Source organism: Miscanthus floridulus, chromosome 17 (assembly GCF_019320115.1).
Source record: "Miscanthus floridulus cultivar M001 chromosome 17, ASM1932011v1, whole genome shotgun sequence".
NCBI lineage: Eukaryota > Viridiplantae > Streptophyta > Magnoliopsida > Poales > Poaceae > Miscanthus > Miscanthus floridulus.
This window is the reverse complement of record NC_089596.1, coordinates 22,248,498-22,318,805: the sequence shown is the minus strand read 5'-3', so window position 1 is coordinate 22,318,805 and position 70,308 is coordinate 22,248,498. Positions and strand designations below refer to the sequence as shown.

At 43.3% G+C, this 70,308-nt stretch overlaps 6 protein-coding genes, 1 non-coding gene and 2 pseudogenes across 8 annotated transcripts; 3 read left to right on the top strand and 6 right to left on the bottom strand.

Moving 5' to 3' along the window:
* Positions 1–21,421: 21,421 nt before the first annotated feature.
* Positions 21,422–24,529, top strand: LOC136515402 (uncharacterized; annotated as a pseudogene).
* Positions 24,530–26,412: 1,883 nt separating this feature from the next.
* On the top strand, positions 26,413–31,536 carry LOC136516735 (probable ethylene response sensor 2). 2 transcript variants are annotated; one of them, XM_066510218.1, is made up of 7 exons: positions 26,413–26,854; positions 26,893–26,919; positions 27,034–28,006; positions 29,089–29,457; positions 29,543–29,809; positions 30,658–30,785; positions 30,888–31,536. In XM_066510218.1, exons 3-7 carry the CDS (start codon positions 27,101–27,103, stop codon positions 31,114–31,116), a joined length of 1,899 nt encoding a protein of 632 aa, XP_066366315.1. In that variant the 5' UTR covers positions 26,413–26,854; positions 26,893–26,919; positions 27,034–27,100; the 3' UTR covers positions 31,117–31,536. The 2 variants fall into 2 exon arrangements, with proteins under 2 accessions (XP_066366315.1, XP_066366314.1); XM_066510217.1 differs by having other exon boundaries at positions 26,414–26,919.
* Positions 31,537–32,153: 617 nt separating this feature from the next.
* Positions 32,154–35,028, bottom strand: LOC136517219 (large ribosomal subunit protein eL18x-like). The gene is made up of 5 exons (XM_066510750.1): positions 34,889–35,028; positions 34,712–34,801; positions 34,212–34,340; positions 33,810–33,995; positions 32,154–32,520 (listed from the first exon to the last, which is right to left on the bottom strand). The coding sequence occupies exons 1-5, from the start codon at positions 34,889–34,891 to the stop codon at positions 32,362–32,364; spliced, it is 567 nt and encodes a 188-aa protein (XP_066366847.1). The 5' UTR covers positions 34,892–35,028; the 3' UTR covers positions 32,154–32,361.
* Positions 33,460–33,535, bottom strand: LOC136519297 (small nucleolar RNA snoR53Y). Its single transcript, XR_010774847.1, has one exon. It is a non-coding gene; the product is annotated as a small nucleolar RNA snoR53Y (small nucleolar RNA).
* Positions 35,029–36,560: 1,532 nt separating the features above from the next.
* LOC136516684 (mediator of RNA polymerase II transcription subunit 28-like) lies at positions 36,561–38,694 on the top strand. Its single transcript, XM_066510154.1, has 3 exons — positions 36,561–36,836; positions 37,290–37,402; positions 38,385–38,694. The coding sequence occupies exons 1-3, from the start codon at positions 36,647–36,649 to the stop codon at positions 38,517–38,519; spliced, it is 438 nt and encodes a 145-aa protein (XP_066366251.1). The 5' UTR covers positions 36,561–36,646; the 3' UTR covers positions 38,520–38,694.
* A 152-nt stretch (positions 38,695–38,846) lies between these two features.
* LOC136516683 (U1 small nuclear ribonucleoprotein A-like) lies at positions 38,847–42,366 on the bottom strand. The gene is made up of 5 exons (XM_066510153.1): positions 42,108–42,366; positions 41,375–41,547; positions 40,829–40,922; positions 39,882–39,973; positions 38,847–39,396 (listed from the first exon to the last, which is right to left on the bottom strand). Exons 1-5 carry the CDS (start codon positions 42,223–42,225, stop codon positions 39,106–39,108), a joined length of 768 nt encoding a protein of 255 aa, XP_066366250.1. The 5' UTR covers positions 42,226–42,366; the 3' UTR covers positions 38,847–39,105.
* Positions 42,367–45,485: 3,119 nt separating this feature from the next.
* Positions 45,486–49,035, bottom strand: LOC136516440 (serine/threonine-protein phosphatase PP1-like). The gene is made up of 4 exons (XM_066509834.1): positions 48,731–49,035; positions 47,450–48,009; positions 47,169–47,360; positions 45,486–46,217 (listed from the first exon to the last, which is right to left on the bottom strand). Exons 1-4 carry the CDS (start codon positions 48,930–48,932, stop codon positions 46,203–46,205), a joined length of 969 nt encoding a protein of 322 aa, XP_066365931.1. The 5' UTR covers positions 48,933–49,035; the 3' UTR covers positions 45,486–46,202.
* Positions 49,036–57,273: 8,238 nt separating this feature from the next.
* LOC136515401 (uncharacterized) lies at positions 57,274–58,607 on the bottom strand (annotated as a pseudogene).
* A 171-nt stretch (positions 58,608–58,778) lies between these two features.
* On the bottom strand, positions 58,779–59,312 carry LOC136515400 (uncharacterized). Its single transcript, XM_066508998.1, has one exon. The coding sequence runs from the start codon at positions 59,310–59,312 to the stop codon at positions 58,779–58,781; it is 534 nt and encodes a 177-aa protein (XP_066365095.1).
* Positions 59,313–70,308: the final 10,996 nt, after the last annotated feature.

Genomic DNA, 70,308 nt, shown 5'->3' with positions numbered 1-70,308 from the left:
GCCTTGGACAACCTATAAACATGATTAGGATATCTAGGGTCTTCAAACCCAGGAGGTTGATCAACATAGACTAGTTCATTAATAAAGTAATTTAAAAATGCACTTTTCACATCCATTTGATATAATTTCATTTCATGATGTGATGCATATGCAAGGAGGATACAAATGGCTTCTAATCTTGCAACCGGTGCAAAGGTCTCTCCAAAATCCAAACCTTCAAGTTGAGAGAACCCCTTTGCAATTAGTCTTGTCTTGTTCGTCATAACAACACCTTGATCATCTTGCTTGTTTCAGAACACCCACTTGGTTCCAATGACTCTTGCACCTTTTGGCCGCTCTTCAAGAGTCCACACTTCATTGCGGGTGAAGTTGTTCAACTCTTCATGCATGGCATTTATCCAATCCGGATCTTGAAGAGCTTCTTCAACCTTAGTAGGCTCAAAGCAAGAGACAAAAGAGTGATGAGCAATAAATGAAGCAAGTTTTTGTGAGCGAGTCATTACACCTTTTGATGGACTCCCTATGATAAGATCTTGTAGTAGAGGTGTATTTCTTCTATTGACCACTTGAGAAGGAGGTTGTGGAGCATCAACATCTTGTGCTTGTACCACCATTTGCTCATGGGAGACATGAGTGTCTTCATTTTCTACTCTCCCATCTTTATCACCATCTTGTGGCACACTTGATGAAGAAGGTGGATCAATCACTTGTACATCATCTTCATCATCTTTAGGCTTGATGTCTCCAACCGGAATGTTCTTCATAGCCTCCCTCAATGGTTCATCACCTACATCATCAAGATTCTCATGTGCTCCTTGGGAGCCGTTAGATTCATCAAATTCCACATCATATGTTTCTTCAACCAAGCCAGTGGCATGATTAAATACTCTATATGCTTTGGACTTTGATGAGTAACCAACAAGAAAACCAATATCACAACGTTTTTGGAACTTCCCTAGGTGTTGACGCTTCTTGTAGATGTAGCATTTGCAACCAAACACCCTAAAGAAGGAGACATTCGGCTTCTTCCTATTGAACAACTCATAAGGTGTCTTGCTAAGGAACTTTTGAAGGAATAGGCAGTTGGATGCATAGTATGCGGTGTTGACTACTTCTGCCCATAGAGCTTCGGGGGTGTTGTACTCATCAAGCATTGTTCTTGCAAGAGTGATCAATGTCCGGTTCTTTCTCTCAACTATACTATTTTGTTGAGGAGTATATGTTGCGGAGACCTCATGTTTGATTCCAACTTCATCACAATAGGCTTCTATGTTTGTGTTGTTAAATTCTTTCCCATTGTCACTTCTAATCTTTTTGAGCTTCACTTCAAATCATTTTGTGCTCTCTTGGCAAATTTCTTGAAGCAAGATGCAACTTCAGATTTGTCATGAAGAAAGAATACTCATGTATACCTTGAATAGTCATCAACAATCACAAGACAATAAAGATTTTCTCCCAAACTCTTGTATGTTGTTGGTCTAAATAAATCTATGAGAAGGAATTCTAGCACTCTTGTGGTTGACATGAAAGCTTTGGTTGGATGAGTATTTGCAACTTGCTTATCGGCTTGACATGCACTACAAAGCTTGTCCTTCTCAAACTTCACATCCTTCAACCCTCTCACCAAATCATTCTTCATTAGCTTCTTGAGTGAGCTCATCCCAACATGAGCAAGTCTTCTATGCCATAGCCACCCAAGTGTTGTTTTGGTGAATAGGCAAGTCTTCAAGTTTGCATCTTCGGAGGTGAAGTCCACTAGATATAGGTTGTTGTATCTAAATCCTATGAATATCACTTGATCATCATCCTTCTTAGATACAACAACTTCCTTCTCGGTAAACAAGCATTGGAAGCCAAGATCACACAATTGTCCAACGGATAGCAAGTTGAAGCTCAATGAAGTAACATATAGCACATTTGAGATAGAATGATCATTTGATATTGCCACTTTACCCAATCCTTTAACCTTGCCCTTTGAGTTATCTCCAAATGTGATTCTTTCTTGTCCATCTACTTCTTCATCTAGTGAGGTGAACATACGAGGATCATCAGTCATATGTTGTGTGCAATCACTATCAATAACCCAATGACTTCCACCGGTCTTATAGTTCACCTACACACAAGAGATCAAGCTTTAGGAATCCAAACTTATTGAGGGCCCTTCACCTTCTCAACAAGTGACTTTGCAACCCAAATTTTCTTAGGCCTATTCTTATTTGGAGGTCCTAAGAACATCACTTTTATCTTTCCACTAGAATCCTTTCTAAGCATGTAGTGAGCATTGAAGGCAAAGGGTCTAGCATGCTTGGGCAAGGGTTGTGGTGGTGGAGTTTAGCACTCATGAGCAAAGTGACCTTCTTGTCCACACTCAAAGCATCTCTTTGGCTTTAGCTTCGGCTTTGATTGTTGTTGTTGAGCTTGAGCCTTCTTCTTCTCTACATTTGCCACATATCCAATGCCACTTCTATCCATCTTCATGACGGTGTTCATTAGTAGTTCACTTTGAAGATGCTTGCCTCTTGTGAACTTGCTCAATCCAATCTTAAGATGCTCTTTTTCCAACTTGAGCTTCTTGTTCTCTTCCTTGAGTGCATCACTACTTTTATCTTCCTTGAGTCCAACATTGTTTCTCTCTTCCTTGAGTTTCTTGTTTTCTTCTTTTAGCTTCTCATTCTCAAGAATCAAGTCACCATCATGATCAAGAGTTTCTAGCACAATGGTGTTGTTGATTTTGAACTCTTCAAACTCTTTTTTGAGCTTTTCATTGTCATGCTTGAGCTTGACATACTCATCATAGTCATTGCACTCAACCACTTGCTTGCCTTTGCCACTAGATCCTTGCTCAATGCTCTCATCAATTAAATCATCACATGATGTAGCTATATCAATCTTAACAACATCGTTAGTAGCATCATGTGGCTCATTAGGTAAAAATTCTTGAGCAATAACAAGATTGTCATGATTAATCTTGAGAGTAGTATATTCATCTTTTAGCTTGTTATGGCTAGTGATGAGCTCTTTGTGCACCCACTCAAGTTTATCATGTTTATCTTTAAGCTCTTTCTTAGAAGTTTTGAGCTCCTTGAGTTTGGATGACATAGCATCATTTGCTTCTCTAAGCTCAACACTAGCCTTTTCCGCTATATCACATTTTGCTAAAAGTGAATCATTCTTAGCTTCTAGCTTTTCATTCTTAGCTCTAGTCTTTATAATGATCTTAGTATATTGTTTAAGTAATCTAGCAAGATCATCATAAGTAGGTGACTCATATTCATCATCATCACTATCGCTATCATCATTACTAGCATGTTCATCACCACTACTATCATCATTATTTGATACCTTGCGTTCACCCTTGGCCATAAGGCATAGGTGTGTAGAGGATGATGGCGGTGCTGGCGGTGAAGATGATGAGTCAATAATAATGGTGGCCACCTTCTTGTTGTCACTATCATCATTGGATGATCCACTAGATGAATCAATGTCCGTGAGCCAATCACCGACGATGTAAGCCTTTCTACTCTTCTTCTTCTTATGGAAGTCCTTCTTCTTGCCATCTCTCTTCTTGTATGGCTTGTTCTTTTTCTTCTCATCTTCATCTTCATTGCTTGAGTCATCTTTCTTGCCCTTGTTCTTGTTCTTGAACTTGTCTTTCTAGGGTTTTGTGTATTGGTGAGCTAGATGACTAAGTTCTCCACAATTGTAGCAATCCATCTCAGAGATTGGCTTCCTTCTAGAGCTTGTGAAGAACTTCTTCTTGCCATCGAACTTGATGCCACTCTTGTTGAGCTTCTTTAGCATCTTGGTGGTTTTCTTCACCATGAGAGCAAGACTTTCTTCATCAACTTCATCATCACTTGAGCTCTCATACTCAAGTCTTGCTTTGCCCTTCTCTTGGCTAGCCTTGAATGCTAAGTCTTTTTCTTTCTTCTTTGTAGAGGATGAGCCATCTTGAGGTGTGATGTGCATGTACATCTCATGAGCATTGATCTTTCCCAATATTTATGTCGGTGTAGCGGTGGAAAGATCACCTTGATGTAGCACGGTCACAATATGCCCATATTAGTCAATGGGGAGGACACTCAAAATCTTTCTTACAACATCGGATAGTTGCATTTGAGTAAGCCCAAGCCCATTGACTTCCTCTACAAGAACATTCAAATGTGAATACATTTCATTAGCACATTCTTTAGGAAGCATTTCAAAAGAGTTGAGCTTTTTCATGACAAGATGATAGCGTTCCTCACGCTCACTCTTTGTTCCCTCATGGAGCACACAAACATCCGACCATAGTGCATGGGTGTCTTTGTGGTTCCTCACCCGGTTGAACACATCTTTACAAAGACCTCTAAATATGGTGTTTCTAGCATTTGCATTCTATTTTTCATAGTTCAACTCATCACCTTGTGGGTGTGAGGCATCCTGAGGTTTTGGGAAACCTTGTGAGGCGGCTCTAAGAATTCCAACATCTGGAGCTTCTAGATACGCCTCCATGTGAATTTTCTAATATGGAAAATCGTCCCCCTCAAAGATAGGAGGAGGTCCATCCCCATGGGACATCTTTCACTAGGTGGTTAAGCCTAAATATGTGAGCACGAGGCTCTGATACCAATTGAAAGGATCAAGATGCCCAAGAGGGGGGTGAATTGGGCTAATTCTAAATTTCTTTGCAATAATTAAATCCTATGGTTAGCCCAATTAACCCCTTATGCCTAGAAAGTGTTTCTAATTGTTCTACCGCACAAAAGACTTGGAACCTAAGTTCCAATCCTACTCTGCCATGGCAATTCTATGAATGTAAAGACAAGTATTGAATTGCTCAAAGTAAGTACTTAAAGTAAATGCTCAAAGTAAATAGAGAAGGAGGAACGCGGCGATGTTTTGCTGAGGTATCAGAGAGTCGCCACTCCCCACTAGTCCTCGTTGGAGCACCCACGCAAGGGTGTAGCTCCCCCTTGATCTGCGCAAGGATTAAGTGCTCTCTACGGGTTGATTCTTCGACACTCCATCGTGGTGAATCACCCACAACCACTCACAACTTGAGTTGGGTCATCCACAAGCTCTCCGGATGATCACCAAGCTCCGAATCACCACCAAGCCATCTAGGTGATGGCGATCACTAAGAGTAACAAGCACGAACTCTCACTTGACCACGACAAGCCTAATGAGAAGGGTGGATGCACAATTTGCTACTCTTGATCTCACTAATGAGGGCTCTCTTTGGGATTCTCAAATCTCAATCACCTCACTAGGACCTTGCTCTTCTTGGCACTCTTTAAGGTGTTTCTCAGTTGTTGGAATGAGCAAAAGTACCCCCCATACATGAGTGGAGGTTGTATTTATAACACCGGCTAAAAAACGAACCGTTATGCGCCTCTGCGGGGTGATCGGATGCTCCGGTCATGTTGACCGGATGCTCCGGTCAGTATACCCTGAACTCCAATGATTACAGTGTTATCGGACACCGGACAGCGTCTGGTTAGCACTGACCGGACGCGTTCGGTCATGATTTTCCCTCTCTGGAACCTTACTAGAGTCGACCGGACGCAGGCTGTTAGCGTTCGGTCACTTCACCTCTGAGCGTCCGGTCGTACCAAACGATTTCACCTTGGTCAAATGAACTAACCGGACTCTACGCCAGCGTTCGATCAACCCGGAACTAGTGTCCGGTCAGTATTTGACCCTCCATTCACTTCCAACTCTCGATCATATGTGAATGAAGTTTGCTCCATTGGATCTAAGGGCTGTTTTGGAGCTACCTAGTGCTAGTTTTAACAAGTGTACACCACACCTAACTCACTAGACTCACCTAGGTTAAGCTACCCATCCATACCCCCATTTATAGTACGGCCAAAGGAAAAACAAAGTCCTAAACTACTCTAAGTGTCTCTTCAACTCCAATCGACACTTAGAACTAGTCCATCCTTAACCTTGTCATCCATCCTTTGAAAACCAAAATGATTTCCATCGTAGGGGCATGACCACCTTGATTGCCTAATCGATATCCATTATTGTGACCTAACTTAATTGCCTCTGCAAAATACATGTTAGTCACAGTAATCACGTATTGTCATTAATCACCGAAACCCAACTTGGGGCCTAGATGCTTTCATCAATGACCTATGGGGCCCACGCATCATCTACTCAACCCCTCTCTCTCCATCCTCACAGCCACTCTGCCGACGCCTCCTCTCTCTGCGCGCGGCAGGGCGGGCGCTACTCCCTCGCGCGGTGGGTGTGCAGCACCCCGGCGAGCACAGTGGCAAAGGGAGCTCTTCCCGCTGGCCACGCGTGTCCGGCCCTGCCGTGCGAGCTCACTGCAGTTGGGAGGAGGAATTGCCATGCGAGCCTAGCCTTCAACTGCGCTGGGAGGAGGAACTACCGAGCACAGCAGCATGGCACCTCGGCAAGCTCGGCAGCATGGCTTCATCTTCGGTAGCGATGCGACATCCATGCCAGGAGGCCCCGAGCGGGCCAGCAGGACGTCAACAAGCACCTCAGCGGGCACCCCAACAAGCACGATGAGCTCCTTAGCAGGCACCCCAATGATCAGGGCGAGCACCTCGGCGGGCACCCCAACGAGCACGTCAAGCTCCTCAGCGGGCACCCCCAACGATCACGGCGAGCACCTCGGTGGGAACCCCAATGAGCACAGCGAGCACCTCGGCGAGCACCTCAACTAGGATGCACGAACCGCTCCTCCGCGATGCGCATGCCATGCCCTGCGCCACTCTAGCCCACCGGTAGCCACCAAGAGGCCGTGGGCACCGACGGGAGTAGCAGCAGCAATGGCAGGGCCAGGGATTGGCTCTGGCTTGGTCCATCTCGATTCCATGTCATCCGGCGCCGAGGTGGCGTGGTTCGCCGTTCGCTGCTGCTACGGGCACCGCCATGAATTCGCCCGCACGTGAGCATGAGGTGGAAGAAGGGAGCGGGCACGAGCATGAGGTGGGTCACCAGAGACGGCGTGGGGAGGGTCACTAGGGAGGGCCATCGGAGACAGCGCTCATCCTTGGGAGCTTAGTGACGAGCTGGCATAGCAGGAGGTGCTACTGCTGCGCGTCTACATCTGGCGCGGACGTCTTGGACACACCCTGCGCTGGGGATGGTGGCTGCAATGTCGGTGCCCGAGAGGCACACCTTCGACACACGCACGGTGGTCTCGCACAGAACTCTGGCCGCTGCGCCACCACCTTGTAGCTCGCCGGTAGGAAACCGCCGCGCGCCTGTCCACACACACGCATAGCTCCGCCAGATGCTAGCAGCGCCATGGCTAGCTCCATCACCTTCTGTTCGCGCACAGCTCGTGCACCTGGCTATCGGCGACCAGCGCTGGAGCACATCGGCGTACGAAGATGAGGATGTGCGCCTTGGGGAGGTGCCAGCCACGGGGGCGGACGAAGAGCTTAGCGGTTTGGTCGTTGAGCTTGTACTCCCACCCACGCACCGCGTTGTGGAAGCTGATGGTGCCAGCCACGGTGTCCCATAGGTTGACCTACCCGTGCATTAGGTTCTCCCACATCGGCGACAGCGCATCCTCAAAGTCAGCCTACCATGTTTTTTCTCATCGTCTCAGCTTAGAATGGTCGACACATCACATGTGCTTCATCCATCCATCCATTCACCCATACGTATGCAAGCCAGAGCCAAGTTTGCACACGTGTGTATGCTTACCATGAAGACCTTGGCGCCGGAGTTGTGCACGTTGATGACCATCTTCCGTGGCTTGTCGGGGCCCGTGATCTCCACGGTGCGGTCGGCCACGGTGAAAGCTCTAGTTTGGTTTTGGTTAATTGATGAAACCCTAAGTGCTAACCTAGTTTATCAAGATGATTATGAGATAGGTAGCACTACTCCAAGTGATGAAGCAATGGCAAAGATCATGACAATGGTGATGGCATGGTGACGGTCAAATGCTTAAACTTGGAAAAGAAGAAAGAGAAAAACAAAAGGTTCAAGGCAAAGGTATAAAATGTAGGAGCCATTTTGTTTTGGTGATCAAGACACTTAGCGAGTGTGATTACATTTAGGATTGATAGCCATACTATTAAGAGGGGTGAAACTCGTATCGGAATGCGGTTATCAAAGTGCCACTAGATGCTCTAACTCATTGCATATGCATTTAGGATCTAGTGGAGTGCTAACACCCTTGAAAATGTTTGTGAAAATACGCTAACACATGTACACAAGGTGATACACTTGGTGGTTGGCACATTTGATCAAGGGTGGTGAAGTTTAGGTGCAAGGGTAAGAAACTCCACCGGCGCCCTAGATAGAAAAGTTGGAGGTCACTGTAAGTGACCGGACACTGGCCTTGGCTGGACCGGTGCGTCTGGTCAGTGGCAGTAGAGGGTGCGCGTGTCGGTCTATTGACCGGACGCTGGGTCACTTAGGGACCGGACGCTGATAGGCTACGTCCGGTCAAACTGACGGGTCTGCACAGTACCTAGGGTATTGCACCGGACACTGGTCTGTGTTCGGTCAAGGTGGACCGAACGCGTCCGGTTGAAAAAATACGCCTCGGGGAGCTTACTGGAAACGATCGGACGATGAGGCTTCAGCGTCCGGTCAGTTTTGCCAGAGTGTCCGGTTAGCTTCGTAGCCGTTGGAATCTGACGAACAGCGTTTGAAGCAAGTGACGTGTGGCGTCCATCGGGCGACCAGATGCTGAGGGCCAGCGTCCGGTCAAGTCTGACCAGAGCGTCCGGTCAGCCCGCAGTGTGCCCAGTGAAGGGTACAACAGCTCTATTTCATGGGGGCTTCTATTTAAGCCCCATGGCTAACTCAAGCTCACTCTCTTGCACATTTTCATTGACATAGCAACCTTGTGAGCTTAGCCAAAGTCCTCCCACTCATCTCCATCATTGATTCATCATCTTTGTGAGATTGGGAGAGAATCCAAGTGCATTGCTTGAGTGATTGCATCTAGAGGCACTTGGTATTCGTGTTGCGCTATGGATTTCGCTTGTTACTCTTGGTGGTTTCCACCACCTAGACGGTTGGAGCAGCGGTGGAGGATTGGCATGAGTTGGTGATTGTTCGTGGCCATCTCTGGTGATTGTGAGGGGAGTTGTACCTTCCCCGGCGGAGCGCCAAAAGGTAACTCTAGTAAATTGCTCATGTCATTGAGTTACCTCACTTGTGGGTCGGTTCTTGCGGTGTCCTATCGTGTGGACAAGGTTTGTGAAACACCTTTTAGCCGCTGAACCACCAAGTGTTGGTCGACACAACGGGGACGTAGCGTGTTGGCAAGCACGTGAACCTCGGGAGAAAATCGATTGTCTCTTGTCTTTTGCATTCTCCCGGTGATTGGCTTAATCATCATCTTGTAATTGGTTCATCCCCTACATGTCAGTATAATCACCCTACTCACCTATTTACATTCTTGCAAACTAGTTGATACAAGCTCTTTAGTGTAATTAGAATTGAGAGCTTGCTTTATTATTGTCATTCATCTAGTTGAGCTCTTTAGAGTAGCAAGGTTGAGAGCTCTTAGTGAGTAGTTATATAGCAAGTTTGTGTGCCTAAATAATCATTGCAACTAGAATTATTGGATAGGTGGCTTGCAACCCTTGTAGAGCTAGAGCAAGTTTGCATTACGCTATTTGTCACACTAATCAAATTGCTCTAGTTGATTTGTAGAATTTTAAATAGGCTATTCACCCCCTCTCTAGCCATATTAGGACCTTTCAAGTGGTATTGGAGCCGTGGTCACCATTTGATTGAAGGCTTAACAACCTCGGTGTCAAATTATGGCTCAAATTGTATTCAACCATGTGGGGGGCGAACCACCGTTCTTTGATGGCACATGCTATGATTATTGGAAGAGAAAGATGAGGATGTATCTTGGTTCAATCAATGATCAAGTATGGGAAGTGACCGAGAATGACTATGCTATCATTGATCCCGATGATCCCACCAACCAAGATAAGATCAACAAGCAATGCAATACAATGGCTCTCAACACTATATACAATGCCATTGATTCTAAGGTGTTTGAGCAAATCAAGGATTGTGAAAGAGCAAATGAGGTGTGGAAGAGATTGGAGGAAACATATGAGGGCACACCGGCGGTGAAGAGTGCCAAGTTGTATATCCTCAAGGACAAATTGACAAGCTTCAAGATGAAGGAAGATGAGAGCATTCCAGAGATGTTCCATCAATTGCAAGTAATTGTCAATGACTTGAAGGCTTTGGGAGAGAAGATCAAGGATGATGATGTCTCTCATCGGTTCTTGATGTGCCTACCTCCAAGATTTGAGATGTTAAGATTGCTAATCATAAGAGGAGGATTGAAGGATATTACCCCCAACCAAGTACTAGGTGATGTCATGATACAAGAGACATACCATATAGAAAGGGAGGGGGATGACAAGGATGACAAGAAGGAAGAAGAAGACAAGAAGAAGAAAAGCATAGCATTCAAGGCTAGCTCATCATCATCAAAGAACAAGGGCAAGTCCAAGAAAGAATCAAGTGATGATGATCTTAGTGATATTGATGATGAAGCTATGGCTCTCTTTGTGCGCAAGATGGGCAAGTTCATGAAGAAGAAGGGCTATGGTGCAAGAAAGAGAAGAGATCACACTAAGAAGAAAGAGTATGTGAGAAGATGCTACAATTGCAAAAGCCCCGATCATGTAGTAGCAAATTGTCCATACAATAGTGACAATGATGAGGATGAGAAGAAGAAGCACAAGGAGGATAAGAAAGAAAAGAAGGAGAAGAAGGAGAAGAGAATGACCTTCCAAAAGAAGAAGAAGGGTGGAGGCTATGTGGTCACATGGGATAGTGATGGCTATTCGAATAGTGATAGCTCTAGTGATGATGACAAGAAATCTATTAAGAGAGCACTAGCAAGCATTGCCATCAACAACAAGCCCTCCATCTTCGACACTCCATCAACGTGCCTCATGGCAAAACCTACCAAGGTAAAATATGATGTGAGTGATGATGAAGAATGTGAAAGTGATGCTTGTAGGAGTGATGATGATGATGAGGAGTACTCCAAGGAGGAGCTCATGGACATGTGTGAGCAAGTGCATACTTGCTTTGAGATGAAGAGAAAGGAGTACAGGGAATTGAACAAGAAAGTCAAATTTCTTGAGCAATCCCTTGATGAGCTCAATGCCACTCATGAGAGGCTAATGGAATCCCATGAGAAGCTTGGTAAAGCTCACTCTAAGCTTGAAAAGGCTCACTCCTCTCTTATTGAGCAAGTCAAAGTGGAGGAAGTCAAGAAGGAGCAAGTGATCATAACATGTGATGTGGGACTAACATGTGATCTTATTGATGAATCTTTTCATGAACCCATTATTGTTGCTCCTACTAACACTTGTAGCACAATCATTACTACTCCACCTATGAATGATACATCACTAATGGTGGAAAATGAGAACCTCAAGAAGGAGGTGAATGAGCTCACTCATGCCTTAGGCAATGCCTATGGTGGAGATGCTCACTTGCTAAAGTGCTTGGGTAGCCAAAGGTTTTCTCTCAACAAAGAGGGATTAGGCTATACCCCCAAGAAAGGCAAGGCGGCCTTTGTCACTCCTAAAGTTAGCTTTGTGAAGGGCAATGGTCGGTTTTGCAATAAATGCAAGCAAGTTGGGCATATAGAACAAAATTGCAAGACTAACAAGAACAAGCTACCTAATGTATCCTCAATCAAATTTAATTCTTGTTACATGCTTTATAAGGGTGCCAATGGTGTGAAGGCTAAGTTTATTGGTACACCAATTGTGGGCCCAAAGAAGAAGGCCATTTGGGTACCAAAGACCTTGGTGACTAACCTACAAGGACCCAAGCAGGTTTGGGTACCTAAAAAGAATTGATCTTCTTTTATAGGTAAATTATAAAGCCGGAGGAAGGCATTGGATGCTTGATAGTGGGTGCACACAACACATGACCGGTGATCCAAGAATGTTCAATTCAATCAATGAAAGAAAGAGCAATGGGATTGATAGTATCACATTTGGTGACAATGGCAAAGGCAAGGTCAAAGGGCTTGGTAAGATTGCAATATCCAATGATTTGAGCATTTCCAATGTGCTACTAGTAGAGAGCTTGAATTTCAACCTATTATCGGTAGCTCAATTATGTGATCTTGGTTTCAAGTGCATATTTGGTGTGGATGATGTAGAGATCATAAGTGTAGATGGCTCTAACTTGATATTCAAAGGATTTAGATATGAGAATCTATACTTAGTTGATTTCAATGCTAGAGAAGCTCAATTATCAACATGTTTGATCACTAAGTCTAGCATGGATTGGTTATGGCATAGAAGGCTTGGTCATGTTGAAATGAAATAATTGAACAAATTGATTAAGCATGACTTAGTTAGAGGCTTGAAAGATGTCACTTTTGAGAAGGACAAACTATGTAGTGCATGTCAAGCCGGAAAGCAAGTTGGTAGCACACATCCTAAGAAGAGTATGATGAGCACATCTAAGGCATTTGAGTTAATGCACATGGACTTGTTTGGACCAACCACATATACTAGCATTGGTGGAAACAAATATGGATTTATGATTGTGGATGATTTCACTAGATACACATGCGTATTCTTTCTTGTTGACAAGAGTGATGTGTTTGCAACATTCAAATCTTTTGTCAAGGGTATTCACAATGAGTTTAAAACAACAATCAAGAAAGTTAGAAGTGACAATGGAAGTGAGTTCAAGAACACTAGAATTGATGAGTTATGTGATGAATTTGGAATTAGACATCAATTCTCGGCCAAGTACACTCCTCAATCAAATGGGCTAGTTGAAAGAAAGAATAGAACCTTGATTGATATGGCAAGATCAATGTTGAGTGAGTACAATGTGAGTCATTCATTTTGGGCCAAAGCAATCAACACGGCTTGCTATTATAGCAATCGACTCTATTGTCACCCATGATGGAGAAGACACCCTATGAGCTTTTGAATGGAAGAAAGTCCAACATAGCATACTTCCGGGTTTTTGGTTGTAAATGCTATATATTGAAGAAAGGCACTAGATTAATCAAGTTTGAAAAGAAATGTGATGAAGGTTTCTTGCTTGGCTACTCCACAACTAGCAAGGCTTATAGAGTTTGGAATTTGGCTAGTGGTACTCTTGAGGAGGTTCATGATGTGGAGTTTGATGAAACAAATGGTTCCTAAGAGGAAGATAAGAATCTAGACGATGTAAGAGGCACTCAATTGGTCAATGCAATGAAGAACATGGACATTGGTGAGTTAAGGCCTAGAGAGGTAATTGATATTGAAGATGACAAGAATCAAGTGCTCTCTAACTCAAATGTGCAAGCTAGTGGTTCTCATGATCAAATCCAAGCAAGCACTAGTGATGGAAATGTGCAAGATCAACAAATGGCTAGTTCATCATCTCAACCAAATAATCAATCAAATGCTAGCAATCAAGTGCAAGTGCTTCAACCAACTAACATTGCAAGAGATCATCCATTGGACACTATCATTGGTGATATTTCAAGAGATGTGCAAACAAGATCGAGATTGGCTTCATTTTGTGAGCATTTCTCATTTGTGTCATCCATTGAACCTAAGAAGATAGATGAAGCTTTGAGGGATATTGATTGGATCAATGCTATGCATGAAGAGCTAAACAACTTCACAAGAAACCAAGTATGGGATTTAGTTGAGAGGCCTAAGGATCATAATGTGATTGGAACTAAGTGGGTCTTTCGGAACAAGCAAGATCAAGATGGGATGGTAATAAGAAACAAAGCAAGATTAGTGGCTCAAGGTTACACTCAAGTTGAAGGTCTTGACTTTGGAGAAACATATGCCTCGGTTGCAAGATTGGAAGCAATTAGAATCTTGCTAGCTTATGCTTGTGCCCACAACATCAAGTTGTACCAAATGGATGTGAAAAGTGCATTTCTAAATGGGTACATCAATGAGCTTGTGTATGTTAAGTAACCTCCCAGTTTTGAAGATGAGAAGAAACTAAACCATGTCTACAAGTTGAGAAAAGCTTTGTATGGATTGAAACAAGCACCTAGAGCATGGTATGAGAGATTGAGGGATTTCCTACTCTCTAAGGGATTCAAGATGGGGAAGGTTGACACCACTCTCTTCACCAAGAAGCTTGGGAATAACTTGTTTGTAATGCAAATCTATGTTGATGATATCATTTTTGGGTCAACAAATCAAGGATTTTGTGAGGAGTTTGGCAAGATGATGGCAAGTGAGTTTGAGATGTCCATGATTGGAGAGCTTAGTTACTTCCTTGGTCTTCAAATCAAGCAAATGAAGAATGGCATATTTGTAAGTCAAGGCAAGTATATCAAGGATATGCTCAAGAAGTTTGGAATGGATGATGGTAAAGCTATTAGTACACCAATAGGGACAATTGGAAGCTTGGATAGTGATACTAGTGGCAACATGGTGGATCAAAAGATGTATCGGTCTATGATTGGAAGTCTACTCTATGTGACCGCATCAAGACCGGATGTGATGTTTAGCGTATGCATGTGTGCTAGATTTCAAGCCTCACCAAGAGAAAGTCATTTGAAGGCAACAAAGAGAATATTGAGGTACTTGAAGCATACACAACATGTTGGATTATGATATCCCAAAGGAGCAAGATTTGAGTTGATTGGATATTCAGATTCTGATTATGCGGGATGCAAAGTTGAGAGAAAGAGCACATCAGGCACATGTCAACTATTGGAAAGATCACTTGTATCTTGGTCATCAAAGAAGCAAAATAGTGTAGCACTTTCAACCGCCGAAGCGGAGTACATTTCGGCCGTTAGTTGTTGTGCTCAATTACTTTGGATGAAGGCTACGTTGAGTGACTTTGGAATCAAGTTCAAGCAAGTGCCATTGCTATGTGACAATGAAAGTGCTGTAAAGCTCACAAACAACCCGGTTTAACACTTAAGAACAAAGCATATTGATGTCCGCCATCATTTCATAAGAGATCACCAACAAAAAGGGGACATTTGCATAGATAGTGTGGGCACCGAAGATCAACTTGCTGACATTTTCACCAAGCCACTTGATGAGAAGAGGTTTTGCAAGCTAAGGAATGAATTGAACATACTTGACTTCTCCAATATGTGTTGATGCACCCCCATTATTTGACATGCCTCTCCTTCGAGCAATCCAAGGTAAAAGTTGATTGGCATGGCATACATCCTTGCTAAGGACATGATTAGTGCATCTAGGCATATTTCACATTTGAATAGGCTCATTCATGAAGATTAAATGAACTTGATGCTTGTATGGTACCACTATTGCTTGTATGTTTGAAATGATCTAGTGGTAGCATATGACATGTTTGTGGGCTTGTAAACCTAGTGTTTGATTTAGAAAATGAGCTATAAGTGTTTAACTCAACATGGTACAAGATAACCCTTATTTGGAGGTGTGAAGAAGCTTGTCCTTGGATCAAACCGAGTTAAATAACTTTTGCAAGCACTCTAGATTGAACAAATTGGGAAAATGATCATCATTTCACATGGTTTCACCCCAACATATCTGTAATTTGAGGTCACCCCTATCTATACTTTAAGCCTTTGTGGTCATTGATGACAAAGGGGGAGAAATAGTGTACAAAGATAGTGAAACAAAGTGAGAGAGATAATATATGATAAAAGAAGGGGGAGAGATAATATATGATAAAAGAAGGGGATCAATTAAAATTTTGAGCATACAAATAGGGGGAGCAAGCTCATAAACTTGTATGGTGCACTTGAATGAGCATTACATATGTTTGCTTGCATGGCATAAGTTTTAATTTCAAATATCCATGCTTGTGTGGTGTATGCTAGTTGTAGGTTTGAATGTTGAAATGAAAAACTAGCATGCATAGGCTAAGTAACTAGACTTATGTTCATTCTATGGAAACTAGACCCTTGCATGTAATGTTGATCTCACGGGGTATTCTAGTTCTTTTATATGTCTAGTTACTAATGGTGCTAAGGATGGTATATTGGTGCACTCCGATTGGTATCACGCTTCAAAGGTCCATCTCTTATACCTTAGCATCATTTGGTAGAAATTGTCTCCTATATTTCCTATCTAAGCATATGTGCAAGCTACAATCCAAACTCTTAGCACATATGTAGGGGGAGCAATTGCTACCATTTGGAGTTCATGAAATTTGTCCATATCCTTTACACATGGTAAATATGCTTGGGCAAGCAACATGGATTCAAATAAACTTTAATTCATATCTTTGTATAAGGGTTGTCATCAATTACCAAAAAGGGAGAGATTGAAAGCTCTAGTTTGGTTTTGGTTAATTGATGAAACCCTAAGTGCTAACCTAGTTTATCAAGATGATTATGAGATAGGTAGCACTACTCCAAGTGATGAAGCAATGGCGAAGATCATGACAATGGTGATGGCATGGTGATGGTCAAATGCTTAAACTTGGAAAAGAAGAAAGAGAAAAACAAAAGGCTCAAGGCAAAGGTATAAAATGTAGGAGTCATTTTATTTGGGTGATCAAGACACTTAGCGAGTGTGATCACATTTATGATTGATAGCCGTACTATTAAGAGGGGTGAAACTTGTATCAGAATGCGGTTATCAAAGTGCCACTAGATGCTCTAACTCATTGCATATGCATTTAGGATCTAGTGGAGTGCTAACACCCTTGAAAATGTTTGTGAAAATATGCTAACACATGTGCACAAGGTGATACACTTGGTGGTTGGTACATTTGATCAAGGGTGGTGAAGTTTAGGTGCAAGGGTAAGAAACTCCACCGGTGGAGTGTCCGCCCGTAGAGTGCGGACAGTCCGACGGTGCCACCAGCGCCCTAGACAAAAAAGTTGGAGGTCACTGTAAGTGACCGGACGCTGGCCTCGGCTGGACCGGTGCGTCCGGTCAGTGGCAGCAGAGGGTGCGCGTGTCGGTCCATTGACTGGACGCTGGGTCACTCAGGGACCGGACGCTGATAGGCTACGTCCGGTCAAACTAACGGGTCTGCACAGTACCTAGGGTATTGCACCAGACGCTGTCTGTGTCCGGTCAAGGTGGACCGGACGCGTCCGGTCGAAAAAATACGCCTCGGGGAGCTTACTGGAAACGATCGGACGATGAGGCTTCAATGTCTGGTCAGTTTTGCCGGAGCGTCTGGTCAGCCTCGTAGCCGTTGGAATCTGACGAACAGCGTTTGAAGCAAGTGATGCGTGGCGTCCATCGAGCGACCGGACACTGAGGGCCAGCGTCCGGTCAAGTCTGACTGGAGCGTCCGGTCAGCCCGCAGTGTGCCCAGTGAAGGGGTACAACGGCTCTATTTCATGGGGGCTTCTATTTAAGCCCTATGGCCGGCTCAAGCTCACTCTCTTGCACATTTTCATTGACATAGCAACCTTGTGAGCTTAGCTAAAGTCCTCCCACTTATCTCTATCATTGATTCATCATCTTTGTGAGATTGGGAGAGAATCTAAGTGCATTGCTTGAGTGATTGCATCTAGAGGCACTTGGTATTCGTGTTGCGCTGCGGATTTCACTTGTTACTCTTGGTGGTTGCCACCACCTAGACGGTTGGAGCAGCGGTGGAGGATTGGCATGAGTTGGTGATTGTTCGTGGCCATCTCCGGTGATTGTGAGTACCTTCCACGGCGGAGCGCCGAAAGGTAACTCTAGTAAATTGCTCGTGTCATTGAGTTACCTCACTTGTGGGTTGGTTCTTGCGGTGTCCTATCGTGTGGACGAGGTTTGTGAAACACCTCTTAGCCGCCGAACCACCAAGTGTTGGTCGATACAACGGGGACGTAGCGTGTTGGCAAGCACGTGAACCTCGGGAGAAAATCGATTGTCTCTTGTCTTTTGCATTCTCCCGGTGATTGGCTTAATCTTCATCTTGTGATTGGTTCATCCCCTACACGTTGGTATAATCACCCTACTCACCTATTTACATTCTTGCAAACTAGTTGATACAAGCTCTTTAGTGTAATTAGAATTGAGAGCTTACTTTATTATTGTCATTCATCTAGTTGAGCTCTTTAGAGTAGCAAGGTTGAGAGCTCTTAGTGAGTAGTTATATAGCAAGTTTGTGTGCCTAAGTAATCATTGCAACTAGAATTGTTGGATAGGTGGCTTGCAACCCTTGTAGAGCTAGAGCAAGTTTGCATTACGCTATTTGTCACACTAATCAAATTGCTCTAGTTGATTTGTAGAATTTTAAATAGGCTATTCACCCCCCCTCTAGCCATATTAGGACCTTTCACACGGTCGGCGGCACGGGCGCGCACGTCCAGTCCCCATCGCGCACGAGCTTCGTGGCCGAGTCGAACCGCGGCAGCTTGCCGGTGTCGTCCCGCCGCTGGGCCTCCCGCCGTTGCTCCATGGCGTAGCAGAACTCGCGCTGTAGGCCGGCCGCGAAGGCCAGCGCGTCGCGGGTGAGGATGGACGCGAACTCCCGGTCGTACTGGCCCCAGCGACGCCGTGGGGCACGAGGGCGCCAGCGTCAGAGAGGAGGACCTCATCCAGCCGCGGCGAGGCAGCACGGTGCAGGGCGAGCTGGCGCTCGGCCCTCGACGACGGGACGCGGTGACCGCGGACACCGGCCGAAATAGAGTGCTTCACGATTTTTGACGTGCGTGTTTCTTAAATTTCACTGTGGCACTCTGGTCGTTCAAGTTACTAGCCCTAAGCTTGCACTTAGAACTACGACCTTTATTTAGGTACTTCCCAGTTTCGAGCAACTGGCAGGGTAGAACAGAGGCCTCAACATCGGTTTGTCAGGCTGTGCAGCGTGGAGAGAGAGGCGTGGTCAAAACCGCTCAACGACGGTCAAAACAGCCTTGCCCCCGCCCAGGTGCTAAAAGTGAACGGTTTTGACAGTTGGGGTACCGGTATTAGACGGTTTTGTAGTTGAGGGTTAAAATTAGACCAACACAATAGTTGAGGGGCCAAAAGTGGACTTAATTCTTTTTTTATAATATACTTATTTGACGTTATAATTATTAATATTTTTAATGTTGTCTTGAACTTTTTAGCCGGCTTATCAGCCGTACTTCAGCTTATTCTCTCACACATAACACTATTGAATTAGTCAAAATCAACCATGAAGTAGTTCAGCAGAACAACCCCTATATATTTTTTTGTCAAACTTTAGACACTTTAACTAAGAGTGCACTTAAAATTGCAATTTTTTGTTTGGACAGAGGCATAGTAATTTAGATTTCTATACTTCTCGCTTTCAAATTTAGGTAGTACATATAATTTTTCTTCTCAGTGTGCCCTTTCCAGTCATTAGGCCAGTCAGTGAATGATTTTCTAACCCCAAGTCCCCAATGATTTTTCACAGTATATTCTGAAATTACTTAGATGTGTTTTCCATGTAGTCTTGTGCTACTTTTAATTCTTGGTACTAGATAAGCTCCAACAGGTGATGTCGATGATTATGCTTCTTGCTACTAGATAAGCTCCACCAAGTGATGCCGATGAAAGAAAATAACTTTCATACACTACTTTTTCCTCACCTCCTACTGTAATGTTTTGTCATGTTCCTGGGTTGGTGAAGATGGATCATCGTCTTCCAGAGATTTCATGACAAAATCAGGAAGAAGCCAAGGATTGTTCCACGGTGGGGTATTTCCCGCTGCATGTAGAGAAGGGCCATTACTTACAGAAATGGCATTAGAAATTGTCATTGCACCAAGTTCAACATTTTAGTGCTGGTAGCATAGACATTCACGGTTTCTAAATAGTTAGTATCTCACAAGCTCTTACAATTAATTGTCCTGGCTGTTAATATATCCATGTGTGACATTACTGCCACATGTGCAAAATCTCCGGACATTACACTTTTTGTTTTGTAATTAAACCAGGATGAAGGTTGTATAATAGTTAAAAAACAGTGAACCAATAAGATTAGGTTCTTTTGTCATTTAATTTCATATTATTATCCATTGTTTATCTGAAATTTCCCCTCAATTCCGCCGCTACTATCTTTGCTATCATGGTGGATGCTACGTATAAATTCTCAAACTCTATGAATCCACTTCCCCTTGTATAATGCTACAAATTGGTGCAACAACGCATGATTATCATAAAGTTAATAAAGTGTTTACATAATTTCTATGCAATTTATGGTGAAAAATAAGGCCTGCATACCATTCAGTGTTTTTATAGTCTTAGCTTGTCACCTGCTCTGCAGATTATAGAAAAAGTACTATTACCAACGATACTTTATATATTATACATAGAGTGAAACCCATGTGAAAAACAACTCCTTTCTTAGCACGTGCGTGCCGGTAACCGGACTCAGAGCATGATTTTGTTTCTCTCTCTCTCTCCTATTGTTCATCTTGTTCAACTGTTCATCTTCTTTCAATGAACCATGCCAGCCCATGACCACCTCTGGCCTCTATCGTCGTCGGCCACGCCGTCGGCTGCCCACCCCTGCCCACCCCTAATCGGAGGAGAAAAGTCTGCCACTAGTAGTGTAAGTTCGATTATCTTCCTTTGCTCGCTCAACGGCGCTGTCATCACCTCGCTCATCGCCCCTTAACCCGTCACCACCGTTGAACTAGCCACCGCCACTAGACCCTTCCCTTTTTAAGCCAATCCTACTGCCACTACTGCCCGCTTCCTTCCTCTTCTGATTTTGAGAGCGTCCTCATGCTTGTGTCACTTACGAGTAGGGACCCACACGCACCAAACAAAAATTGTTGGCTGCACGGCCCTTAGATTCAGTGACGCGGAGTATATTTAGGTTCCGTTTGGTGGAGCTTCCACCGGCTCCAGCTTCTCTGACGTATTCGTTGTTCATGCACTGTTCATAGAAGCTCTTTTTATCTCTCCTATCTTCTTCTCTCACAGAGCCAGTGGGAGCAGGTAAAGCCTTGGTGAGAGAAGGAGAGAGAAGAAATAAAAAAAAGTTCATGTAAGTAGTATATGAACAGTAAATATATCAGAGAAGCTAGAGCTCGTGGCCTTACCTTCCGGCATGAAAAAGGATGGTTGCAGCCACGTAGACGGTAGACATCACACACACGGGCGTAGGGGAAAATTAGCTCAGTACCATTAAAAGATCCAATCTTTAGAAAACTACCACCGAAAGATTCAACTGCAGAAAAGTACCATTGAAAGGTTTCTCCGTTATATCTTTTACCATCCCCATTTACTGCACGTTAGCTGAAGGGAAAAATAAAAAAAGAACGGAGACAACAACATAAACGCACGCAGCCTAAGAAGGTCTCGGACCTGAGCGTGACCTCGAGCGGCGCTCTTTCTCTCGCAGCGGCGGTCTTCCCCTCGGCGACAGCGCTCCTCCCCTCGGCGACGACAGCAGTGGTAGTGACTTCACAGGCCTATCCTCCATGGTGAGCCCCTCTTCTTCCCTACTTTTCTTGTTCTCCATTCTTTTTGTCCTCTTCTCATGGTCTGAACCCTAGGTATTGGGGATTTTGTAGTGTTGTGACAAGGGATTAGGGATTTGATTGAAGATGGATGCTACTGAAATTCCAGAAGGGTAATCTCCTTGGACACATTCTACATTCTTCTAATTTGTATCTATTTTGCTGGGTTTTTTTAGGGTGGACATAGCTATCTGAACGTACTGAATGAGGACCTGATTTATTTTTGTGAAATTGGGCCTTACTGTTTTCCCTCTGTTCCATGTGTTTCGGGCTGCATATCATAGGATTGATCCAAAGAATGCTTGTAGAGTAGAGGTCACAGTGAACTCATACTTTAGTATTGTACATGGTAAAAAGGTCTGCAATAGGGGCAAAGATGTAAGTTGGGTTGTTGATTCAGAGAAATATTCAGTCATTAATCTAGAGAAGGATATTGCTTCGCACTTTACATGGGACAGCAACCAGCATGCAAATTTCTGGGTTGTAAAAGGGATGCATTGGACAGATAAATTAATTTCAGATGGTCAGCTTCACAGCTTGCTAAGGGCATCTCAATTGGTGAAATTTATGATGATAGTGGGCAATCGTGTGGAGGGGGATGAGATGCCTCCTGCAGTGAATATGGATTGTGAGGGCATGCCTAATGAAGTGCCAGTTGTTGAGAAGAAGATGGAATTTGAGGGATTTGAAGGGCAGAAATACTACAATATGGAGAAACCATAGCAGGGCCACCAATGCCTGAAGAGGAGGAGAAGGAGCACTTCATGACTGTTGGGTGTGACCCTGATGGGGATGAGCCAACCGGAGTAGATGAAGAGTGGAGATACTTAAAACCAGTTGATGCTGCAGTTAATGATGCACAACCAACAGAAAATAATGAAGTAGAGGTGCATAAAAGAAAGAGGGCAAGGCCTGTTCTGGACTTTGATTCTGAATGTGTTCATGATGATGAGGCTACTATGCTAGATGATTATGCTGCACCTTTCACAACATATGACAAAGAGAATCCGATCATTAATGAAGGAGATACATTTGGAGACAAGGACGAGTTCATCATGACCTTGAGGACATATGCCATAAAAAATGAGTTTGGTATTAGGGTTGAACATAGTGACAAAAAGAGGTACATGGCAAGGTGTGCCGGTGCAAACTGCGATTGGAGAATTTTTGCAAAGAGACTTCATGGTGGTGACACATTCATGGTTATTATTCTTTCTTTATAGCTTATAATCAAATATTCGTTGTACAATGATACATTTTTTGCAAGCTGTAGCTTATAATCAAATATTCGTTGTACAATGGTACTTTTTTTGCAAGCTGTAGCTTATAATCAAATTTATTTACAGGTGGTCAAACTCTTAAAATTGGATGTCCTAGTTCAGAAACGGTGAAAGGCCATCAAGCTTCTATAGCCTGGATATCTCAAAGAGCAAAACAAATTATTGAAGAAGATCCCACTCTTAGCGCAAAGAAGTTACAGAGAAGATTGAAAAAGCATTACAATATTGAGTTGTCATATTTTAAAGTGTGGTCTGGAAAAAAATCAGCAATGGATGATATTCATGGCACTTGGGAGGAGAGTTTCATAATGTTATGGAGATTCAAAGCAGCTCTAGAAGAACACATGCCCGGGTAGCATTGTTGAGATTGATTGCAAGAAGATCAAAGGCAAAATACATTTCTCAAGGATGTTTGTGTGCATTAGAGCATGTGTTGATGGTTTTTTATCAGGGTGTCGGCCATATCTTGATGTCGATTCTACTCACCTGACTGGAAAATATAATGGACAATTGGCTGCAGCAACTGCAATTGATGGACACAACTGGATGTATCCAGTTGCGTATGTGATTTTTATAAGGAAACAAATGCCAACTGGGCATGGTTCATGGCAAACCTGAAGAAAGCAATTGGTACTCCACCTGGGTTGACAATCCATACTGATGCGTGCAAAGGATTAGCATATGGTGTCAACAAAGTCTTCAAAGGTGATGCAGAGCACCGTGAGTGCTTTAGGCACCTAATGGCTAATTTTAGGAAGAAATTCAGAGGTGAGGTGTTGAAATACATGTGGCCTCTTGCATGGGCATGTACAGCTCGAAGGCATGATGCATTGTTGGAGAAAATTAGAACTGAATGTCCTAAAGCAATTACCTTTTTAGACAACCATCACAAGCTGATATGGAGTAGATCTAAATTCTCCAAAGAATGCAAAGTTGATTATGTTAACAATAACATATCTGAATGTTTCAATAATTGGATTAAGGATTATAAAGACCTTCCAGTTGTTGATCTGATGGATAAGATCAGAGAGAAGATCATGGAGAAAATCTACACAAGGCAAGAGATAGCCGACAGACTTCAAGGGCACATCCTCCCTAGTGTGATACATGAGCTGAACATGAAGAGTCGAGGGCTACAATATGATATCAACAAAAGTGGTCCAATGTCAGCTGAAATTTTAGGAACAACGAAGGAAGGAAAAACTTGGAAGTATGCAGTTGACCTTTCGAAAAAAGAATGTGCCTGTGGGCAATGGGAGGTGTCTGGAAAACCATGCACTCATGCTATATACTTATTTGGGAAAGTGCGGCAACTAAACATTGAGGACTTTGTACATGATTACTATTCTATGGAGAGATTCAAGATGGCTTACCAATTTCAAATCGCTCCTATGAATGACAAGTCTCAATGGCCAAAGGTTAATCTTGGTTTTGAAATGATTCCTCCACCACTACAAAGGGCTGCTAGTAGACCAAGGAAACAAAGAGTAAAGGCTAGAGGAGAGCCAGGAAAAAGAGGACCATACCAATGCAAAAGGTGTTTTCAATTTGGACATATAGAGAAGGGTTGTAATGCTACTCAAGCTGAATTAGAACAAGAACTTCCACCGCCTCGTCCAAAAAAAGGGAAAAACAAAGGTAATATAATATTTTGTTTCTTTTATGTGCTCAAAAAGTAGTTTTACCAATCCAAATTTTCAAATGTAGGATAAACAACTCTGAATCTGTTGGAGCCTGCACAACTGATGCTAGGACATCTAAAGCAGCTGCTGAACCCTCTCCAATGCCTCATTCAAGCCCGGGTGTAACAACTAGAAGGATGTCATCCATTTCTCCGACTAGCCCAGGTGTAACAACTAGAAGGATGGCTGCAATCTCACCTAGTGGAATCAATCGGAGGCTCATCATTGAGTAGATGAATTAGCTATATTAGTACTGTAGTGTGTGAACTGTGGTCTTATATATATGTGTGTAATTTCTAGACAAACCTTGCTGAAACTTTTAGAGAAACCATGCTGAAATTTCTGTGAGAAATTTCTAGAGAAACCATGCTGTAGTGTGTGAATTGTGGTCTTATATATATGTGTGTAATTTCTGAACAAATCTTGCTAGAACTTCTAAAGAAATCATGCTGAAATTTCTACCTTGATGAGTGTTATATCCTGTGGGTTTAGGCAAGGCAACAACATATATGCTGGAGTCAGGTCTAGAGGGCTACTCAGTATTTGCTTTTTTTTACATGTTTGCTAAAATGAATCGGGTGTGAAAGGCTGCTCAAATGAACCTTTCAATAGGAGTTAACGTTGAGTTAACAGATGTGCTAGAAGCCTACGACGGAGAAAGCTTTCAATGATATTTTTCTATAGTTGAATCTTTTAATGATATTTTTTCTAAAGATCCAATCTTTTAATGGTACTGAGCCAATTTTCTCCTTCTCAAATGTCAGATCTCTCATCATCTCCCATACATTAAGCAGGTGCAATGCATCCAGTCCCCCCTGTCGCTGTCACCAAGGATTGCCCTAATCAACCCACTAAAAAAACAATTTATTCCTTAATTATTTATTACCTACGGCAGATGGTATCTTCACCGGTAAGGCTGGAGATGCAAATTAAAAATAAAGCAGTTGTCCAAAATTTAGAGTCTACATCATGTAGCTAAATAAACCGGTATGAAGTTCTTCTAGAGTGTGTATTATAGATTTGCAGTCATTAGACTCTAAGCCACCGTTGAAATTCTGGAATCGTGTATATATATATAGCAATAGCAATGGGCTCCATTTCCATACCCTTCGTGAAAACAGAAATCCTTAAAGAAGGCTCTTAGCCATATAACAAGATTTATGTACGAGTTTTCAATAGTTTTGGAAAAAGATTTAGAAAGTGTAGAATGATGAAAAAAGAGATCAAAAGCAAAATGTTACAAATAAATTATGTACAAGAACGCTTTTGTAGCTTAAAGATATAAGTAAAAGTAATGTCACCGCCGTCTATAAACTTAAGCATTTTTGTTCTCCAAATTTTGTCAATAATAAGTATATCTTATCCATCCCACCTTTTCATTATAAATTAATGTACCATTGGCAATTCGGTATCAACAATCTAAACAGGCGTACTCCCTCCTTCTCATATTATTTGCTGTTTCAACTACACGATAATTAATGAGGAGTACATAGAAAACAAGAAGTAGAGAGATAGAGACAGAGATATATTGAAAAAATACAAATAATTTTAGACAACTATAGAAGGCTAAAATAACTCTTATTATAGAATGGAGGTAGTATGTTAATTGGATCACTATATTCTTTGAGGTTATTGAGGGGCATCGAAGCCATTTCTTCCCCCTTGGTTTTTTATTATGAAAAACCTATAAATACTTACATTTGTGGTCACTACTCATTTTGTTCTTAATTATATATCGTTTTAGCTTTTTTTAGACACATGTATTGATTATGTATTTTGACAAGACATATATTTAGGTACATATAACAAAAGCTATATAACTAGAAAAAACAAAAATAACTTATAATTTGTAATGAATAGAGTAAATACTTAACGAAAGCATTTTTTTCTGGAAAAAATGCCTATGGTAGTTGCCAACAATAGCATAACACAAATACACAATTAACCACACCTAAACAGCTAACACATGCGAAGGAATTCATAAGTAGGAGTATATTATTATCAAGGCAGGTCAGTGTTCAACGTATATAACCGCAACTTGGAATAGAGCAAAATGGAATCCCCGTGTCGCTTGTAGTATTTTATATGATCACATCTCAAAACAAAAGACAGCAGCGTGTAATTAGCAGTCCCTTGCTTCCAATTAGCGGCGGAGTTTCTCGTCCGGGCTTTCACATCCCACCATCACCAAAAGGACGCCCTTTTTTTCCTAGTCACTTGACTTGCAGCCACCACGCTTTCTCATCTTCTTCCTCCTCCGCTGCTCCACGCCGATCCAACCCGGAGTTCCCAAACTCGCTCCCTCGAATCGCAGCTGCTGCTGTAGGCCTGTAGCAGAGCTCGGCCGTTGGTTCAAGTCAACGCCCGGGGTCTTGCCTCGATTTGCGGGCGAAAGCACGCGTTTTTTTGGTGGTTTCTGGCACCTAGCGGTTCTTGATTCCGCTGCTGTCTCTTGTGCGCCTGAGGAGGAGGTTTTCTTTCGATTGGAGGGGTAAAAGTTGCCACCTTTCTTGCATTCCACTCTGTTCTTGGACCGGATTCCTTCTCCCTGCACGAACTCGAGCTCGAGCTCGAGCTCGGCTCGGGCTGCTCCAACGCGTAGTCCCGTCTGGTCTTCTTACAGGTTATTAAGCTTTTTTTTTTGTAAGCCTTCGGTAATTTCACTTCAAGCCATTGTCCCCAGTTTCAGAGAAGTTAAGTAGTAAATCTGAGTATATGTGGTGCTATGTTCTCGCAGGTTGCATTTTGGAGGTTGCTTGTTTCAAGAACTGCAGTATCTCGATTACTGCTTTAACTCTTTACGGATGGACGGATGCGATTGTATTGAGCCACTTTGGCAGGCCGATGATCTGCTAATGAAGTACCAGTACATATCTGACTTCTTTATCGCACTTGCATACTTCTCAATCCCTTTGGAGCTGATTTACTTTGTTCAGAAGTCAGCTTTCTTCCCGTACCAATGGGTGCTCATACAGTTTGGTGCGTTCATCGTTCTCTGTGGGGCAACCCACCTGATAAACATGTGGACTTTCACTACACATACCAAGACCATAGCTGTGGTGTTGACAGTGGCAAAAGTGGCGACAGCATTTGTGTCATGCTTAACAGCTCTGATGCTTGTTCATATAATCCCTGATTTGTTGAGTGTGAAATTGAGGGAGAGGTTCCTGAAAGCGAAGGCTGAGGAGCTTGATAGGGAGATGGGGATAATAAAGACACAAGAGGAGACGGGAAGACATGTGCACATGCTCACGCACGAGATAAGAAGCACGCTTGACAGGCATACCATTCTGAGAACTACACTTGTTGAAATGGGGAGAACTCTTGGTTTAGCAGAATGTGCCGTGTGGATGCCGTCCCGCTCTGGAACAACCCTTCAGCTCTCACATGCGCTCCATAGCAGTGCTCCGCTCGGATCAGTTGTTCCTATCAATCTTCCGATTGTAGCTACCATTTTTAATAGTAATCGTGCTGAGAGAATACCATATACTTCCCCATTAGCTTCAGTAAAGACTCAGAAAAGCAAGTATGTCCCACCAGAGGTCGTTGCTGTCCGTGTTCCGCTCCTGCAGCTTACAAATTTCCAAATAAATGATTGGCCTGAGCTATCTGCGAAAGCCTTTGCAGTGATGGTTTTGATGCTTCCTCCAGACAGCGCACGAAAATGGCGACCCCATGAGCTGGAGCTTGTTGAAGTTGTTGCTGATCAGGTAGTTATCAATTCTATTTTTATCTTCATGTATGCATTCCATTTATATCTGGTATGATTGTCTAGTACACTCTTGCATTAGTACTAGTGCCCCTTACCACTATAAGCCATAAGGTCTAAAGAAACAAAAATCCACAGTAAGAGAACATCAGTAGAAGGATTGGATCTTAATTCTGGTTCGCCCTCTGTGGAAAGGAAATGGATTGGAGTTTAAAAGTCTACCTCTTGAATCATTTTAGCTTCGTGCCAAAATTTTTAAAATTATTTATTTTGTTTCTTAATTAGATATTTCTTAGAACATTTTTTATATTCCCAAAAAAGGGGGGGGGGGGGGGGGGGGGGGGGGGGCAGACCCAGTGCCGGAGCCTTCCACATGAGTGGGGTCTAGGGAAGGGAAAAACCGAGGCAAGCCTTCCCCCCGCAAAATCTGCGGAGAGGCTGCTTCGAACCCATGACCTGGTGACTCAGTGAGACAGCTCTCACCACTGCACCAGGCCTGCCCTTCATTTTTTTTTATATTCCTAGCTGCTCTTTAATAGCCTTTCAGCACTTTTCAGTTTGCAGTCGAGTCTGAATCGTGTAGGACTTCAGTTGCTAACTTGCTTTAAACACACCTTTTATTGTTATTAAAGAGTATTTCTGGCATAATCAGCTAACTGCTGTCATAAACTGTGTTAAGATGATTAACTCTATTTGGGGATGTAATATGTCTCTTATTTGTTTTACAAGTATTTACCTTGGTGGGCCTTCTGGAAATGAATGATCATTTTTTTCTCATTTTGTTTGTGTGCATGTTCTCTCTTTTTTTTTTGGAAAAGCTATATAAAAGAAATTTGCCAGGCATGTACTAATAGTGAAGAAGCAACTTACAACACCACACATTAAGAAAAATGACCACCCTTACAATGGAAGCATGTCCTCTCTCTGCATTTACAATAAGCAATTCTTGCTGATGCTGAGCTTGTCTGTCATCACATAGCATATAGATGAGGCTTTCCATGAAGTATTTTGCACTGCTTGCGCTGTCTTATATCCTTAATTCATTATAAATATCATAGCTAAATGAGCCCATTTCTCATTTAGGTGGCAGTTGCGCTATCCCATGCTGCCATTTTGGAAGAGTCCATGCGAGCCCGTGATCTGCTAATGGAGCAGAATATTGCTCTGGACGCAGCACGCCGAGAGGCAGAAATGGCTATATGTGCTCGGAATGATTTTCTTGCTGTCATGAATCATGAAATGCGGACTCCTATGCGAGCAATCATTTCTTTATCATCACTCCTGTTAGAAACAAAACTTACTGCGGAACAGCGCGTGATGATTGAGACTATACTAAAGAGTAGCGATCTTCTAGAAACTCTTGCAAATGATGTTTTAGATATCTCCAAGCTTGGGGATGGCAGCCTTGAGCTAGAAATTGCTCCTTTTAATCTACATGCCACCTTTACAGATGTAAGTGCCCTTTCTGCACTTTTATGCTTTACTATTATGTTATCCACAAGGGAAATTGGTTTAACTTAACTCATTCATCTTGTAGGTGGTTGATTTAATTAAGCCAGTAGCTGCATTCAAAAGGCTATCGGTAATGGTTCATTTAGCTCCAGAATTGCCCACCTGTGCAATTGGTGATCGAAAGAGGTTGATGCAGATAATACTAAATGTTGCTGGGAACTCCGTTAAGTTTACTAAGGAGGGTCACATTTCAATTTCAGCATCTATTGCTATGCCAGATTCTCTGAGGGACCCATATGCTCCTGACTTCCATCCAGTTCTCTCCGATGGGTCTTTTTACTTGGCTGTGCAGGTTAGTTGATGAACATTTACTACGTTGGTTTAATTCTTAATCTTCTTAGTATACTGAGCTGCCTATCAATGTGTGTTTTCATAGGTTGAAGTAATGGACAGTAGATTTCTAACTGCTGTTTGTCATGCCCAGATAGCTAGTGCAATACTGCAGTGGTCGAATGCCTATATCATAACCTTGTTAGTTGTGTTCCCAGGCATATAAATTAGCCATCTATTATCCATAATGTGCAACGCGGTACCTTGAATTAAAAAAGGAGGGTATTTGGAGTTGATTGGTAGTCCTTGATATTACATTATAGTTCTAGGTATGTTTAAGCAACCATACTATAATTTTCCTGAGCTGACTATCAATGTGTGTGTTCATAGGTTGAAGTAATGGCCAGTAGATTTCTAACTGCTGTTTGTCATGCCCAGATAGCTAGTGCAATACTGCAGTGGTCGAATGCCTATATTACAACCTTGTTAGTTGTGTTCCCAGGCATATAAATTAGCCATCTATTATCCATAATGTGCAACGCGGTACCTTGAATTAAAAAAGGAGGGTATTTGGTGTTGATTGGTAGTCTTTGATATTGCATTATAGTTCTAGGTATGCTTAAGCAACCATACTATAATTTTCATATTTGAGGAGAAACTGGCCGTTCATCTAGATGAACAGTTCTATTTAGAAAGGAAGACCTAAATTTATCAGAGATTTTCCACATGAGTTTAGGTCATTGTCTTCGTTTCAAAAGGTTATTATCCGCAAGTCTGCAGGAATTCCATTGGTCAAGCATGCCACAACATTGATCTGCTGCTTATACTTTGTACAATCTACAGAAAATCTGATGCCAAATAATGCTGCAGGTAAAAGACACCAGCTGTGGAATTAGCCCGCAAGATATGCCTCACACCTTCACAAAATTTGAACACCCGCAAAATGGTACAAACAAATTGCATAATGGCAACGGATTGGGTCTGGCCCTTTCCAGAAGGTATACTAGTAAAGTTCTTCCTTTTCCAAATCCATTTCCCCTTGAAAACATTTGATTTCCAACGCTAATATAGTATATATATGCTCTCTCTGTTGCCTTCAGATTTGTTTCCCTTATGCAAGGGAACATCTGGCTTGAAAGCGAAGGCGTAGGGAAGGGCTGTACCGCAACATTCTTTGTGAAGCTAGGACTATCTGATAAACCAAATGCAAATCTCCGGAGAATCGTGCCTCCTGTCCAGCGAAAACAAGGAACTGCAGATCCAGATGCATCATCAATAATCAATGGCGACATGGCAATTCTTCCGCATCGTTACCAGTCGATGATATGACGAGAACCTGGAGGCAACCTCATCCAATGGGAGGCGGGCCACGAGCCTGATTTTGTGATCATGATTTGAAGTTGTAATTGCGGGGTTAAGGATGTCGTGTGTATGTGTTAGAGATTGCTCTCCCCTTTTTTCCGGAGCTGTCGCGCTCTTGCTAAGCCTGCTTCTGAAATACTGCAGCTGCTAGTGCGATCGGGCGAGTCCAACATAGTGGCTCGCCTCTAGGGAATTAACAGGGCAAGGAGAGCGGTGTGGTGTTTTAAGAATTTAAGTTGACTTGTGTTTGTTAGAGGTGATCAGGTGATTTAGGGGTTCTCTAGTGTAGTATAGTCTTGGTAGAGAGAAGCAGAAAGAAGCTGATCTGTACATGAGGCAAACAAGTGAACCACAATGAAATGCTAATGTTTACTTCTAGTTAGAACATGAAAACATTGGTCTCAACCACAATGAAATGCTAATGGATACTTCTAATTAGAACATGAAAATATTGGTCTGAACCATAATGAAATGCTAATGGCTGGTGTGACAAATGATTTTATGACATGAACTCATTTTGGAAGAAGAGAATATTGGTCTGGACCATAATGAAATGCTAATGGCTGGTGCGACAAATGATTTTATGACATGAATTCATTTTGGAGGAAGAGATGATGTAAGAAGTGATTTCACTTCGGAAGAAGTGTGAATTTTAGCTCTCAAAACAAGAGATGATGGAAGAAGCGTGTATTTTAGCTAAGAGATTGAGTAAGCAATTTTCCTTGTCTGATCCCAAAAGGCCCAAAGCCAACCTTCTCTAGCTGATGCAGTAGGCTAGGCTACATCCAGCAGATATGGAACGCGGGGACGATTGCTAGCAGAGAGCTTTCACAAAAATGATAAATGGAACGTGAACTCAGCAATCGTCCCAAATCACAATACCATCCCCCAAATCACAATACCATCCCAAATCAAGTACGACCTCAAGCGTCAAGGTCACAGAACTGATCCCACAGCACAGTTCCAATCACAGAACATAAGATACAACAGGCAAGGCTCTGATAAGAGGTACAACATAACATTGGCTTCTTGCTCAAACAGTAACCACCAGTAGATAAGGCACGAAATCCTTCAAATATCTTTCAAAATTCAAACCAGGGCAACAAATTGTGCTACTACTCTCGGTAGAAAGTGATTACTAATTACTGTCGATTGATCAAACAGAACGGTTGCACTATGCTGATGGCAACACGCACAAGGACCACAACTTTTTTAAACCTTGAATCCACGGCTGTTTCTCCTGCCACGAGCCTTCTCGAACTTCCTTCCCTTGGAGCGCACATATGGCTTGGTGTGGCTATGCGGCACGCCAGGAGCCTTGCCAAAGTGCCTCACTGCCTCACGGGCATTCTTGGGGCCCCTCAAGAGGACCTGCAGTATGTGGCACACATAGCCAGAACATTAGTTCATAGTCAAGTAAAGGAAGCCTAAAAATAATGCAGGATGTGGTTTATTTCACAATGAATAACGACAACTACCTTCCTAAAGTCTCAACTATTATTCATTTTTATGCATATGCTGCTTAAATAACGACTGCATAAGCTTGCTCAGATACTAGAAAACATTATGATCCCAGACAACCCACAAAGGGAAGTCTCATCGAGCTGGGATTAGAGTATCTTATCATCATTGCAGAACAAATCAGGCTATGCCCGTTGTACAAATGACTAAATAGATGGGTAAAATCGCACAGCTTGATAAGAAAGAAAATAGTAAACGCCAAAGGACTCGATAAAATTCTTGAATGAGCTCAGATACAAAGGAAAAGCACATATCATGACAACCCACAGAGGGAAGTCTCATAATGAGCTGGGTAAAAAGAGTATCATCATTGCAAATGTCATTCAAAATTATAAGCAGACACAACCCTTTTTTAAAAAAAAACAAGGAACAAAACAAAACCAAATGCATGCTCAGATAGAAAGGAATTTTTTTGATCCCAGACAACCCACAAAGGGAAGTCTCATCGAGCTGGGATTAGAAATCCTATCATCATTGCAAAAGTATCTCGCTTTTTACTGTGCCAACTACATGGACAAGTAAAATATGACAGCTTGACAAGAAAAATAATACCAAATAACTCAACATAGAATTCTTGAATGAGCTCAGATGCAATGGAAAAGCACATATCATGACAGCCCACAGAGGGAAGTCTCATAATGAGCTGGGTAGAAAGATTATCATCATCGCAAAAATCATTCAAGATTACATAATTATGCTAAAAATACAACTATCAGGTAAAAAAAGTTAAGAATATTACAAGTATGAAGAATTCAATGTTCTAGGAGAGTCAAATAAATTTTAATAGAAAGCTCCCTCAGCACATTGTTATAATCGTCAAAGGATATCAGCATTAGCATGGTTAATATATGTCATCACTGGGAACCAGAAAATAGGACCAAACAACCAATTGAAATAGCTTAAAACACAGTTGCAATCCTTGCTATTGCAAGTAATCTTAAAAAGAATCCTGCCAATCCATCAGAGCTTATTAGCATGGTTAACTTACATGACACTTCATGATTGTTAGGGCCATAAGGCTTAAATCTGTTGAAAGTTACTATGGCTTAAAACATGCAGACTAATGTTCACTCAACTTGAACCATTTAAAGAATGCAGATCAAATAGACAAACTTTCCAACAATGAAAACAAAATATACCGTGTTCTCGCCAAGTGGAGCACGGAGAGCAAGCTGGTCAAATGTGAGGCACTCCCCACCAGCATTGACAATCCTGGCCCTTGCTGTCTCGGTGAACCTCAGGGCAGTAACCTTCATTGCTGGAACCTCTTGGATCCTCTTGTCATCTGTGACTGTACCAACAATCACAGCAATGTTCTTCTCCTCCTGTTAACATAGGAGATATTATTTAAGCACCATATTCATGGTCATTATACCCAATGTATGAAACTAAGCAAACCACCTAGTTTTTTTCATCCACTATTATTAACACAGATAACACCAATTTAACAAAGACATAGCATGCACACAAAAAGAGACAAGCACGTTTTACATTACATTTTGGAATAACAGACTATTCTCGAGTGGCTGTCAACTGCATACCTTTCCTTCCATGAACTTGACAAGGCGGCGCAGGGAGATTGGTGGGCGGTTGGTTTTGCTCATAAAGAGCCTCTTGAGGATGACAGCGTTGAAGTTGCTCTTGGTCCTCCTGACCAAGAAACGGTAGAGCTGCACCCCAGCATAACACAAATCAAAATCACGGCATTCATAAAAAACCTAGAACGACATGACACTTCTTGATAAGGGCAAGCAGATACCCAAAAAGAATACTGTACATCTACCTATTATGAAACAGAAATGAACAGAAACAAATTATTTTATCTTCTAAAGTCTCGTCATGACGGTGAAGCCTACAGGATTACTACATCAGCGAAACAAGCAAGTCCTCACGAAATTGATGCTATTGCTCTTATAACAGTAAGAAACTACAAATCACAGGCATTTTCAGAACCAAAAACAACGCGACCACGGGCAGATCTACCGAAGCCAACATCCCCGCCTCGCTCGGGAAAGCTAGAAAACCACTGCACGAGGCGTACCTTGACGAGGAGCTTGAGGTAGACATCGTCGGACTTGGGCGCCGTGCGCTTGGTCTTCTTGTTCCTCCCGCCGGCGACGAGGTCGATACCCTACGACACAGCGCGCTCGACATCAGCGTCAGGAAACAGCGTAGAAATCCTCTGGAAAGGGCTGCGGGGAACGGAACGGGTGCTCACCATGGCTGCGGATGCGGCGGCGCTAAGGGTTCCTGCGGCTGCTGCTTACCTTGTCCGCCTCCTGCTCGGGAAGGATGGTGGCGGCGGCGAAACGGAAGACTTTTATAGTGTGGGGGAGAGGAAGTCGGGGGCTGCTGCTAGGGTTTTGAGTTAGTGGGCTATTGGGCTGGCACATGTGGGCCTTGATGGTTCTATGGAAATGGAAATTTATGGTCCGTTTTACTAATATAAATTAGTTTGGTCTTAGCCCGTTGAAGTCCATTTTGGTCTTCATGGTGACGACGGCTTTGCCAGATCGAACGTTTGTAGCTCCAAGCCGACCTCTCGAATTGTGCTAGCTCATAATATGATTAGACTCGTTTGATACTCTCACATGATCTTAGAATATGTATATAAGCTTAGCTTTTGGTCAAGAGCTAGTTTTTATCTCTCTTTTATTAAAATATGAAAAAAAAACTTAGAATTGGCTTATGAGTCAAGTGCCCTAATAAAACTGCTTTGTAAGAGAATCTGCAGAAATGAGAAGCTATTCTTTTACTAAAAGAGTAAAGCCACTTAAGTGTGACTTCTTGTGCTTCTTAGCTTCTCTGATTTGTTAGGTGCAGAAGCCGTTCCAATCACGACCTAATGGTATAGACCGATAGTCGTCAATCACACTGTTATAGCCTGATAGTGATATCTAACTCAGTTACAGCGCAGACGCTCATATACACGAGCGCACACTCACCCCTATGAACGCACACACAACGTCCTATCCCTATGAGCACCTCCGAAGAACTGAGTTGGACCGGCAAATCTCAAAATTGAAAAAGTCATCACAGACGCCTCGCTGTTGACGAGTATGTCGTCTACCACTGAAAGAATAGTGCCATTAAATTCTAGAATAAATCCAGAAAAATGCGAACACCCATATCAAGTCGATGACTTAAACCCGAGTAGGCAGGTTCCATCACAAGAAACCCATCCAGCTGATCTAGGCTCATTTCGCCCCTTTAAAGGTTAATTTAGAATGGCTTTTTCTTGGATGAAGATGATGTGCTATTTTTGTCATGGTATAACACATAGGCATACCAACTTATTAGATTAATATATGAAAAACAATGTTTCACATACCATCTTCTCGCTATGATATCTTCATTATTTGAGCTTTCCCGCCAAGAACGCAGTGTCTATTCCTCGTGCCCTTAGAGTGTTCAAGAACATTTTTGTTATGGAGTCCCATGCATATACACCTAAATAAATCTATAACTAAGTTATATATATGATCTAATGAGTACGAAATTTTTACTACAGTTTAAGCATATAATAATTAGTCCACCATAAAAAATTCACCACAATTAGACTATAGAAACTGCAGCTATGAATTAATTATAGAAAAACATATATCTAAAGGTACAGCAAAAAATTTATACTAAAGCATACCATATTATATATTTAATGTGTAGATCTACTCATGTGGAGTCCAACAAAATTGAATTTTCTATTTTATAAATTTTCTGTGATTTATTATGATTTTTTCAAAATTTCAGTCAAAATAAATAAAAAAGAAAAAACAAAATTGCCTCTGAAAACCACTTATAACCGATTAGGAGGTAAAACGAATGGTTTTAAAAGTTTAAGAAATTCAGCGAGGAAAAGAGGGAGGTAATATGTAAATCAATCCTAGCTGTCAAACCAACGGCACTTTCCCTGTCAAAAGCGAAGGAGGCCCAAGCAAATCTCTCTCGGCCTCTCTCCCTCTCCCTCTCCCTCTCCGGCATGGCGGACCCGACGCCGTCGCAGTCGCCGGCGCAGACGCCGCCCCCGCCGCCGGCACAGCAGGCTCCCGCAGCGGGCGGGCGCGAGGACATGCTGGCGTGCGTGGCGGCGCTGGAGGCCGCGCTGCTGCCGTGCCTCCCCGCGCGCGAGCTCCAGGCCGTCGACCGCTCCCTCCAGTCCTCCCACCAGAGTACGGACCGCCGACCCCCATCGCTTCTTCCCTCTCCTCCTCTCGACTTTGATCCGCACTGTTGCGGCACCGGCCAATCCTCGTGGTGTTCGTTCGGTCCACGGCGCCGTCGCGCGCCAGGTGTTCGTCGATTTGTTGCCTACGAGAATACGAGATGGATAAGGGGATCTTGCTCTTTCTAGAGGAAGATTTTGCATCTTCCTTGTGCCCGGGCAATTGTATAGTGATTGGTTGATTAGGTCCTGAGACTGAGGAGAACTAATCTTGTATCAACTGTTCAGATCACATTGCTCAGATCACATTGCAAATCAGGGAGTACCAAGATAATCACATTTTTTTTAGATACCGACTTAAATAGTGCACAATGGTTATTAGAGAAGTTAAATTACATTTTGTCATTCATTCCTGCCAAACAGGATATTTAAGTGTTGCGGTTTCTACTGAATTGAACAGTTGATGTTGAGAGGCACGCTAGGGATTTCATGGAGGCTGCCAAGAAGCTCCAGTCTTATTTCATCAGCCTGCAGCGTGAGGATCAGCCAACTGCAGAAGAGATGCTTCGGAAGGTATATTTCATTTCAACTTCTTATAGTTATAAGAGTGCATTAAGGAGGGTGGTTAAATTGAAGTGGGGACTGGTTACGGAGCATTGCTACAAGTTTTCATTGGTAGGAGTATTCACCTCTCACATGTTTCGATCAGCCCAAATAATCTTTTGTGGTTGGCGCTGTCCTTAGGAATAGGTCACTCTAAATTTCACCTATTGCTACTTGCTACAGGCAGTTTGTTACATTCAGTATAAGCTTTATTACAAAGACTCCTTGATCCTATTCTCGCATCACCTCTTTTGCTATACAGAGATAACTGTGTAACCCAGCAAAATTCGACATTGAATGTAATGGAAATTGGAATATATATTCTGATTAACTTGTGTACTGAATAGGATATCTGTTAACTCGAAATTGTAGTCTTTATTATTGAAAGAACTGATAGCCTGCCTGAATCCTCACTTAAAACAATGTTCCCAGTGGAATTTTCAAGTACATTCATACACCTTCTGTGCACATGATTTTTTCATGCAATCGGTTCTGTAAAAATGCGTTGGTAGTAGTTGAGAGAATCACACGTGCATAGTTGCCTGTCTTAGGGGGTGTTTGGTTTCTCCTCCTAAACTTTAGTCGCTGACCCATCGGATGTTTGGACACATGCATAGAGTATTAAATATAGACTAATTACGAAATTAATTGCACAACTTGCGACTAATTTGCGAGACGAATCTTTTAAGCCTAATTAGTCCATGATTTGACAATGTAGTGCTACAGTAAACATGTGCTAATGACGGATTACTTAGGCTTAATAAATTTGTCTCGTGGAGTACTGACGGATTCTGTAATTTGTTTTTTTTATTAATATCCAAACACCCCATGCGACACCCTCATGTGACACCTCCTAAATTTTAGTCATCAGATCCAAACACCTCCTTAATTAGGATACCCACCCAACCAATATCTCTCATCTTGTTGACATGTTTGGTTTTGCAATGAACAGGAGATTACAACAATGGAGGAAGAACTGAAGACCAAGTCCGAGCTTATTGCCAAGCACAAGAAGTTGATTGAAGGGTGGCGAAAAGAACTGAAGGAGCAGCTGGGCAAGCACATCACCGAGCTTGAAAGGGTGTGAGGAGTGTGATTCTGCAGTTTACCTTGTAATGACCAAATGTCTGCCCTATAAACCTGTGTTCATGTTTTTAGGATCTGACACGCCATGGTTAGGAATCGCCTTTTGTTGGTTTCTAAAGGTCGGAAGCCACGAACAATTATCGATGTTTGATTGTGTATTTTTCCTTGCCCCCTAATCTCTGCCGTAGAGGAAAATCAGTCGCTGCCGTTGTACAACGACATAGAATGGTAACGGGTTCCTATGCTTACTCTGTACGATCGCCATGTTCGCAAGTTCCTTTCTATCTTTACTCCATTTGTATTGTATCATGTGCCTGGAACAGATCGAACAAAACCTTCTCCAAACAAATACCCAATTAGTGGAGCAGTTGAGCAGTTGCTAGGTGTGAATACATGAGCAAGCGAAAAAATAGAAATAACAGTTTGCATTTCATCTCCGTTCCTGAAGTGCACGTAGCTGCTGTTAAGCGGGTACAAGTAACAGGTCGTTCAGGATGCTGTCTACCAAACATAAGGAAATCTACCAGTTGTGCAAGAACTCGGAATACAACATTTCACAGATCCGGTCAACACAGCTTGGGAGCTCGTTACTTCTTCGCGTATGTGATGACCATCTGGTTTTCTTTTGTAATCTTGAAGCTTTGAAGGTTGTTCATGGCAGCAGTGGCCTGCCCCTCGTCTCCATACTCAACGAAAGCAATCCCCGGCTTCGCCTCGACCATCCGAACCTCCTTGAAGCCAGGGTACTGGCAGAAGAGCATCTGGAGCATCATGGGTGTCGTCTCGTGTGGCAGGTTTTGGACGAACAGGATATTGTTTGGTACGATAATCTCTGGCATCATGACCCTCTGTCCTCCAGCTATAGGTATCTGGGTGAGCTGGTACAGAAAAACAAGTCAGGTAATGTAAGTTGAGGACATCCATATCAATTATCAAGTGATGGAAGCACACAGTCAAATGTTAAAGCAGCTAACCGCACCAACTATGGAGCTTTCACATCATAACACTAAAACACAAGCAATGACACCATCATGCTTAAAACCCAAGCTATATTGCATGCTAGAACAATGTTCAATACTTCACATCGAAAGTCTTCCACTAAAATGATTATGCAATCAGAAACTGGATCATGAACAGCCATGGAAAGTTTACTTGCCATAAAGAATTATAAAATTATGAGGAACTAAGATGGGTGGATCTTGGTGCCTGTGCTCAAGCAATATGCAATAGAGGGCCAGGGCTCAGAACACAAGCCTTCAACTCATCATAAAGAGAAAGACAAAGGGCCTACTCTTACATGCCACATGCACAGCATTATGCATGAAAAAGAAAAAAAATGCAATGAAGCAGAAATATAACTCACCTGTGGAGCCCCATAAACACCAGGGTAAGCATTTACACCCATGCCAATTTGACTAGCATCATGGTGGTGCTCGCGCTTCTGCTTCTTTTCAGCTGCAATATTCAAGAACAGGCAAATTAATGATGCTTGTATTCCAAAAAGACAAAAAAGAAAAAGAAAGAAAAGAAAAGAAAAAAAAAGAAAAGAATGTGAGCAAAGTTTCCATAAGCCCATAGCTTCAACTAGCATGAGTTCTTCCTAAAAAGTCACAATTCTTTCTTCAGAGTTTGTGTAGTGCATAGAACAGATAACTAATTTTCTGGTTGGGTGAGAGCCTCCTCATTGACCCAAATACTTCTATAAGTTTTATTCAATTTAGTATTCATCACATCCTAATATAAGAAACGAAAGCGTATGTTGGACCACACAAAATGCATTTGTCACAAAGAAAAATAGCCAATCCATAATCCAGAATTATATTTCTAGTAATAGGGAAATGCTGATCTTGGTTTAAAAATATGCATTCACAATAGTTTCCTGTTACAAAGCTTGAGAATGGTTGCCAGTTACCATTACATAAATATTGAATAAAGCTTCATATTCAGTGTGGACCACAAAAACATGTTGATACCCCAGTTAATTGATTAATTCTGAGTATTGTAACACTGCATGACATATCATTTCTCCAGCAACAAAGAGAAACCATGAAGGATGCATTATAATTCTTGTGACTCATATTTAGCCACTTTTAGAAGACATGTCAATCGGTCTTATGAAGTACACTGGGAAGTATTGAACTGTTAATATGTGATGGATTAAATTAACCTAAACTTATATTGTCTCCATGTAAAAGTAAGTGGTGAACATCAAGTTAGTATAGAAGAGCTAAAGCATTGACACATAAGGATACACCATTACATCACTTAAACAAGAAATGTAAAAGAAGGGTGTGTCAGCCAGCATCTTACGTTTTTCATCAACCCTCTTTCTTCTTTCTCGAGGTACAAAGGTGCCATCGGCCTTTGCTACAATATCCGACTTGGTCTTGGCATATTGAATTCTCTGAATTAAAACAATAAAGGTTTCAGGAGTAAAGCAATAGAAAATAAAACAGTAAGTCGGTGGCACAGTTTGCTGGAGCCTAAATGCAATGCAGCTATGCAGACAAAAATACACTTGCAGACCATAATGAGTTGAATGCTTGAAAACATGGCCTAGTTTGATTTAGTTTAGAATCATCTCAAAAGAAGCTTTAATGTACCTACAGCATGTAACCCTAACAAACTAATTTATTAGTCAGAGGTCTTAAAACTGGCATGGTGAATACAACATAAAGGTGACTTTAAGAATGCCGATAAGCTTTTGCTGGTTTCCTGAAGCCATAAAAGAATGACAGAAAGGAGAACAATACATGTTCTTCCTCAACATGTATTTCACAAAACCCAATAAACCTGCCCATTAGGCCAAAGACAGCAGCATATAGCAGTGCAGTTGTATTGAGCGATGAAACTCACCATAGTTTTGTCATAGAAGGGAAAGCCCTGCATCCTCTTCAGAGCCTCAGTCGCTGATGCGACATCTTCGAAGACAACCCAAGCTTGGCCTTTATGCTTCAAAGTCTTGAAAGCGATAACATCAAGAATCTTCCCAAACTGGGAAAAAACGGCGGTTAGGGACTTCTTAAGTTCTGCAAGGATTTAAGCAAATTACTATTAGCTATAACAAAATCATCAGGTAAAATAAAGGACGAACATAAACACCAACATGAGTACAAGTCTTCTTCAGGTTCTAATTTCAAACAGTTATTTCAATTGCAGCTGGAAGTATAAAAAAAAAGTGCATGATATAGACGCCTCAGCCCAAATCTTCAGTAGCAAACTAAGCACAACCTCACTTATATCTAGCACAATTCCGAGAGTAACCACCCCCAATCCGCACCCCAAAGGCAGCAACAGCAAACGCTTCTAGTCCATGCAAATACCTGAAGCACTCCATGGCCATCACACAGCACAGACTGGCAGGGCACAATACACTCACACATACATGGTCCATGGACCAACACCAGCCCACACCACACCCACGAGAAACGCCAGAGAGAACTCCATTGCCCAGCGCCTAGGGCACGGCACCAAAATCGACCCCCTAAGAAGCAAGTTTCCCGACGGAGGCGCAAAAACTAAGGAAGAAATCGAGAAAAATCCCTAGGGTTTAGCGAAGGAGGGGAGGGAGGGAGGGGGAGGAGGAGACCTTCGATCTTGATCTTCTCGTTGAGGTTGTTGATGTAGATGGTGACGTTCGGCGGGATGCCGTTCGCCTCTCCCTCGCCTCCTCCGCCGCCGCCCACGGCCGACGCCTCGCCGCTCATCTCCCTTCTCTCTCCTCGCGCGGCGCTCGTCGAGCTCGAGAACTTTCTCTCTCTTTCCTCGCCTCTTTGCGTCCCCTCTCTCCTCTGCTCGTTGACGGGTTGGGCTTTGCTTTGCTTCGTTTTTCTCTTTTGAGAGGACAGCTTGGGCTTTGGCTAGTCCCGTTTGGGCCTCCGACAGATAAATGAGCCCAAGAACCACGTTCCCCGGTCTCTCCGCTTCTTCGCTGGCGTTCTCACTGCAGCTATTGCCCCGCTCCGCCACTCTATGCCCGATTCTCACCGCCGACCGCCGTCGACGCCACTCCCAGCTCGTCACGTTGGCTGGCTACCTCAACAAATGGGAGTTCCTCTTGGGTTGGGGCCTGAATGATGTCCACGTGCCTGAATTGCATTACCAACTCGATCGACTTTTCATGGTTTCCAGGATCCGGTGAAAATTGAAGGCATGGCAACGCTAATCCCCTATAACTAAAAAGAATAAAAGTAAGACTATTTTTTTTGTGTGGTTTTTCTAAGTCGCTTCTTCCTTCCGACCGTACGATACCCCGTGCGATAAAAAAAGAAACTGTCATCTCTACGATCGTCGTCTGCTTTGAAGGAAACAAATCGATCACCTGATGTCACATGCATGGAAGGAAAACAATAATCATGCATACAGGTTATACATGGTGAGACTGGTGAACCTTCTGCAATTTTCTAAACAAATATTCCCACCTTTAGTATATAGATCCATTCCCCTACGTTTCTTCGTGCTCCCATTAGCATATAATATAAAAGTATTGTTGTGTTCATCGCTACTTTCAGTTGACTACTCCCATTAGCATATACTTCCTCTGCCCCAAAATATAAGTCGTTATGGGATACGTGCAGGTCAAACTTTCTCAACTTTGGCTAGATTTGTAAAAAATACGTGCAATATTTATATCTCCAAATAAGTTTATTATGAAAATATATTCAATGGTCTATGTAATGATACTAATTATGTATTATAAATATTAATATTCTACAACTAAAAAGAACAAAAATAAGACTATTTTTTTGTGTGACTTTTTTTTTGTCGCTCATCCCTTCCGGCCGTGCGATACCCCGCGCGATAGAAAAAAAAACTGCCATCCCTTCGATCACCGCCTGCTTTGAAGGAAACAAATCGATTATCTGAGGCCACATGCATGGAAGAAAAACAATAATCATGCATGCAGGTTATACATGGTGAGACTGGTGAAGCTTCTGCAATTTCCTAAACGAATATTCCCACCATTAGTATATAGGTCCATTCTCCTACGTTTCTTTGTGCTCCCATTAGCATTAGCATATAATATGAAAGTATTGTTGTGTTCATCACGACTTCCAGTTGACTACTCACATTAGCATATACTTCCTCTGTCCCAAAATATAAGTCGTTATGGGATACGTGCAGGTCAAACTTTCTCAACTTTGACTAGATTTGTAAAAAATACGTGCAACATTTATATCTCCAAATAAGTTTATTATAAAAAATATATTCAATGGTCTATGTAATGATACCAATTATGTATTATAAATATTAATATTCTTTTATATATAATTGGTCGAAGTTAAAAAAAGTTAACTTCTCGGGAAGCGAGAATGGATTCTATTTTGGGATAGAGGGAGTATATGAAAGCAGTGTTGAAAATATTTTAACAATCAAGTTCGTCTCCGTCTGATTGGTAAGCTTAGACATCATAATGGCATAAATTTTTTTGACTCTCATGGACACCCTCATGGATCAGTGTAAAGCATCCCAATCCTACAACATACACAAATGACAACCTTAAAGTTATGACATTTTCAAATGGTGGACAATAAAGACCATCTTAGACGTTATGGCATTAAAGTGTATACGTGCAGACACATAGGCATGGTGGTACAAGTGAGCAGCCAGCATGAGTCGAGAGTTAGGGGCTGTTTGGATCCCAGGACTAAACTTTAGTCTCTGACACATTGAATTTTTAGATATCAATTAGAAGGATTAAACATGAGCTAATTATAAAACTAATTACATAAGTTGTGGCTAATTTGCTTGTCAGCGTCGTGTACAGGATGGTATGGAGATGTGGTGGAACTTATTCGTGGATTTGTTGGCGCTCGAAAGAAATGGATATCGGAAATCTCTTCCTGCCAGTATAAAAAATGATCTTAGCCGCATCACGGAAAGATCTACACAGTAGAGTTTGTGAGCCCGCGACGCCACGTTCTCTGTGACTGTAAATTTCACGAACTTAGCTTTTTGGATTAAATGTCACTTTAACGTCGGTCATATACTTTTACAGTATTGTTATCTTATCGTGTGATCCGTGTGTTTTTAGTATAAAAATTTCGTTGTCCCGTAGCAACACACGGGCACGAACCTATTTACATATATACTCGAACCTGTGTGTACATGATTATATGGAGATGCTGCGAAACTTATTCATGGATTTATTAGCGCATGAAAGAAATGGATATCGTAGAATTCTTTCTGCCGATATAAAATATTATCTTAGCCGTATAAAAAAAAATCTATACAGTAGAATTTGTAAGCCTGCGACGTCGCGCTCTCCGTGACTGTGTTAATTTCATGAACTTTGCTTTTTGAATTAAATGTCACTTTGACTACGGTATTTAATTTAACAGTATTGTTATCTTATCGTGCGACCGTGTGTTTCTAGTACAAAAGATTTAGTTGTCCCGTAGCAACGCACGGGTACGCTACCTAGTTGCAAATTAAATCCTGTAGAAACCTAGTGAATGCCAATTAAATCAAAATGCAACAACTAGATAAACAACCTTTCAATATGCATCCACCGATTGCGCAGGATTTGCCTCTGAATTCGGGTTAGGTAAATGCACCTGGAAAAAAAAAGATTTTGGTACGAAATTTCGTCTTCAGGAGCCAGAAACAACAAGCACTTGATTCCAAAACTGAACATAGATTAGTGTCTGCTTATTCGGTTCGTCCAATTTGCTCCGGAAACCGATCGCGGATTCGCAGTGCAACCCGATACACGTTGTTTCGCGTTTGTTCCCCGTCGCCACTAAAGGGCGTGATTGGTAGTCCGAATCAGACCGGCTTCGCACTGTATCGATGTCTGACCTCATTTATGCGGTGTGTTTGGTTGTTTTTCTCGCACCTTTCGCCTATATCCTTTCATTTATCTGCTCTCCTTCATCCCGCACGATTTCATTTTCTCAATTTTCACTTCCCTCTCCATACAGGATGGCTTGATTCAGGCATAGCGTAGGGACCCATGTGTCATACACTCAAAACTCTCATCCATACATGCAACCAAACAAGATCTTATCTCATACTAAACCAACAACAAAGACAACCAAACACAACTAAGTGCACGGTTTAAGCATACATCTCACATCCTAGACCGACTCTCCATCCCAACTCCCCCTCACCAAAGCAACCAATCACGCCCTAAACGTTTCCTTTTAGCTGCCCGTGGTCACCGCTATCTTCCCCTTGCATTGCATGCAGCTTCACATCTTCCAGGCCCACAAGAGAAATGAAAGGAAGGTAAAAAAAGAACGGTACTGCTGATGGACACAACGTTTGTGCAGACCTATTTCCTGCAACATCTACATATTACAAAGATATGATAAAAAATCACCATACATCAAGTCACGCACAAAAACAACGCATGGCACAGCTAAGAAAAAACAAACAGAGACTACTAACATGTACTGTGGATGTCATGCTGGCAATGAGGTCCTGTGCCGGCCGGCAGGAAGAACAATAAAACAGATGGTGTGCTGAATCCAACCTAATGCTGTACAGAATAATATCCTTTACAGCCAAACCACCACCACCACCCAAGACGCCTGAGTAGAGGGCGGTTAAGGGGATGGATTGGCTGATGGATGTCTAATGCCATGCCCTGGTGGATCCAACTATCCAAACAACAGATCACCCCCCTTTGAGCTGACTGACGATCATGATGCTGAAAAGTATTGGATGCTGGTCGAAGGCTTCACCCTCTTGCTGGCTGTAAAGTGGGAGACAGAGTGGTGTAATCAGTTTTGCTTGCCTTGAAATCATACGCCTGGCGCAAAGTACAGTTTGGTTTGAATATAAACAAGTATCGTAAAGTACATTAAAATTATCCAATGGGGAGTCATTTGTTTTTTGCACCTTGGGTGGTTCACACGTAGCTATATGATGGTCACTGGTTAGCTCATCTACATAGACAATTTCAGAAGGGATGATCTATGCAAACACTGCCGATATTACTATAACCCCTGATCTATTCAGAACAACGTGAGCTGTACTACTACTAGATATCATTACTTAAGCATCTTGATCTATTAGGTCTTTGGTGAGTACTCAAACAGAAACCTACTAACCCCTATCGTTCTCTGACTAAACAAGTGAACAATTAGGACACTCTGCAGGAGATTTTTTCTATAAGCCTACCGCTATTCAAGAATCAATAGTTTTGCTAATCAGATGTGACAAATGCCAACATATTGTCATTAGAGGATATGTCGTGAGGTTGACGAGATGGAAGCGGTTATCTCAGGAAAAAGGTTCATTAAATAATATCTGGTAATGATTTCATCACCATCCTTATGTATTCAAGTATTAGCAGAAGAGATTGTTAATGGAAGGAAATCATCCCTAAGCTTTTCTAATGAATAAGCATCAGTGATGGGGTCATGGTGTCAAATGTAATTTACTAGGCATTGCAAGCTTTAGAATTAGCAAACCATAATAGATCCTGCACACATCGTATTTCCCAAGAATTCATTTTTTTGGCATCAGCTGATAGCTGGAGTCTCAAATACTCTTCCCTTATGTCATTATGTGTGAAGCATGGGTTCTAGACCTCTAGCTAACATGATAATACTATAACAAACATCTGATCTCTAATGATTCAACTTGTAGCTTTATAGCTGAACACTAATCCTATATTCCTATGTGAAGGTAGCTGATTTACCTTATTTGGAATTTGTTTTCTTGCATGCGGTGGACCCATATCAGTTGGCTTCAGGATCTGAAATGAACACATTAGGCTCTCATCTATGCTCAATAGAGCACCGACATTATCGAATTCTCCACAATAATTTGGAGCTGAAAAGATTGTCACTAATCTTCGTTGTGCAAAGAACTCATAACCATCTTCAACCACCTAGGGCCATGACAGCACTGTCAGGTAGAGCTCACAGAGAACCAAGAATATAATTAATAAAGCAGGATAGAAGATGAACTTTCACAAACCTGATGAGCTCGGCATATAAGATCGAGATCGTTCTTCTCCAAAAACTCTACAAGTTTATCTGCACCAAACGTACACGAAACACCTCTGTCACTCTCCCCCCACCCTTCTCCATCGGGGCTAGGATCAGACCACAGCAGATCACACAGGAGACCATAATCAGGAATCTCAGCAGGCCTCTCAATATCCTTTATCTGGTCCAAACTAGTCAACTCGGGCGAGAGACCACCATGCATGCACAGTATCTTGTCATCAATGAGCGCTGCAATGGGCAGGCAGTTGAAGCAATCGGAGAATATCTTCCACAGCCGAACATTGAACCTCCTCTTACATTCGTCATAGAAACCGTAGACTCTGTTGATCTTCGCATCCTCATGGTTCCCCCTCAACAGGAAAATCTTTTCGGGGTACCGGATTTTGTACGCCAGGAGCAAGCATATAGTCTCCAAGCTCTGTTTGCCTCTATCGACATAGTCTCCGAGGAATACGTAAGTTGAAGCTGGAGGATAACCACCCAAATCGAACAATCTCAGAAGGTCAACAAACTGGCCATGGATATCACCTGCAGGACACCACAACTGATAAGGCGGAATTGTTTTGACTAGATGTACAAGAATTTATATTTATAGAACAAATACATGGTATGAAAAGAGAACTGCTGTGTTCATGTCAACACAATTCTCAATCTCACAAGTCAGTTCACCGAACTCAACAGAGTCTACACATACAGGTTCTCTGTGGAAATGATGAGCGTCAAGCAGGTTGTGCATAACCAACTGATAATAGTATTTGCTAGAATTATAGATTATTGGAAATAAAACTTTTGAAGGAGCAATATATTGATATATGGACAAAACGTTATCCTAACTAGATTAGGCTTGGAAGATAGAACAGAGAAGGGGCTATTCCCTTGTACCTAAACATACATCATTACCCCGCCAACTTATCCATACTTCCATCAATCATTCCCATGCCCTCAGGGCTCAGGCTGCAAACGTAACACGTACGGAATGCAGACAGGAAAACATGGCACCAATGAGTTAATCCTAGCAAACAACATTTTTTTATCCCGCGTCGCCGAAATCCAAGCATGACTGAGCAATTCTCCACGAAACCAAAAATAGCACAACCAAATTACCCTTCCCCAATCCACATCGGGGATACCACGACGACGAGAGACAGCGGAGGAATCAGGCGGCGGCCCAAACGAAAAGGGGAAGGAATTAGGCGGCATCGCCCAGGTAGACAGATAGACAGATAGGGAAGAGAACGGCGACGATTACCGCAGATCTTGACGGGGGCGTGGATTCGGAGGAGGTTGGGCTGGGAGAGGAGCACCCGCTTGCCCTCGACGCAGAGCTGCCGGATCTCCGCCTCGGACAGCTGCACCTGGCGACCGCCGCGGCCGCCCTCCACGAGGCGGCGCACCACCTCGTCCACCGCCGCGCCCTCCATCGGCCCCATCGGGGCCCGCGTCATCATCATCTTCCCGCCCCCGTTCCTTCCTGTCCGGAGACGGCGGCGGCGTGTGGCGGAGGACGGGAAGAAGAGGGACCGGAGAGAGGGGGTGGAATGTGGGAAATGGAGGTTGTCTGTCGTCGACGAACCGAACAAATCGTTGGGGCTGAAGTGTTCAAAACCGCGTGAAGGAGCATCCGCCGTTGGTTCCGCAATGGACGGCCTCTGACCAACAAGGGGGATCTCAGTCTAACTGTTTTGTCATTTGCTATTATGCCGTTTGCCTCTGTAAACACCAAAGGTCCCATTCGTACATTTTCAGGTCCGTTATTTGATAAAAATTCTTTTTTGTTTTACCAAAGACAACACCCCTGTTACTGAAAGTATGAAGCTAGAGTTTCGAACACCGTGTATTAAAAAAATGAGTATCACCAAAGGCAATGACAAGACATAAGCTTACTTATAACTGTATAACTAAACTGACCAAACCAAACTGTATTCCCATCATCGTTTCAAATTATAAGTCGCTTTTATTTTCTTTTTAAAAAAAATCAGAGTGACTAAAAATTTAAAACGGAGGGAGTATAAAACATTATTTGTTTCTTACAAAAGGACGGTGAAAGATTTTGTTTAACCTTAATATTATTATACAAGAAGACAATTCCTTTAATTTATAACGAAAATCGAGCAAAAAAGACACACAACGATCTCTCAGCTATTAAGGGTTTGTTTGATTACTCGCATTAGTATTGCATTGTATTAGAGGTTATGCAGCATACCGTTAACCTGGACAAGGCAATGCAATTTGGTACCGTTTGGTTTGTACAGGAAGTTGTACAGTTATATATATGATTGGTTTCCTATAAGTGGTCAGACCGTGTCTTGGGCTGCAGAGCGGGCGCAGTAGGAAGTGTGCATAGCTGAATACACAGGATTTAGCCAGATAGTGGGATGCAGGCTGGGTTTGCTTTGGAATAGTGTTAGTCTACATATGGACTTGTGCAGGTAACCAAACATGGATGAACTACACTGTAGGGCCCTGGATAAGGGGTTAAAAAAAATCAGGCAATCAAACAGTGAAACAGACCCTAAGCAACTATGACAGCTTGCTCAGGAATGCATCCCATTGAGCACACTGAAACAACAACAAACGGCGTAGCACACCCTACTACCCTAGCAACTCATGAGACAAGAGACAACAACCAAACAACTAGGGCATGTTTGGATGCCGCCCTCGCCTGGGCGTGCCTGCCAGGCAACCAATCTCAGCCCCAGGCGATGAAAATCGAACGCCTGGGGACTCTGCCCGGCGCCGGAGGTGCCTGGGAGGCAGCATCCAAACAGGCCCTAGAGCGGTGTGCCATATTTTCCCGGAACCTTATATACCTATGTAGATGGATGTCACTAGCAAGTATTTATATCGCTAATGTAATTTTTTTATAATACCATAATGTCAACATTCATTTTCTGAATCAACAAAAAGCAACATCAAGTGTTGATGAACTGAATATCTGAACATTCTAATACATGTTGGGAACATCTTTCTAACAGAAAAAACAACTATCTAACTCAGCTAGTATTCCTTCCTGTACAACAGTACCAAGCTACAACTGATCATGAGCAAGGTGTAACGAATGGCTACTGAAAGCCATAGCAATGTCAGCATTCAGCAAGTACAGGATGGCAAGCCAGTTTGGGATGCTAATATACTCTGAAAATGACAAGCCAATTCAATATCGGTTTTGCAGGGTGCGCTGGTGATAATTTCTTTGTTCAAGTGTGGACTAAACTCTCTATTTCTTTATTCAGCTTCACTAGAGCATATCAGTTTGCAGTTTGAGCAAGCCAATTCATGAACATGGAAATCCTCACGCCATTCAGTCCTCAAGCTCGCATAATTAAATATGGAAAGAAGAGTGTTTTACCATGCCGGATCCCAATTTGCTTATTGCCCATATGCTGGAGAAATTGGACTGCCACCTCTGGTCGCATCCCATCAAGCAGGAGATGCTAAAAGAGGGAATGGAAAACTAGAGGTGCAACACTTACGCCAAATCTGATAATCACTGGTGGGTCGGAAGCCTCTATCACTGCCGGAATTTTTGGGCCCCCACACCTGAATTTTCGGACTCTCTCACACACTCTTAACACATTCACTCACACACTTTTGAGAAGAACACCTCTCTAGGCCATTTGAAATCTCCTCTCTCCCTCTTTATGAGGATTGTTTGATTCTTGTGACATCCAAAGAGTTGGGTTGAGACATCCAGGGAGCAAGAGCAAGAGAGAGCAAACCCCACCCTTGAGCACTTGTGATTCTTGTCAAAGCATTTTGGTGTAGCGTTTGTTGCTCTTGGAGGTGAAGCCTTCTAGATAGCAAGGAGTTGCCCGGTGAGCTTCCGTGCTTGTGGTGAGCTATGGGAAGTTTGTGAAGGCCATGATCCCACCTCCACAAGGAAGAGATCAAGGCAGTGAAGCGATGAAAGTGGTTGAAAGAGACCCACACCCTTGGGAGTGCCTCAACGAAGATGTAGGATTCACGGAGGTGAATCTGAATAACTTCGGTAAACAAACCGGGTGTATCCTTTGCTTTTTCTTATGTTCTTATTGTTCATGTTTACTTTTGGGAGATTCACCCCGATCTACTTGTTCTTTGTGTTTTTGTTGTAGGTTTTGCAAGGAATCAACTCACTACATGCCTATCAACCTTTGGTAACAAGTAGAATCGATTATATAGGCGTAATCCTTTTCCACTTGAAATTTCACGTTACCCCGTCGGAATTTCTGGTCCTGATATCCACCGGAAGTTTTATTTTTTTAGGAGTGCCTATTCACCCCACTCTAGGCGAAATTTCGATCCTTTCAACAATAAATTTGGGTAGTTTAACAAACAATACACCTAGAATTGCACTCATTTGTAGATGGAGGTAGTATCCGTATTTCATAATTGTAGCACCTTTAATGCATAGATTAAGTTAAGTAGGCCTCGTTTGGCACAACTTCTCCACCAGCTCCTAGAGCTGTTTGGAGCTGTGTTTGTGCCAAATGGGTGAAAATGAAATGGCTCCACATGATGAGCTTCCGAAAACCTGCTCTTATAAGGGGCGGATGAGAGATAGAGCTAAAAGTAGTAGCTTCTCTCATCTTCATCTTGCACCGTGGGCCACGGCATGCGTCAAAGGTCGGATTTGCCTCTAGCAAGGACGTAGGCACGGTTGCAAGAACACGGCTGCGCAGCTGCCGAGGCATGCGCGGCCGTCGGGCGCGCACGGGCTATCGGTGAAGAAGCAGATCGAGCAAGAAGATAAGACCCTGGCCAAGCAAATAAGAAGAGGAAATATGAGAACATGAAAAAAGAGAAAGGCATTATAGTTTTTTCGTTCTTTTTGTCTACCAGGAGGAGCTGTTTTGAAGCTGCTTTTGTAGCTAAAGAATAAAAAAACTCTACTGGTGAAGTGGAACTGTGCCAAATGAAGGTGTAACAAAGTGAACACTTTAATTCATTGTTGTCGAACTAAATGTGCCATCAAATAAATAAAAACCGTAAAAAATATCAAAGATGTGGCATCGTAAGAAGGACCAAATAATCGGCTTGTATTGGTTGGGAACTTGGATGCAAAATGGAAACATAATAACAAACAAAATACTACTACTACAGTAATAAATTATATCTCCTTTGTGACATATACACGTACTGACGTACACATGCGCATGCATGCAGCACTGCGATCCTATCTACTCGTAGCAGTAGTATTTGTAGATCATCCTAGAAAATAGCGTAGCAGGGCAGCTAGGTTGTCCACGATTGATCTCCAGAAACAGAACCAGCGGCGGAGGACGGAAATAATTTAAGGTATGGCGAAGTTGATAACAAAAATAGAAAAGTAAAATTGAAAATCGAAATGATTTAAGAGCACAATTGGTATGAGAGAACAAATATCAAATAATCTTATATATTGGTATAGGAGCACAAATATCAAATAATCTTTATATCAATCTTTGCTAATTGCAACATATATGTACCACTAGTTCCCTTTGCTTTTGTATGCATCTTTTATTTAATACTAACGTTAACCATTTTATTGTACTAAAAAAATTAACCAACCAAATTATTTATACCTAAACGGAACAACAATGAGAAAAAAATATTAAGGAGAGAGGAGACGAGTAGAAGGCACTTTTTTTAGATAAATGATAAAATATCCGGCTTCATCTATCCAAGGATAGAATCAGGCTAATTATTACAAACTCCAGACGCGTTCACAAAGTACGGTTGCAGGCAAAACCACCAGTCTCACAACTAATAGAACAAGTAAAAAGTTCTTGACTAAACAAAACCAACATGTCTTTGTGAAAGCCATCCATTAGAACCAAAGAATTGTAGAGCCGACTTCTCAAGGTGTTGAGACATAGAGATCATTTGATCTTTCAGGTCTTCATGCCGCTGCAAGTTGGCCCATTGACGTAGCCAGTGTGTCCCTCGGAACAGTACCTGCAAAAGAGATTTGGGTTTGCATTTGTCAAAAACTACCTCATTCCTTGTTAGCCATATTGCCCACAGTAGTGCTGCAACTGCTGTTAATAACAATGTGTTATACTTTTTGTTACCCAATTTAGACCAATTAACAAACATATCATCTATGTTCGTGGGAGGTGAAATTCCAAAAAGAATATGTATAGAGCGCCACAAAAATTTGGCATAAAAGCAATAAAAAAAAGAGATGGTGAATTGACTCTGAGAAATAGCAGAAACAACACGACTTGTCTCCAGCCCAATTTCTCCTAACTAAGTTATCTTTGGTTAGAACCACTCCTCTTTTTAAATACCACATGAAAACTTTTAGTTTCATGGGGAGCTTCGTTTGCCAAATATCTTGTGATACTCTCACCCCATTGTTAATTAATGCAGCATACATAGACTTGACTGTAAAAAATCCAGAAGCCTTGAAGCCCCATACAAACACATCCCTTTCCTGCAGTAAGTTAATTTATTGTAAAGAAGCATCTATTCTATTCCAGTTTAATAAGTTCACACCCACCAAATTTCTGCGAAAAGAGATATTTAGTTCGGGGGAACTCAAAACTGTAGCAATAGTGTCTTGTTTTCTTCTTACAATATTAAACAACGCCGGAAATTTATCCTTGAGAGGTTTATTGCCCAGCCAAGTATCAACCCAAAATCTAGTCTTGACCCATCTTTGACATTAAAATGTCCTAACTTCAAGAAAGTATCTTTAATATTCATGAGGCTTTTCCAGAAATGCGAGTCCCTTGGTTTCTTTTCACAACTTCCTAGTGTCTTATTCTTAATATACTTATTTCTTAATAACTCTTGCCATAATCCGTCCTCATTTAATAACTTAAACAGCCAGTTACTAAGCAAACATTTGTTTTGGACCTCTAAATTTTGTATCCCAAGACCTCCCTGGTCCTTCGACTGACACATAATTTCCCATTTAACTAATCTATACTTCCTTTTATGATGGTCATTTTGCCAATAGAAACGAGACCTGAAACAATCAATTGTTTCTAATACTCCTTTCGGTAATTCGAAAAAAGACATCATAAACATCGGTAAGCTAGACAACACCGAATTTATAAGGACTAATCGACCACCGACTGTTAGCAGTTTACCTTTCCACCCACTAAGTCTTTTCTCAATTCTCTCTTCGATGCTCTTCCGGTCTTTATTATATAATTTTCTAAAATGCATAGGTAGCCCCAGGTAGCGAAATGGGTATTTACCAATGGCACATCCGAACAGTTGCGAATAAAACTCTTCGTGATCTTTAGCTTTTCCAAAACAAAAGATTTCACTTTTGTGGAAGTTTATCTTTAAGCCAGATAGTTGTTCAAATGTACTTAGCAACAGTTTCATATTAACTGCCTTTTCAACATCGTGGCTCATGAAGATCACTGTGTCATCCGTATACTGAAGGATGGACAAACCATCTTGAATAAGATGGGGGATAACCCCTTCTATCTGCCCTGCCTCCTTTGCTCTGGCAATTAGTATGGCCAACATATCAACCACTATATTGAATAGTATGGGTGACATGGGATCACCTTGCCTAAGTCCTTTTTTAGTCTGAAAGTACGGCCCTAGTTGGTCATTAACTTTAATATTTACATTGCCTCCTTGTGTAAAATTCTATACCCATTCACACCACTTTTGTGAAAAAACCCTTCATCCTTAATGTTTGCTGTAAAAAGCTCCAATTTACTTTATCATAAGCTTTTTCGAAATCTATTTTAAAAATCACACCGTCTTGTTTTTTAGTGTGTAGTTCATGTAACGTTTCATGTAGTATCACTACACCCTCCATAATATTTCTTCCTGGTAAGAAAGCTGTCTGAGTCGGTCTTATTAATTTCTGGGCAATAGTAGTTAATCTATTTGTTGCAACTTTTGTGAAGATTTTGAAAGAGACATTCAACAAACAGATGGGGCTGTATTGTTGAACAACTCTTGCATCTTTCTTTTTGGACAACAATATAATGTTTCCAAAATTAAGACGATTAAGAGGTACTGTTCCATGATGAAAATCAGAGAACAAAGCCATCAAATCATCTTTAATTAAGCCCCAGAAAACTTGATAAAACTCCGGTGGAAAACCATCTGGTCCGGGCGCCTTATTGTGTTCCATTTGGAAAATTGCCGCTCTGACTTCCTCTTGTGTGAAAGGCTCTATCAAGAACTCATTTTTCAGATCAGAAACTTGAGGTATGTCCTCCGTCCGAGATTCATCTAGAGATATTAGAGAATCATCAGATAGGCCGAACATGTTTCTGTAATAACTAGTAATATGCTCTTTAAGCTGAGCATCACCAGTTATAATACTATAACCATCTTCAAGCTGGAAAATACGAGTTTTTCTATGTCTACCATTGGCTAGCAAGTGATAATACTTTGTGTTCGCGTCACCTTCAAGAAGGTGTTTCACTTTAGCCCTTTGGTACCACTTGAGTTCCTCTTCTCTTAGTAACTCTGCAAGCCTTTCATTTAACACGTGCTTTAGATCTCGCTCTGAGTCATTGAGCATGGTATGTTCTGCTTTCTTATCTAGATCATCTAGTTTGTTTAAAAGTGTTGTTTTTTCTTTCTTATACTCGCCACTCACATGCTTCGCCCATCCTCTAAGATGCTGACGAAGTCTTCTGATTTTCATTTGCCATCTCTCGATGGGTGAGCCTGAAACTAGAGTGTTCTGCCAAACCTCTGAAACCATCTCACAAAATCCGTCCCTTAACAACCAGCCTAATTCAAATTTGAACTGAGGTTGATAAGTTGAGGACGAGTCATTTGTAGAAAAAAGCTGAGGTGTATGATCAGAAATTTCTCTGGTTAGGCTATGTACAGTTGAATAAGAGTATTTTGACTCAAAATCTGTACATACTAACACCCTGTCTAATTTTTCAAAGGTTTGGTTACGCAAATTGTTAGCCCAGGTAAACTTTCTTCCTGACAACTCAATTTCTCTAAGATTTAAGGCATCAATTACTGCGTTGAACATAAAAGGCCACCTATCACTGTAATTTTCATTGTTTTTCTCGTCTGGTCTACGAATAATGTTAAAGTCACCACCTATAATAATAGGTAAGGTTTCCTTTGAACATACCCGAATCATCTCAGACAAGAAGTTTGACTTAAACTCCGCCTGGGCAGGACCATAAACTGAAATAAGATTAAATTTAAAATCATCTTCTTTGTGTCGTTGTTTAAAACGGATAAAAAAACCCCCTTCCTCAATTTCCCCAACGTCAAAGGTCAACAAATGAACGCCTAAAATCAAGCCACCGGATCTGCCATGTGGAGCCATACAGTGCCAAACAAAATCTCTACCAGCACAAATGGTGTTAAGAGTATTTTGTGGAAAGCTGGCTCTACCCGTTTCCGATAAGGCGATGAAATCTAGACTTTTGTCCTTTGTTAAGTCAGACAAGAATCTATATTTTTTACCATCCGCGAACCCATTACAATTCCAGAAAATTCCTTTCATCTTGAACAACTTTTATTACTTTTTTTCTTTTGCCTAGGGCGCCCTCTTTTACTTTGTGATACAGGGGTTTGTAAAATCACAGGATCACAACCCCCATCACCTAGCCCTTCTGCGATTTCTGAACAAATATGGTTTAAAACTTCTAGATCTATATTGTCATCATTAGAACCAACAGTTGAGGTATCTTCTACTAAAACAAAACTGTCCTCCCTTAGTTTAGTGTTCTCGATCAATCTATTGTACTCAATGTCTTTCAGGGATTTTAAAGAATTAAAAATGTCATGGTCATTGCTACCTAAAACAACTCCTAAAGATTTTGTTGAACTAAGTAAAGAAGAATCATCTCGAGAAATAAAAGAGTGAGGTTGCTACGTTTTACCTTTATTAGTCGCGGACTCGAGGTTCTTCTTTGCTTTAAGCTTAGCCGCCTTCTCGGTGGAATCCAGATCCACAGTCTCGGCATTCCTCTTGCTAGATCTCACTGGAGAGACTGTCCCTTTGCTGAATTTTTTGTTAGGAGTCCCAGAGTCGGTCTGTGAAGGCAACCTAGTCGCTTTCCATACTCCAATACCATCTAAAGCTCCAGTAGATTGGGAGAGGAGGACCCTTGGTTTGATGTTTGGCTTGTTGGTAGATACACCAATCTCCTCCAGCTGTGCCGCCCCATTAGGAGCATTCTGCTGTCCATTAGGTGTAATCTCACCATTGCCATTACCAGGTGCTTTATCATCTACATCCATTTTTTCCTCTGGAATTCCCCCATTGGGGTTATCATCTTTTGGACCATCTCTCTTGGGTTCCTCCTCCTTAGGCTCCTCCTCCTTGGTAGAGTCCAAGTCAATGAGTTGTGGCTCACTAGCGAGGGTCTCTTCCTCCACACCAAACTGTAGCTCGTAAACATAGTCCCCAATAACCACATCCACAAAATCTGGGATGAGTTTTGGGTCCAGCACTGCTACTTTCAACCTTGCCCTGCCAGTGTTCTTAGTAAAGACAGTGTCAACAGCCCGAGGGACGCCCAGGATAGTTCCAATTGCCCAGATAACTGGAAACTCTTTGAACTCTCTGGGTAGTCCTCTAAATTGTACCCACACCTTGTCAATCTCGCGTTTGTACACCTCATTATCAGTTCCTTTCTCAAACTGAATCCTGCCCTGAACTGCCTTAGCATCCATAGGGCCCCAATTAACCACCGTATCCAGTAGGTCAGCTGAAGGGAAATTAATGATAAAGGCACCAGTGCCTGTTGTCTGAATCTCCCATTTATGATTCTTGTCTGGTCGTAGCCTTTCCAGTTCTACTGCCAATTGCTCAATAGTAAAAGAACCTTCCAGAACACGTACCACAACTTTTGTTTCATGAGCATTAACTTTTGGGTTATCAACCACTGGAATAAGATAGAAACCAAGGCCCTCCACGGCATATCCACAAAGAATAGCACTGGCATTTGTTTTTTTACTATTTGGGCACATCTTAGTTGAATGATCTCCATGACAAAGCTCGCAGCAAAGCACAACAGTACATTCATGAATTGTATGCCCTTTAGTGCGACAGCGATAGCAATACGGTTTGCCCTTATTTTTTTTGCTCCTTGATCAGACGACTCTGGGATGTCTAACACATTACCTTTCGGCCCAGGAGCCGGTGGAACAGTCTCCTTGGGAAGTTCTGGAGCCTTCACGGATGTCGAATCCACCACCATCGCGGTGGCTGGTTCTGCCCTTGCCACCTGGTGCCCCCCCTCACCTTGCGCAGCCAGGTTGAGATGCAACCCGGCCTGTGCAATAGGTGGAGGGCCGCCACCGGCCTGCTGCTGTTGCTGGGGAAGGCCTCCACCGGCCAGCTGCTGAGGTTGCTTTGCGGCACCCTGGTACTAAGGGTGGCCGCCAGCGGCCTGCTGCGGCTGTTGGGAGCCGGCCTGCTGCAGCTGAAACTGGCCGCCACCGGCTTGCTGAGGTAAGCCGCCACCAGCCTGCTGCTGGAGATGGCCGCCACCAGCTGGCTGCTGTTGGCCTCCGGCCTGCTGCTGCTGGCCTCCGGCCTGCTGCTGCTGGAGGTGGTGGCCACCACCGACATGCTGCTGCAAGTGGTAATCGCCACCGCCATAGTTGGGCACTGGGCCCGTGTTCTGGCGATGCCCATGTCCAGCCCATGGACGACGGCCACCGCCATAACCTCCTCTTCCAGCATATGGCCGACGTGGCGGCCCTTGATTGTAGCCGTACCCATAGCCACCATATCCCCATCCATTGCCACCATGTCCACGGTCACGGCCCCTAGGGTGGAAGTCGCGCCCGCGGCCACGACCACCGAACCCTGGGGCAAAGCCGTTGAACCCTGGGTTGAAAGGTGCGCCTCTACCTCCAGCTTGGTCACCATAACCACCGCCCGGACCCTGCGACGTCATCGGTGATCCCTCACGTACCACTTGCGCAAAGGTGCGGCGTGGTGAGGAAGATCGTGCTTCTGGCGGCGCAGTACGAGAGAGGTACAAGGTTTTGGTCCCCGTACGAGAGAATAGCGCACACAACCCTTTACTGGGCCGAAAAAATTTTCCTGGCCCAAGTTCGATCCGATCTGGGACGGGACACCGGTTGTTTTTTCCTTTCAATGCTGCACCGTTCGCGTCACAACCGGAAACGACCGAGGAAGCCGCACGGATTGGCAAAAGGATACCGTGTGTTTCGTTTTTTTTTGAATTCGGATCCTTGTCCTCCGCTATCACGTGAACTAACCTTCCGTTGCCCCCCTCCACACCGCACACGTCACCCGCGATCGAGACCGGGGAAGTCGCGCCGGCCAGTGGAGGAAAAGGAAGATCGGCGTTCAGCGTAGTCGTGGATTCAAAAACTTTTGAATTTTTAACCTGATCAGCCGTGTAACATTTCAACGGTGATCTAGAAGAAGAGCAAGATCGAACTCAACCCTTTGAATTGCTATGGGTAGCCTTGGCTATGGCATCACCCAGCGTTCTCAGAGGAGACACGCGAGGTTCGGGTAGAGGACCTTGCCATGGCACCACTGATAATTTCTTTTGAACCATCTTTGACAAAATGATATTGGGAAGGAGACGATCGGCAGAAGAAAATTTCGTACCAGAGTCCAATACCTGTTCAGCTTTGAGAAGCTGATTGCACGTAAAGCCTGCGTCCATGGCTTCGTTGATGAACTCCTGTGTGGATGGAGAGTGCATCTCCGGCTTCTGTTCCATCGGAGACGAGAGTGTAGTATCGTCGTCGTCGGAGACATCTTGATCTTCGCTCCTTGCCAAGAACTTGTACTCGATCGGTTGTGCCTGCTCCAAAACGCCATGTACCACCTTTGGCCGACGGCTCGCCGCCGCAGCCAAGGCCACGACCTTGGAGAGTTCTTCTCGCCCTTTGTTGCGCCGTCGCTCCAAATCCTCCTCCTTGTCCTCATCCACCTGCGAGGAAGACCGAACCTTGTGCCAACAGGGCGCAAGAATGAGACGGCGTACCCCTCTGCCTGTGCGCTGCTGCGGCGGCGGGGGTCTGGTGGACGCGCGCACTTCAATTTCGCCGCCACCTTGGGATCCATCAGAGAGGACCGGAAAACTAACCATCGCCCCCGACTGTTGTATGCCTATTGCCGAGTAGAAGGCACTACAATTAGAGGTATAGCATCCGTGGCTCGCAGCACTAGGCTGGGCGATTGGCCGGCAAATCCAGGTAGAGATCCACGGCGAAGTCGCCATACCTTGCCCTACCGAGTCCTCCGCCCCTGAACAGAACAAACGACCTTCGCCGGCGTCGGCAGTCCGGGCCGGCTCCGACTCATCAGCAGCCCTGCTACGGCGCTCCCACTCATGCCACCGCTGGGCGAGCATGGCATCGGTGGCCCTGAGCGCGCTCTCACTGAAGCACTCGATGGCCTCGGCGCGCGCGAGGAGCAGTCCGGAGAGCTCCAGCAGGGGCGCGCAGGCCGGGTCCTCCCAGTAGTCGCGCTTGTACATCTTGTCCATCTCCCTGTCCAGCTTGCCCTCGCCGTGCTCGTACAGCCTCTTCCTCGTCCCTTCCTGATCCTCGACACGACGACGTGGGGGTGGTCGTCGTCGGCGTCGGCCGCAGCGGCGGTGTCGACCCAGGCCCAGTCCACCTCTGCTTGCCAGTGCGACCCCGTCTCCACCGTCATCGTTCTGACGTTCTCGTTCCCCGGCCGCGCGCGCGCTGTCGTTTCTCCGGCCTAATCGATCTTGTGATTCTTGGTTGGTCGTCGTTGCCGTGCCGACGGAGATCGATAATCTGATGCGTATAGTGCTGCCAACGACAAGCAGCAGATGGTTTATAACTTGGAGTATGTTAAAATTCCACGCCGCCGCGGCCTGCAGGTTTTATAGGCCGGTCTGCATGCGCCCGGGGAGATCGGACACGACGGCCCAGCTGGATCGGACTAGCTAGCTACTCCTTGGGATCGGACTCCGAGTCCGCGAGTAGAAAACGAATCAACCAAAAATTCGAATCCTGCTCCACACAGCAAGAACGCAAAACGCACAGGATCGTAGTCTTACCGTCGAAGACTTCAGGAATCAGGAGGAGCTCAACCCGGCCCTTTACAGATGTACTCTCCACCATGTCCCAGGAGCTCTTCTTCTTTCTTTGATGCTTTTGCCACAAATGGATATCATGCTTTGCCCGCGATGCTTCATTAGTGGAGCTTTCAAGGGCGGAAGGGTCGGCGGACCGAAGTTCGCCGGGAGATCCACGGTGCCGACAATTAATACTGCAGGCGGCGTTCCAGGCGACATCGTTAGTCAGTCAGTTCGGTGAAGCAGAGATCTCGTCTGATTTGTTTGTCAATGGCGAGGGACAAGTGTGCCGCTCTGCATCCAGGGTTAATTGAAGCTGGGTTCGCTTGTTTGTCTGGAGATCAGATTCGCTTGAGGCAATTTCTCCAGGATTCAATATGTATTTCAAATCGATACACTGGATGAACTTGAGTACTAGTGTTTTTCAGTTCTCATTGATTGATTGTATCAGATAAATCTCTGCAGAAAAAGATGCAAACATTGACCAGATTCATCATTCATGGGTGGCTCCTCTGGAAGGAAGCCCCGTCAAGCAGTCACTGAGAACATCGGTTAATCGGCCAGGAGAGCCGATTTTCATGCCATTCGTGGGTCTAGAGTTTAATTATTCAGTCAAAGATGCTCAAGACTTCTACAACCTTCGGTCGCCTGACACTGATGCATGTAGTTTTTGTGATCCTGACTACCCAGATCAAATCAGATCGCGCTCCATCTTGACACGACCAACCCCCTTGTATCATGCTCAAACAAGTCCCAGTAGGCAGGATGTACGTATTAAAAGAGCGTCTGCTACAAGCTAGGTTGAATTGAGTGCATTACTTACACCGATATTAATAGTACTGAACAGCATATCATGAGGTTCTTCTACTAATACAAAACTTTATATAAGCATCACCCTAAACCAAACAAGGGTTATCACTTGAGCTGACCGCTCCAAAATACAAGGGTACCATCTCCTTTTTTTTTTTTTGATTTGACAAACAAGGGTACCATCTCCTTGTTGTTCCCATAACTTCAGCTGAACGCTCCAAATAGAAATTTAGGATATAGCTAGGTCCCATATCGGTGTCTAGCATATATACTTCCGTTACCCAAAGTCTATAGGGACGTGTTTGAGATTGAAATCAAATTTATTGTCTAGTTTTGTACCTTTGAACTATGGCCCCATTCCAATGAAACAAGTTGAAGCCTCGAGAAGAAGCAGGTGGGAATTAAAATTAGATTTTTTTTTACAATACTTGGGGGAATTTTGGACGGCTCACGACGAGCGATCCGACGGCTAGAAAGAGAGAGGCATTGAGAGGCATCTATGAGGGAGGTGAAAGGATCAAGATGCCCAAGAGAGGGTGTGAATTGGTCTAATCTAAATTTTCTCGCAATAATTAAGACCTACCGTTTAGTCCATTTCACCCCTTGTGCCTAAAAGTGTTATCTATTGTTCTATCGCACAAAAGTTTTGCACCTTAGGTTCTAATCCTACTCTAGCATGTCAATTTTAGGAATGTAAAGATGTGAATTGAAGTGCTCAAAAGTAAATGCTCAAAGTAAAGAGAAGGGAAGGAACACGGCGATGTTTTCCCAAGGTATCGGAGAGCCAGCACTCCCCACTAGTCCTCGTTGGAGCACCCGCGCAAGGGTATAGCTCCCCCTCGATCTGCGCAAGGACCGAGTGCTCTCTACGGGCTGATTCTTCGTCGCTCCTGAAAGCATCTAGGCCCCTAGTTGGGTTTCAGTGATTAATGACAATACGAGATTACTATGACTAACGTGTGTTTTGCCGAGGCAATTTAAGTTAGGTCATGGTAATGGCAATTGATTGGGCAATCATGGTTGTCATGCCCCTACGATGGAAACGTTTCGGTTTTCAAAGGATGGACGACAAGGTTAAGGATGGACTAGTTCTAAGTGTCGTTTGGTGTTGAAGAGACACTTAGAGTAGTTTAGGACTTTATTTTTCCTTTGGCCATACTATTAAGGGGGGTATGGACTAGTAGCTTGACCTAGGTGAGTCTAGTGGGTTAGGTGTGGTGCACACTTATCAAATCTAGCACTAGGTAGCTCTAAAGTAGCCGTTAGATCAATTGGAGCAAACTTTATCCACATATGATTTCGAGTTGGAAGTGAATGGAGGGTCAAATGTTGACCGGACGCTGGCAGCAGAGTCCGATCAGTTCATTTGATCAACTAGAGCCGTCTGGTTGTGACCGGACGCTGAGTGAAAAGTGACCGGACGCTGGGTGCCAGAGTCCGGTCAACTCCAGAGAGGTTCCAGAGAGGGAGATTCCTGATCGGACACGTCCGGTCAGTACTGACTGGACTCTGGTCAGGATCCGGTTACTGACCGGACGCTGAACAACGAAGTGACTGTACTCTGGGTTCCAGCGTCTGGTCAACATCAGTAAGGTTCCAGAGGGTGTTTTTCGTGACTGAACGCGTCCGGTCAGTGCTGACCGGACGCTGGTCAGAGTCCGGTCACAACTTAACGGCTCTATGGCGGGGATAACTGACCGGAGCGTCCGGTCACCCCGTAGAGTGCTAACTCAACCTCCTAACGGTTTATTTTGAATGAGGGGGTATAAATACTTCCTCTATTCATCCAAGGGAGGTCTCTTTCCCATTTCAATAGCTGAGAAACACCCTTGAGAGTGCTTAGGAGAGCAAGAGCCTAGTGAGGTGATTGAGGTTTGAGAATCCAAGATTAAGGCCTCATTAGTTCAAGGAGAGTAGCAAGTGTGCATCCACCCTTCTCATTAGGCTTGTTGTGGTCAAGTGAGAGTTCGTGCTTGTTACTCTTGGTGATCGCCATCACCTAGACGGCTTGGTGGTGATCGGGAGTTTGGTGATCATCCGGCGGAGCTTGTGGATGACCCAACTCAAGTTGTGAGCGGTTGTGGGTGATTCACCGCGACGGAGTGTCAAAGAATCAACCCGTAGAGAGCACTTGATCCTTACACTAATCAAGGGGGAGCTACACCCTTGGGCGGGTGCTCCAACGAGGACTAGTGGGGAGTGGCGTCTCTCCGATACCTCAGCAAAACATCACCGTGTTCCTTCTCCTCTCTTTACTTTAAGCATTTACATTTGAGCAATTCAATTCTTGTCTTTACATTCCTAGAGTTGCCATGCTAGAGTAGGATTAGAACTTAGGTTGCAAAACTTTAGTGCGGTAGAACATTAGAAACACATTCTAGGCATAAGGGGTGAAGTGGGCTAAGTGTAGGGCTTAATTATTGTAAAGAATTTTAGAATTAGCCCAATTCACCCTCCCTCTTGGGCATCTTGATCCTTTCAATTAGTATCGGAGCCTCGTGCTCACTAAATTAGGCTTAACCGCCTAGAGAAAGATGTCTCACGGGAATTGTGGGGGTATGGCCCCCGGTATCTGTCGCAGAACCGACCAATTTATAAGAACACAAGTACAATGGCGGCCCGCAAGCGGTCGCACTGTCATACTTGAGTCCATATAAACCCGGTAGTCTATCGAGTACCACGACAGGTCTCGATAAACGATCCACAACAACCAAGATCGTACATGATTCAACGTACATGTTGCATGTTACATAAACTTCGCAGATACAATTCCATCATCAGAGTACGGAATAAAGTTATTACAAACCGAGTTTGAGTAAATAAAAGCGGAAGCAATTTAAGTTTGAAAGTAGAGTTTCCAACATAGTTTAATACAGTGCCATCATACGATCACGGTCCAACAAAAGCATATAGTAGGATTTAATAAAGAAGCCTGCCCCAGGCTCACTCCTCATCCACGGCGGGATAGAAGCAACTCTTGCAATAACCATGATACACAGTGCCATCTGCAACAATGGGAAATAAAACCCTGAGTATGAGAAGGTACTCAGCTAGACTTACCCGTCATAAACCAGAAACAAATTGACTCCAAGGATTATGCAAGACTGTATAAGTGGAGATAGCTTGACAACATTTTGCATAAAAGCGATTAACTCAATTATACAATTATAAATCCGTTATCAATTAATTATGACTATCAATCTACATTAGCAACTATCCTGTGCCAAGCATGTAGTATATCATTTTAAGAGCATACATTAGTAACCATAACAGGTGTAGTAATTTCATGTTTGTCCGAACCATCTCATTCCATAGTACAATTACTACGATGTTGGAGCTAGCCAAGTTTCTCACTATCCGGGAGAGACGGCGATTCGAATCGATTTCAACCAGCTGGGAATTTATTCCTAACACAAACCCAGGCAGACCAGATCATTAGTCGCCTTAGGTCACCTTTGGTACAACTCAGGTACACATTTCGCGGGTCCGTACCGCGCCGCACAATCTGGGACACCAAATGCTAGGACGTTCAGGCCTAGCCTGCCCTTGGGCTCAGTCTGATCGTCCCCCGGAAGGAGCGCACAACAGAACGGGTCCCGGCCTGAGTTGAGCTACTCGGCTTCGTGGTCGAAACGAGTTATCCGGCCAGCTAAGTGATAGGCATGCGTTCAATCTTGTCAGAAGTGCCAACAACAGTACGGTCCTTAATCGGCACAGACGGAATCACATGAGTCAACCAACCATAGACTCCGCCCAGCCTCGATTTACTTTTCCAACCATGGTTCTTTTCTACGATAGCAAATATAGTCAACCGTGCCTCGGTATCCACCTATATCTCGCAGGTGATAGGAAATCACCCGACTGCTACCGGTCTAAGCAGGGCTAAGCAAATATTTGATCCTAGACCTATACCGGGTGAAGGGCGTATATAACTGGACAAGGTAGTTCCATGCATCAAGTGTTTTCAGACAACTCTTATACCTAATGCATCAATCATAAGGACTCAAATAATAATTTGTAAAATACTGGGAGACTTAGAATGCTTGCCTTTCAGAAAAGAAGTAGGACGGTGGTCAGGGCACTCCGGAAGTTCTTCAGGGATCTGCTCCTCTTCTTCGGGAGCTGCGGCTTGAGGAATCTCCTGCTGGTCCCCTTCCTCTCCTTCGTTGATTTCCAGCAACGTGATTTCTTCCATCGATCCTAGATGCATGAATATGGTATAAGGTATTGCGAATGCAAATATGTTAACAACGTGCATCATGTTTATTGAGTAGGTGCATATCTCTTCTCGATTTTTAATTAACCACTTCTACAATGCATCGACTATTCCCCAAAATAGTAGCTACTCGTTTCACTCATAACTGGAGTTCTACTAATCCAAAAACAGTGATCCTAGACTTTCTGGAAAGCTTATCAAATTCTCTACAACTTTGTTATTAACCATTTTTACAGTACACATTAGTTTCAACATGCAACTCGTCGAACTCCAGAATCAGTCCGGAAACTATTTAATATGCAATATAAAGTAACGATACTTCTACTTCATGTGATCATCCAAAATTTGACCACATAGAATCTACCAACAGTTTAAGCATACCAAATACATTTAAGATCATATACTGGTGAAGTCCAAACTATTTATTTAATTACCTTTATTATTTTATTTAAATATCTAGGTTAAATAATAAACCTATACCAAATGTGCATCATAAATTCTAAGAAAATTACAGTGGCTTACTAGTACTATAAACAGATCATTGTAAAAGTTTCATGCCATTTTATTCATTAAAACATCCTATGCAAAAATGACAAGGCATAAAGGCTTAAAATAGCATAAATAGAAAACCATATTGAAAAGTGTCAAGCAACAGATTTCCTATTTTTCTTAGCATCCTTATGGTACTAGTATACCCTCCAACAAATTTCATAAATTTTAGATTCATAAATAATTTATTAAAATTTTTACAAGGATTCACTATTTATAAAAGAAAAATCTATAACTATAGATCTACACATTCAATCATCTTTAAATTTTTACCAGAGCTCATATATGACAAGAATAGTCTACCACAAAAATTTCATAATTTTTGGAGCACAGGAACTCTAGATATAAAATAAACAAATTTGAATGCATTCAAAAGCACATTTCAAATCCCTATTTAAATCTCCAAAAATTTCTACTGTACAAGTCAAGAACATATTTTTCCTAAATACTACTCTTCCTAAGGAACACTCACAAATTTATTTCACAATTTTAGGAGCTATCAAACTGAGGATATGAAAATCACAAAAGAAATCAAAAACTAGAATCAAATGAGCTATCCTTCAATACTGCTGTCGCTGATCGGTGGGACCCGCTGGTCAGGGGACCCCACGCGTCAGTGACACGAAACAGGGCAGCGGCGCTGCTTGGCACTGCGCGGCTGCGGCTCGTCGACGGCGAGCTTCGCCGGCGGTGAGGTCTTCACGAAACATTCTACTGAGAAGCGCGCGTTGAATGACCTAGGTGGTGGCGGGTGAGGGTGGGTGGAGCATGCTCGTCGTCAGTGATGGCGGCACGGCGGCACTGCTCGATGCTGTGCCGGCCATCTCCGGCCATGGGAAAACTAGGCGAGGCACGCAACGGTACCACGGTGACCTAGCGACTCTATTTCAACAACAAAAGCTCCACGCAAAGCTCCGACGACGCATGGCCACGGTGCGGTGGTGCGGAGGTTAGAACGCGGCGGCGCTGGTTGTCACATTCCACGCTGGCGAGACAACCAACCGAGGTGACATCATAGCACCGGCTAATATACATCCTAACCCAATGCTAACGCTCAAAATCGAAAGGGAAGCGCGCGCGAGCCGAACAGTGGCGAGCTTGCCGTGGAGGCGGCCATGGCGGCCGAGGTTCCAGCGAGAGGGGAAAAAGGAAATACGCCCTCACCAAGGCGCAATAGAAGCAATCAACACGTCGTGGTGGTGGAGGGAGGTGCGGCGCAGCTATGGTCGAGATGGAGGCGGTGGTGGTGCGACGCAGTGCATGCGAGACGACGGCGGAACTGCTCGGCGCTGCGGGAGCTCGGCGGCTGCGCTATGGGCGAAGGAGGAGCGGGAAAGCGAAACTGAGGGCGCGGACGGGAGCGGGCGGGTGCTGGCGTGATAATGCCGCGCTCAGGCGCGTCGTGGCCGGCGCGGTCAGGGTACTGGTGACGCGCGGCCATGGCGACCTCCACGCGGCGCGCGGTGTCTGAAGCCGGTCGGCCACTGTGCCGGTCGATTCAGTTAGTTCAGACGCGATCGGTGATGCCTGACAGCGCGTTTTCAAGTCGATATATCTGCTAATCCGTGGCTCCTTCGTGCAAACATCCTAAACAAATTTTGTAGACTCATGTACCAGCTTCAATTGTTCTTAAAGGATCATGCTCTAATTCGCATCCAAAACCAAGTTATATCATCCCCAATGTCAGCCTGACAGACTGTCAGTGATCAAGACTTAGAAAAATTTCATAAGTCATGAGATGTTGATTTTTCTGATTTTTGTGATCCAATTTCAAGCATGTTAGGAGCTGAATCAGTTAATGACCCAAAAATAAAAGTTGTTCCTTATGTCAAACACTACAACTTTGCTTTAGTAATCACCTCCATACCAGGTCTCTAGCACCTAGTTCAACTTTAGTCAAACAGGTCACTTTGAGATCATGATACATACTCAAACCATGACTAAATGACCAAACTAGCCCTAGCCCTAAATACCAAAGTTGTTCATAATGATATCCTAAGCATGTTTAAGCAATTTGCAAGGTCATTCCATCATTTTATGTAGTGATCACTCATAGAGCTAGTTAGGGCAATCACATGAAACATGACTTAAAGGCTTGATTATGAAAAGTGATTTTTATGAACAATGCTCTAATTGCTAACCCAATTGTGGTTACATGTTTTTGTGACTCACATCTACCAAGTACATGTTTTCATTCATGATCATTTGCAGACACACATGGAGACATGAGATAACGAGAAATGTTACATATGATAATGAAACATGCGATAACAAGCAAATGTTGCAGATGTTTCAAACAAATGTTTCATTTATAAATTCTTGTTTATGAATGCGTGATGATCATGCTCATGTTATGCAAGTCAAGTTATGCAAGGCTAACACCCGAGGTGTTACAGTATCCACAAGACAAGACATGGGCCGCATCATCAGAGGTGGCCCAGCCCACAAGATCAAGGCGTGCACGGCACTGGTCGACGTGCACCGCAAGATATTGTATAGTACCAAATATGATACTTTCCTTGTAACCCTACCCCTCCAGAGTATATAAGGAGAGACAGGGATCCCCTAGTCGATGGCTACATATAGACACATACATCTACATACATCTCATATTCAATACAATACAACAAAGACATAGGACGTAGGGTATTACGTCGATCAGACAGCCTGAACCTATCTAAATCACTGTCTCTGCGCCTTGTATCACCATTCGGTTTCTGATTACGCGCACCTCCACCAACAAATCTACCATCGTGAGATACCCCTCGGTGGACTGTCGAGCATCTTTTGTCGACAGTTGGCGCCCTAGGTAGGGGCTCGTGCGTGCTGATCCATGGCGAACCAGATGGATTTCAAGATCAACAGCATCACCCGGCGCAACTTGTCGCGAATTTGCGGCAGCACGCTTCGGTACGTGGAGTCAAGCGGCAGATCCTGTTAGGCGCACATGGCTCTGCGTCCTGTAGCAACTCGATTAATCAGGCTTGCCATCAGCCGCAATAAATCGCGCTCCTATTTTCCTCCTCGATCTACGTCCAGCTTGATGCGTCATCAACCGTGGCCTCAGGCTACGGAGCTCGGAGTGCTCGGCGACATCATGCATGCACCGACTGACAAGATCCCGTCTCACATGGAGCATGTATGGCAAGAAAACCAATCAATGCGGGGTGGTGATGGCCACTACGTGCATCAGCACTAGAAGCCGAGGCCTTCCTAATCAACAATCAAGCAAACGAGGCCATGTCTGACATGAGTTCCGGCGGATGAATTCTACTCAGATAA

Excerpts from the sequence above, each read along its gene's own strand:
- LOC136516735 (XM_066510218.1), top strand. The coding sequence starts at position 27,101 with ATGGACGGATGCGATTGTATTGAGCCACTTTGGCAGGCCGATGATCTG. Across the intron at positions 29,458-29,542 it reads TACATGCCACCTTTACAGAT|GTGGTTGATTTAATTAAGCC; the intron begins GTAAGTGCCCTT and ends TTCATCTTGTAG. Across the intron at positions 29,810-30,657 it reads CTTTTTACTTGGCTGTGCAG|GTAAAAGACACCAGCTGTGG; the intron begins GTTAGTTGATGA and ends ATAATGCTGCAG.
- LOC136517219 (XM_066510750.1), bottom strand. Across the intron at positions 34,341-34,711 it reads ACCTCAAGCTCCTCGTCAAG|CTCTACCGTTTCTTGGTCAG; the intron begins GTACGCCTCGTG and ends GCTGGGGTGCAG. Across the intron at positions 33,996-34,211 it reads TCAAGTTCATGGAAGGAAAG|GAGGAGAAGAACATTGCTGT; the intron begins GTATGCAGTTGA and ends CTATGTTAACAG.
- LOC136516684 (XM_066510154.1), top strand. The coding sequence starts at position 36,647 with ATGGCGGACCCGACGCCGTCGCAGTCGCCGGCGCAGACGCCGCCCCCG. Across the intron at positions 36,837-37,289 it reads CCTCCAGTCCTCCCACCAGA|TTGATGTTGAGAGGCACGCT; the intron begins GTACGGACCGCC and ends TGAATTGAACAG. Across the intron at positions 37,403-38,384 it reads CAGAAGAGATGCTTCGGAAG|GAGATTACAACAATGGAGGA; the intron begins GTATATTTCATT and ends TGCAATGAACAG.
- LOC136516683 (XM_066510153.1), bottom strand. The coding sequence starts at position 42,225 with ATGAGCGGCGAGGCGTCGGCCGTGGGCGGCGGCGGAGGAGGCGAGGGA. Across the intron at positions 40,923-41,374 it reads CCTTCTATGACAAAACTATG|AGAATTCAATATGCCAAGAC; the intron begins GTGAGTTTCATC and ends GTTTTAATTCAG. Across the intron at positions 39,974-40,828 it reads AAAGAGGGTTGATGAAAAAC|CTGAAAAGAAGCAGAAGCGC; the intron begins GTAAGATGCTGG and ends TGAATATTGCAG.
- LOC136516440 (XM_066509834.1), bottom strand. The coding sequence starts at position 48,932 with ATGATGATGACGCGGGCCCCGATGGGGCCGATGGAGGGCGCGGCGGTG. Across the intron at positions 48,010-48,730 it reads CGCCCCCGTCAAGATCTGCG|GTGATATCCATGGCCAGTTT; the intron begins GTAATCGTCGCC and ends GGTGTCCTGCAG. Across the intron at positions 47,361-47,449 it reads TTATATGCCGAGCTCATCAG|GTGGTTGAAGATGGTTATGA; the intron begins GTTTGTGAAAGT and ends TCATGGCCCTAG.
- LOC136515400 (XM_066508998.1), bottom strand. The coding sequence starts at position 59,312 with ATGACGTCGCAGGGTCCGGGCGGTGGTTATGGTGACCAAGCTGGAGGT.